This window comes from Saccostrea echinata, unplaced genomic scaffold (assembly GCF_033153115.1).
Source record: "Saccostrea echinata isolate AGI-Se365-2 ecotype Australia unplaced genomic scaffold, CSIRO_AGI_Sech_v1 ptg000001l, whole genome shotgun sequence".
NCBI classification, from domain to species: Eukaryota; Metazoa; Mollusca; class Bivalvia; order Ostreida; family Ostreidae; genus Saccostrea; species Saccostrea echinata.
The window spans coordinates 659435-731523 of record NW_026889750.1 but is presented as its reverse complement, the minus strand read 5'-3'; the positions used below and the strand labels follow the sequence as shown (position 1 = coordinate 731523).

Sequence of the window (72089 nt, the reverse complement as noted above, 5' to 3'; positions counted from 1 at the left end):
AGCAAGGCAGATGGGAAAGATTATAATCTAGGACTACTAGAATACAGGACAACACCTTTGAACTTTGGCTACTCACCCGCCCAACTATTAATGTGTAGGAAGTTGAGGTCTATACTTCCAGTAGTTTCGGATGAACTAAAACCAAAGGTGCCAGTCAGGGTTAGGGAATTGATGGAAGCAGAGAAAGAGAGACAGAAAGAATACTTCGATCGTAGCGCTAAGCCTCTACCACCCCTTTCAGTAGGAGACAGTATAAGGTGCCAAGAAGGGAAACTATGGAAGCAAGGAATAGTCACCAAAGAAGAGGGAGACAGATCATATACAGTAACAAGAGGCCCATGGGCCACATCGCTCACCTGAGCACATTGGCTAGGCAAAAGCACAATCAGTTCAGTATTGAAAAGAAGGGGGGGGGGGCTTGAATTTTAAACTACCTGATGATGCTTCCATGTCAATATAACAAATGGCTTTGTTGTACTTGAGAAGATTTTTTTTAAAAAATTCCCATGTATTCCTTTGTAAAAATTTGATCCCTCATTGTGGCTCCTCCCTATCCCAGGGGTCATCATTTGAACAAACTTGAATCTACACTACCTGAGGATGCTTCCATATCAATATGACTAAACATAGCTTTTCTGTTCTTGAGAAGAAATATTTTTTCTATATGTTCTTATGTAAAACTTTCCATCCCCCATTGGGCCCCATCCTACCCCTGGGGGTCATCATTTGAACAAAATTGAATCCACACTACCTGAGGATGCTTCCTTATCAATATGACTTAACATAGCTTTTCTGTTCTTCAGAAGAAGATATTTTCCTTTATATTTCTATGTAAAACTTTGATCCTTCATTGTGGCTCTGCCCTACCCCCGGGGGTCATGGTTTGAACAAACTTGAATCTACACTACCTGAGGATGCTTCCATATCAATGTGACTAAACATAGCTTTTCTGTTCTTGAGAAGAAATATTTTTTCTATATGTTCTTATGTAAAACTTTCCTTCCCCCATTGGGCCCCACCCTACCCCTGGGGGTCATCATTTGAACAAAATTGAATCTACTCTACCTGAGGATGCTTCCATATCAAAATGACTAATCATGGTTTGCAGTTCTTCAGAAGAAGATATTTTCCTTTATATTTCTATGTAAAACTTTGATCCTTCATTGTGGCCCCGCCATACCCCCGGGGGTCATGGTTTGAACAAACTTGAATCTACACTACCTGAGTATGCTTCCATATAAATATGACTCATCATGACTTTGCTGTTCTTGAGAAGAAGATTTTTAAAGATTTTTCCTTTATATTTCTATGTAAAACTTTGATCCTCCATTGCGGCCCCGCCCTACCCCGGGGGCCATGGTTTGATCAAATTTGAATCTACACTACCTGAGGATGCTTCTATATTAATATGACTCATTATGGATTTGCTGTTCTTGAGAAGAAGATTTTTAAAGGTTTTTCCTATATATTTCTATGTAAAACTTTGATCCTCCATTGTGGCCCCGCCCTACCCCCGGGGGTCATGATTTGAACAAACTTGAATCTACACTACCTGAGGATGCTTCTATATTAATATGACTCATTATGGATTTGCTGTTCTTGAGAAGAAGATTTTTTAAGGTTTTTCCTATATATTTCTATGTAAAACTTTGATCCTCCATTGTGGCCCCGCCCTACCCCCGGGGGTCATGATTTGAACAAACTTGAATCTACACTACCTGAGGATGCTTCCAAATAAATATGACTCAACATGTCTTTGCTGTTCTTGAGAAGAAGATTTTTAAAGGTTTTTCCTACATATTTCTATGTAAAACTTTGATCCTCCATTGTGGCCCCGCCCTACCCCCGGGGGTCATGATTTGAACAAACTTGAATCTACACTACCTGAGGATGCTTCTATATTAATATGACTCGTTATGGCTTTGCTGTTCTTGAGAAGAAGATTTTTAAAGGTTTTTCCTATATATTTCTATGTAAAACTTTGATCCTCCATTGTGGCCCCGCCCTACCCCCGGGGGTCATGATTTGAACAAACTTGAATCTACACTACCTGAAGATGCTTCCATATAAATATGACTCAACATATCTTTGCTGTTCTTGAGAAGAAGATTTTTAAAGGTTTTTCCTACATATTTCTATGTAAAACTTTGATCCTCCATTGTGGCCCCGCCCTACCCCCGGGGGTCATGATTTGAACAAACTTGAATCTACACTACCTGAGGATGCTTCCACATGAGTTTCATCTTTCCTGGCCCTGTGGTTCTTGAGAAGAAGATTTTTAAAAGATGCTATTAATTTTTCACTAATTCTTTATTATCTCCCCTTGAAAAAGGACATGGCCCTTCATTTTAACAAATTTGAATCTCCTTCACCCAAGGATACTTTGTGGCAAGTTTGGTTGAAATTGGCCCAGTGGTTCTTGAGAAGAAGTCGAAAATGTTAAAAGTTTACAGACAGACAGACAGACAGACGGACGCCGGACAAAAAGTGATCAGAAAAGCTCACTTGAGCCTTCGGCTCAGGTGAGCTAAAAAGCACAGAGGGAGCAGTGTACCGGAGAAACAGACGACACCTGATCCACTCAAAAGAAAAATTTGAGCCTGATACATCAGACTCCAATATCGTCAGTCTCACAGAACCTTCTACTTCGCCCCCTAGTCCAGCTAGTCCTCATTCTGTTCAACTGATCTCCGAGCCAGCTACTGAGGCTAAACATGAATCCCCTGTTACCTGTAACCCCATCCCTTGTATTACTCGTTATGGTAGAGTTGTGAAACCCAAAGTTATTGTATCTGTTTAAATGAGAAAATGGTTCTGTTCACTCAAAGAAATATCTTCTCAGATTTTTTGCATTTTTTTATTCGCATACTTGTTTTACTCAAAAGAAGGGAGATGTAATGATATTATACGAATGTGTATATGTACGAATGATCTGAATGATGTACGACTTACTTATGTTTTGTGTCGTTGAATAAACGTTTCCAGTTAACACACACGTGTTGTGAATCCGCATAATTGAGGAACCCACAATTTATCAAAACTTATCAGAAAACGATACAGAGATGTATGTCAGGGAACTAGAATCCTTTGGTCAAAGCTAGGATACATATGGTTCACGTCTTGTACCTGTTATTTTTAACAAATTAACTAGTGAATTGCGCAAAAATTTGGCACGTGAGTAAGCCTCTGATTTGTTGCTGAGTGACTTGAGAAAAAGTCTATATTGAACTTGACTTATTAGAAACTGGAACAAATATTGAGGCAAGAGAAGCAAGCACTACTGCTACTTTTTTAAACGCACTCAAAGTCCTGTAATAAGCAACTTCAGTCTTAGGAAAACTCAAGTATGCTGTGAATTTTGCATGGAGTCACATTATTCAAATGATTGCACAAGATTAAAAAATAACACGTTATGCTTTAACGATGCAGACATGGTGTTGTAGATAGTCAGTGTTAATCTAATTGTAATTTATGCCAAAAAAACGTCATCACAAGTTTGTGCTCAAATCAGAGGTAGTCGAGTACCCCGTCATTACAAGTATAGGCTACAGAAAAGGTTATGCACTTATCTTTGCATAGAGATCACCAAACCTTTTATTACAGACTGCAGATGCTCCCGTCGCATTCGGAAAACTAACAACCAATGCTAATATTCTCCTTGATGAAGGAGCTCAAAAATCATTTATCTCTAGGAGATTGGCTGACAAGATATATTTAAAACCAATAGAATATGAGGAAATCAACATTGATTCAGGAAAAGAGAAAAGAGTTTAAAAAACAAACTTCTGTAATCAAAGTGCAAACTATACGGAGAGAGGAAATGCCTGTTAAAGTCTTAGTGGAAAAGGAGTTAGCAGACCCAATCTAAACACATGTTGAGACTGCAGCAAAATTTTCTCACTCAAGGGATTTTGAGATCGGCACATATGTTGCCCAAGATGAGGCTTTCCAAATTGAATTGGACTATACTGAAATTTGGTGGAGGATGAAGGGTCCAACAACCATCAAATCTAAACTTGGATACTGTAAAATCAAATATTTGCATGGGGTCAAATTTTCGATGTTTGACTGATTGATTGTATGTTGTTTTACATTATATTTGTTCGAGAATTTTTCACTCATATAGAGACGTCACCATATACCGGTGAAGGGCTTCAAATTTAGACCTTTAATCAGCGCTCAGGGCCATTGAGCACTGAGGGATCTTTATCGTGCCAACCCCTACCGTGACACGGGGCCTCGGTTTTTAAGATCTCATCCGAAGGACCCACAACTTTCACTTCAAAGTGCCGAGCGCTTTATCGACTTAGGTCAGTCGCGGCCGTGATTCGAACACACAAACTTCCGATCACGTCGATGTTTGATTGATTGATTGATTTTATGTTGTTTTATATACGTTATTTATTGTTTTATATGGCCCTGAGTGCCAAGTAAAGGTCCAGATTTGAAGCCCTTCACCGGTATATGGTGACGTCTCTATATGAGTGAAAAATTCTCTAGAGGGACGTTAAACAACATACAAACAAACACAGCGATACTGAGATATGCATAAGGAATACTAGTCTCCTACCTGCAATTGTTATCTGGCTCCTCCTAAAATTGAAAAAGCCATGAAAACGCCAAAAAATCATCGGAGCGGAACGAATGGAGACTTCATCAAGGTAAGCCAAAAATTAATCAGTATCTGTTAGCGTGTACGTAAAAAAGTGCGGAAAACCAAGTGGGACAGACTGGCACACAGACAGAAGAACAGACAAGCGAGAAGAAAACCTATAATCCTCTTGTTTCACCTGTAGTGGACTAAAATATATTAAGTGATACTGACGTAATTTCATAAGTATGAAAGAAAATATCAAAACAGCTCATTGTATACAAGGACAGCGAAAAATTCCGGAAAACTAGGACAGAATGACAAAGTGGCAGACGGAATAAGATATTACTGTGGGTTACAGATGAATACAAATGACCTTTGTTCAAGGTAAAAATATACTCTCAAATATAATCTTTTAGCAAAGTATTAACTTCAAACATGCTTTTACAAAAAGAATAAAAAAAGAAATTTAAGGGCTTATTTAGGAATTTTGTAACTATAGATAGTTTCAGACATTCAAATGGAATAACCTTCGAAAATTTGAGACCGTTCACGGTAGCTCAGTCGGTAAAAGCGTTCGCTCCGTGATCGGGAGGTCTTGAGTTCGAATCTCGGCCGGGACTGACCCAGGTCGATAAAAAATGGGTAGCAACTGTTCCTTCGCCATGCGCTTGGCACTTTGAAGTGAAAGTTGCAGGTCCTTCGGATGAGACCTTAAAAACCAAGGCCCCGTGTCACGGCAGGCGTTGGCACAATAAAAATCCCTCACTGCTCAATGGCCGTAAGTGCCTAGTAAAGGTCAAAATTTGAAGCCCTTCACCGGTATATGGTGACATCTCTATATGAGTGAAAAATTCTTGAATGGGACGTAAAACAGCATACAATCAATCGAAAATTTGACAAAATGAAGGTCATTAAAAACACTTTTAAAAGCAGAGAAAGGCGCCTTGACTCATGGATCCATTTGACAACTGGCTGTCACTTCAGAATCTGTATAACTGCAAACTACATTAAAACACGTATAAAAATAAACATTAATGTATATGAAAAAATAAGGACTTTTAAAGAATTTTCCCCTGAATTCATTTTTAAAGGAATATGGCAAAATTGAAAAGTTTTTTTCTGCAATATTAAAGCCGCTGAACAATCTGTTCCGGTGTTATTTCATAAGAAAATTATGGACCGGACATGAAATTATTTGGTTTTTTGCCCTTGATCTTAAGTTGCAAAAAAGACCTTACGTTAAGGCCAAGACACATCGAAGGTCATAATAAGGAATCTTTGTGTCAAATATTAGCCTCCAACTTTTCTCTTTTACCAAGATATGGAACATCTAGACACTGACAGACAGACAGACAAGCATCGTTGCAAACTAAATGTACTACCCAAAATGCACTGTCGAGCGCGCCTCACCCATTCTGGCCGTGGTTGAAGGAGAAGGGAATATTTCGTAGCTCATTAATTATTGACCAATGCAAGTAATGCTTAGTCGGAAAATCAACTTTGACGCGACCTTACATTCCCCAATTAAAGCCTAAGTAACATTGATTTTTAACATGACGTCACACCTTCGATGCGTAATTATTCAAGAATGCTATACATGTACTTTATTTGATCAAGCAACCACGTAAAGGTGAGAACTATATGCCAGCTCCGGACAGTGGCTTGAGACTTGACAGTAAAATATTAAACATCTCATATTTCTGTAATTTTGCCAAACGTAAAATACCTTATTTATATGGTTCAAAAGTTAAAGGAAGGTTAAATGTCATTACATACGAGTAGGAGGACAGATCTTCCCCGGTCTTCAATCTAAGGGTGTAACAATTCCCTCACAGTTGGTATGAAACATGTCTGTCAAAATTCGTCAAAACGTAAGTTATCATTATAACGCCATAGAATTTGCTAAATGCCGACTTGAAAATAAACTGTTTAAACCCTGTAACATCAAATTATTTGTCAGTAGCTTGCCTCAGTTTAGAAATTGATCATTCACAAAAATACTCTAGTGGTTCATTTGGAGATCTGGATAAATGATCTCACATTCTATTTTGATTTGACTTGTATACCAATATTTTATAACGCCTGCGTATGGTGTCGATATCTCTCAACACTCTGCAGTACACGAGACAGAGACCCGGGGTATACCTGATGGACAAGAAAATAAATGCGAAATGTAGAAAAAATATCATTGTGTCATTCGCAACTGTAGCATAAACAAAACAATTTTTTCTACTTTTACCAACTTTACATTTTTTATTCATCACCTTTTCTACTGTACGTATTATCCGGAAAATGATGATGAATTCCATTCATATCTTACACATTCCAATGTTGGGGACTACGTTTTGTAAACCCTTTTATATAATCACAAATTAATAATTATCTGATGAGAAAATTAAATTGAAACATGTCAGCATCAATAAAGTATTAATTTAAATAAAGTTTTTAGAATATTTTACGGATAATTTTTATACATGTTATCATAAACGAATTATTTTACCGAATTAGTAAAGAGATAACGTCTCAATTCCCATTCTTAAACAACCACAAATAGATTGGACGTTCCTGCGGCCGATAATGTTAATTACCCGTGTCGCAGAAGGTACTGGAACAAAGATCCTTCACTGCTCAAAGGTCATAAGCGTCGAATACAGGTCTAGCTTTAATTGCAGCCTTTAATCGACAAATGGTGGATTCCCTACATGAGTTGCAAGGAAGAGATGTAAACCAACCGAACATAAACCAGTCAGCTAATAAACGATCACATAATACAAAATTGACGTTTGTTGTAATTTTGAAAGGTGAAAGTTTTGTTTGCATGTTAATTAACGTCCTTCTCGAGAATTTTTCACTCATATGGAGATGCCGGTGGAGAGCTGCAAATTTTGTCCTATACTCGGTACTTACGGCCATTTTGTAGTGAGGGATCTTTTTCGTGCCAGCACCTACTGCGACACGGGACCTCGGTTTATACGGTCTCATCCGAAGGACCGGTCTCCACGTCCCACAGTGGGATTCGAACCCGCGATGTAAGGATCAACTCCTTACTTTGCGACTCTAGAGCAGACGCTCTAACCACTGCGCCACGCGGGCGACTCCAAAACTGGTACATGTATAGAGAATTACGTATCTTATTATAGTCTACTTGTGTGCCAAGTTATACTGAAAACAGACCAAAGCCGTAGGAGTAGGATTTTGATAGTATTTCACAGAAATTTCTATTTATAGTAACCATGGCAACACTGTTCATCGAAATCCAAAACTGGTACATGTGCAGAGAATTATGTATCTTATTATATGCCTGTTTACACTTTTTGTAACTTAATCTTTGACCTAGCCTATATTATTATTATCGTATTTTAGGATATATTTGAGGTTATTAATAAGTAGTTCTGGCCCAAAATAACAAATTATTAAGGTTGCTGATATCTAACCCTAGGTTTAAATACGTAACCCTAGATGGTGAAAATTGAAAAGTGTAAAAAGTAACTTAATCCATTTGGGCTTGTATTTGGAGGGGGTTACAGGCTTAACTAGGGGGGGGGGGGGGCTAGGAAATAAACCTAACCCCTCAAGGGTTGGTATCTAACCGTTGCCTAACCCCCTGTAAGAAAAAAAGCTCGCTAAAAAGGAATAAAAAAATTTAAATTTTTGGGTATACCTAAATCTCAACATTGTTCAGGGTTTGAAAAAAATAAGTGGTCGACTTCTCTAAAGTGCTTAAAAACCAGCGGAATTTTGTGATTTTTGGAAATGTTGTAGATAATTGCTCTCTCTTGGGCTTATCTAACTTAAAATGGGTGAAAAACTCGTTTTTTGAAAATTATCCCTTACCCTAACTTTTTTCACGAAAATTTGGATTAAGTTACATTTTACACTTTTTGACATTTTTTGGAACCTAACCCCGGGCATGTTTTTAAGAGATACAGTAAAATGCTTTTCAGCCCCTAAAAGTACTAATAACATGCTACAAAACTGACATAATTTTATCTTATTTTTCCAAAAAATGGGTCATATAAATGGGGTTAAAAAGTGTAAAATGTAACTTAATTTATTATATCATATTAAGAGGAAATGGTCCTGGTCTGGGGTTAGCATTAAAAATAGAGGTACTTCATAACCTTGTTTAGAGGACATTGTCATGGTTACAAACACAAACGTTAGCCTTTTCTATTTGACTTTTAAGGGCTATTTATTGAGCATGGTTACAAGAGAAAAGTGTAAAATGTAATTTAATCTTTTTTGAATTTCCCTCTTTGGGCCCTATTTTTTTATTAATCGCCTTCAATTGGATATTGTAGAAGAAATTATTTTTATTTAAGATAAATAATCAGAATAAAATGCCAGAATCTCTCTGTTTTCTTTATATGACCTCTGCTTAGATGGAAGAAGCATTTTAGGGGAAATTTTCCCATCAAGTCCCATCAAAAATACATTTTTCTTGAATTCATTTAAAATACGGGGAATTAAAGTAAGATTATGCTTGTTTTTTCTTCATCTAAGTTAACCGTACAAATATAAAGCAAAAAACTTAAGGTTTATACGTAATCGACAAAAATAGGGACCAATCAGGAGTTGCGACATCTCATAATCACTTAAGTGGCCCTTGTTTAGTCACGACTGAATTTTTCGACTAAGCGAGTGTTGCGGACAGTTAGAATCAATGTATATTTAGTTAATTTAAGACATATTCCACTTTGTTGCAACTATAACAGTGCATAAAGTTCACTTATTATTTAAGTTACATTTTACACTGTCTAACCCCAGAGTTAAGAATTTACATTTTACTTGTATTTCTTAAAAATACATGGAATTAAAGTAAAATAAGGATTGTTTTTTCTTCGTCTAAGTTAACCGTACAAATATAAAGCAAAAAACTTAAGGTTTATACGTAATCGACAAAAATAGGAACCAATCAGGAGTCGCGACATCTCGTAATCACTTAAGTGGCCCTTGTTTAAACGCGACTGAATTTTTTGACTAAGCTAGTGTTGTGGACAGTTAGAATCAATGTATATTTAGTTAATTTAAGACATATTCCACTTTGTTGCAACTATAACAGTGCATAAGGTTCACTTATTATTTAAGTTACATTTTACACTTTCTAACCCCAGATTTAAGATAATTCATTTCCACTTTATTCTTTTAAGAATACATGTAAATAAAATAAAATAAAGTTTGTTTCTTCTTTGTCTAAGTTAACCGTATAGGTATAAATAAAAATATTCAAGTTCTATGCGTAATCAACAGAAATAAGGACAAATCAGGTGTCGCGACATGTCGAAATCACTTAAGTTATTCTTTTGAGGTTGCGACATCATTTTTTGACTATCCAAGTATTGCGAACAATTAAAAATATGATTTACTTTGTTAGGTTCTCACATATTTTACCTTTTTTCAATTTAGATAGCACATAAAATTCAATAAAATGATTAAGTTACATTTTACACTTTCTAACCCCGGGGTTAGAATGTGTAAATTGTAACTTAATTGTTTTTTCTATAATGTTAATACTCTATAATACTTTCATTGCCATAAAGTAGACAAGATTGATAGTAGAAGGTGAAGGTCAAAGTTCAAGGTCACAGGGATCAATTATATATAAATAGTGCAATCGAGTAGTCGCGACAAGTTGAAAACACTAAAGGGATTCATTTTTTGTCGCAACTTGATAATTCCATAAACCAAGTGTTGCAAACAATTTAAAAGTTGATGTATTTTGTACGTACAATTAGAAACATGTTATTTTGTGTTTATTCTGCACATATTCCTTATCTTAGGTTTCAAACAGTCTGTCATTTCATATACATTCTATTACAACGTAATATATGGGATAAGTTGAACAAAGTATGACTTTATATGCTTTATTATAATGGCAAGTTATATCATTGCAAAGTGTTTCTAAGCTAAAAAACATAATAATCTGCAAAAATTATAACAATTGTTCTAACCCCGGGGGTTACAAAATGTAAAATGTAACTTAAATACATAATGAGATATGCTAGATTTATTTTTAGAGAAAGATAGTATTTTGAGGCATAATATTATTGAAAATATTTCAATTATACATATGATTTCAATTAAAAATTTAATTTCTGTAATTAAAAACATGAGAAAATAGTCTGAATAAATGTGTAAAAAGTAACCTAATAGGTTCAGATCTCAGCTATAAATCAAGATATAACGCTAAAACACAGAGGGTTAGGAAGCTCAAAACAGAGTAAATTCGGGCTAAACTAATCAATAAAATCAAAGAGATCGATAATTTGGGGTTAAAAATAATTAAGTTACATTTGAAATGATTAAGTTACATTTTACACAATTAAGTTACTTTTTACACTTAATTAAGTTACATTTTACACTTGGTCTTGATTAAGTTACAAAAAGTGTAAAATTAAGTTACATTTTACACCTAGACTAGAACCCTAATTATAGTCTACTTGTGTGCCAAGTTATACTGAAATTAGACCAAAGCTGTAGGAGGAGTAGCATTTTGAAAGTATTTCACAGAAATTTCTATTTTTAGTAACCATAGCAACACCAATCAAAAACCGATAAAAAGAATTATTATAGTCCACTTGTGTGCCAAGTTATACTGAAATCGGACAAAACTGTAGAAGGAGTAGCGTTTTGAAAGTATTTCAAAGAAATTTCTATTTTTAGTAACCATGGCAACACCGTTCATTGAAATCAAAAACCGATACACAGAATTATGTATTGTTACAGTCTACTTGTGTGCAAAGTTATATTGAAATCAGATCAAAACTGTAGGAGGAGTAGCGTTTTGAAAGTACTTCCAAGATTTTTTTATCTTTTTTGTAACCATGGCAACACCGTTCATTGAAATCAAAAATGGACATAGATATTTATGTATGTTAGCAAGTTTACTTTTGTGCCACGTAAGATTGAAATCAGACCAAAACTCTAGGAGGAGTAGTGTTTTGAAAGTATTTCACGAAAAATTCTATTTTTAGTAACCATGGCAACGCCTTTCGTCCAAATCAAAAATGGACATAGAGATTTATGTATGTTAGTAAGTTTACTTTTGTGCCACGCAAGATTGAAATCGGACCAAAACCCTAGGAGGAGTAGTGTTATGAATGTATTTCAGGGAAATTTCTATTTTTAGTCACCATGGCAATATCGTTCATCAAATCAAATATCGATACACAGAATTATGTATCTTATTGTAGTCTAATGTTTTGAAATCGGAATAAAACTGTAGGAGGCGTATTATTTTGAAAAAAATGTTTACTGACAGACAGACGGATGGACGACAGACACCTTACTATCTTAAAAGTTCTTCTGGTCTCTGACCAGTAGAGCTAAAAATGATAAGTTTTATCGACCTCTATTTTTCTTTAACTGAAAACTCAAAGAATGGCTTGTGATAGTTATGCTTCGCGTAGATTTTTAATGACTGTCATTAATAGTCTCTTTGTGTTTATAGAATGAAATTTTTCCTCGGGATGGATTTCGCATCATAATTATGAGGGTACATATCACCCAACCTAAATATCGGTAAATCACCTTTATAATTATTATATAAAGTACAGCAATTGCAATCAAGTGCTATTTATCAGCATTTCTGCATAAAATGTGTCTTGTTAAACAACTGGTAGGCAGCCAGTAAACGTTGTGTGTTTTTGGATTTAGGCAAATCTTTCAGATCTTTGTCTTTTTTTTTTTCTAAAAACAGATGTCTAGAGGAAAAAAAGTATGGTTTACTAGTATTAAGCGGAAACTGTCGTTCCACGAAAACCACAAAGTGCCTCATGTTTATTATGTTACGGTCTCTGTTCTACAAAACATATTGTCCAATCAAAGAAATAGTCATTTTCTTGATTTATATGGTTTCTGAGAATTAATGGATTTACAATAAAGGTTTTCTGTTAAAATGAAGATTGGTTACCACAAATTCGAAGAACTATCCATTTAAGATGAAAACTGTTTACAATGATAAAGAAACACTTGTGTCCAAAAAGTGTTATCTTGTTAGCAACAATTTAAAGTATTTTTGCTAGCAATAAAGGAGTGTGTTTATAATGAAAGAAAAAGTGAGCAAGCTCACATACCCCACGCTCCCCCAAAACTCGACAATGCAACACTTAATGAATGGCACAGTGCATTTTTTAATACACAGTATAATTCAAAAAGGGGCATTACTTGCAAAAAATCATCACATCAAAACTTCTTGCACATAAGGACATTCAAATCTTTGTATGTTACAAATTTAATTGGGCAGAAGTTTCTAGATAAATAATGAAATCAAAATTTCTTGGTAATATACAAATCTATACATTGTGTGTGAAATAGATAGTTTTCATATGACGTATTTTCTCTCCGAGTTATTTCCCTTGGTTGCCATCTTGGTGGTCAACCTGGTAATTTTTCCTCTTTGTCTTACCAAATCTAAGAGGGTGTAGCAGAAATATTTGGGGAAAAATTTTTATAGAATAAAAATTATGAAATAAATGAGGCTTTAACAAATGTATATCTTTCAGGAAAACAATGTTTCCCACCCCACAATGGCCAGTATAAAAAGTTAAAGTTGGTTGAAAAATGAAGGAATATGAGCATGTTGACCTCCAATATGGCGGCAAACGGGAAATAACTCTTGCCAATTTGGGCCTACTGAAAACTATTTATACCAAGAAAGTTTCAGGAAATTCAGTGCAGGAGTTATGCTGACAAACTGTTATTTAAATTCCTCAGTGATTTCGATTTGTTCATGAATGTAAGTCCATGTCCAAGACATGACAATTTACACATTTTAATAATTGATGGAAACAAAATTATGATGCAGTCATATGAATTTGTTTATATACTGTACTTATGAAATTATTTAAGGCAAAGCACCAATTTGAAGGGGGGGGGGGGGTGAGAACTATCGAAGAATGTGAGTGTGTGTTAAATCAATATTTTGATCTCAAAATCAAAAGGGGTTTTTAAGGTCATAAAATATTTCACATAAAATATCATTACAAAAGCTGATTCCAGTGGATTTCCTATTACCTAGCTGGAAAGTTTCTTCAATAAAAGCAAAACTCTTAGGGCAAAAACAATGGAATCGGAATTTCCTGGTAATATGCACATCTATACACTGTGAACTAAATATCTGCAAAGTTTGACCAAATTCTGTGCAGTGGTTTAAGAGGAGTTGCGCTGACAAACTGTTCATCTCTATATTCAAGATATGGCCAAAAATCTAAGTTGAAAAGTGTCGAAATTCCCAGAAAAAATAATGGAATCGGAATTTCCTGGTAATATGCACATCTACACATTGTGTTCTAAATATCTTCAAAGTTTGGCCGAATTCTGTGCAGCGGTTTAAGAGGAGTTGCGCTGACAAGCTGTTCATCTCTATATTCAAGATATGGCCAAAAATCAAAGTTGAAAAGTGCCGAAATTCCCAGAAAAATAATGGAATCGGAATTTCCTGCTATTATACACATCTACACATTGTGTCCTAAATATCTGCAAAGTTTGATCAAATTCTGTGCAGCGGTTTATGAGGAGTTACGCTGACAAAAAAAAACCAGAACTGACGGACTGACTTACTGACTGACGGACGGGTCAAAAACATTAAACCCCCCCCCCCCCCCGCAACTTGAGCTGATCCTTAAGTCGCGGGTCAAAATCCAGCTGCAGGAAGTGGGGACCGGTCTTTCAGATGAGACCGTATAAATCGAGGTCCTGTGTCGCAGTAGGTGCTGGCACAAAAAATCCCTCACAGCTCAAAGGCCGCAAGTGCCGAGTACAGATATAAATTAACAGCCCTCCACCAAGTTGTGGCGTTTCAATATGACTGAAAGTATTCTCCAAGGGACGTTAAACAAACATGGAATTTTGGGGGGACATAAATCCCCTGTGATTTAGATCAGCGCCAAAAATAGAGAGTAGTGATAAGGCTTCTTGACAAAAAACTAAAGATTTAGCAAATCTGCAGAGATGTATGTCATATATACTTTACAGAATCCGATTATAACAACATAGAATTAGTTTAATGATTCGAGTTTGCACTGTCTTTGAGTTTAACGATTCGAGTTTTCACGGTCTTTGAATTGTTTAACCCCACAATACCAATTTCACCGAATGACAAAACAAGGGTGCCACAAAAGATAAAGGCACTTTTATCCAGACATCATGCAGCCAAAACCAGAGGTAACCGAAAGAAATATAATCAACTAAGAAACACAATCGATAGAGGATCTAAAGCCCCCACAAGTCCCTGGAATTCTGACCGAGGCTTTGAATGATTGATTATATGTTAGTTTAGGTTTCACTCGAGAATTTTCACTCATATAGAGACGTCACCATATACCGGCGAAAGGCTCAAATTTAGATCTTTACTAGTAACTCATGGTCATTGAACAATGTGTGATCCTATCATGCCAATGTCTAGCCTGACATTAGGCCTTGATTTTTAAGTCTCATCCGAAAGACATGCAAGTTTTACTTCAAAGTGCCGAGCTCGAGACCGCGTGGCGCAGTGGTTAGAACGTGTGCTCTAGAGTCACGGAGTAAGGAGTTGATCCTTACGTCGCGGGTTCGAATCCACTGCCGGACGTGGAGACCGGTTCTTTGAATGAGACCGTATAAACCTAGGTCCCGTGTCGCAGTAGGTGTTGACACGAAAAAAATCCCTTACTGCTCAATGGCCCTAAGTGCCGAGTAGAGTTATAAATTTGCAGCCCTCCAACGGCAAGTGGTGGCGTCTCCATATTAATGAATAATTCTCGAGAGGGACATTAAAAAACAAAGAAAACAAAATGCCGAAAGCTTGACAAAGGAACAGTTGCTTCACATTTTTTATCGACTTGGGTCAGAACGCACAGCCTTCCGATCACGGAGCGAGCGCCTTTTTTTCATCTTTTATCTCGGAGCGAGCGCTCTAACGACTGAGCTACCAGTGACGGTAGGTTTTGAATGATAATACTGTTTTGAAATATGACCATTTTATCATCGTGGTTCTGTTAGATTTAAACAAAACAAATGTCGAATTTTAAGACAAAACTAACCTGATTCTACAGAAAGTCAGAAAATTGCATTTTAAAAGTCGATTATTCTTGAATATAGCACTTGATCAAAACAAATCATAAAATAAATCGTTGTATTTATTCTTGATTGTGGTATTGACATTAAATAAAATTAATACTCATAATTGCTGGAAGGTGACAATGCAGATATATGAAGTTGTTCTAAAATTAATTAAAAACAAGGTATGAATGTAAATTTATCTGTATTTAGTTGTGGCTTAAACTGAGGAAAAGTACTTTTGGACATTGAGAGAATTATATCGAATAAGAGTATGAATGTTAAATCCATTTCACTGTCTTCATTCGGTAGTCATTTATGAAAAGTAAAATGTTCAAAGACAACAAAGTACTGAGAAACAGAAATCACTTTTGTTTACATAAATGACAAAAATACATAAAAAAGTGTCTAGTTAATTTATCGTTGCCTAATATTATCTTAAGAATTGAAATCGATTCGAATTGAATATTTCAATTCGTTATGTTTTAGATGAAAGGGAAGATCTCTCTAATTGCATGCAAAGAATTAAAGAACTTAAGGTTGCAGTGAATAGAGTGTTCTTAAAAACCTGATCAACGAGCCATTATATGTATATTTATATACCCAAAAGAACCTCCATTTCGGGTTTTTTTTGCCGCTCCGAATTCATTCAAAACCGCATCTATCTCAACGAGCACATTTCAGTGAATACTCTGCTTCACGCTCTTGGTTGAGCATTGTTATGATTTCACGAGTTTCAGAATCCTAAACAATCACTCTACAGTTGCAGTCGCACGGGCATTGTAAAAGCCCATGAGGATGGTAGAAAAAGACAAAGTACAGTCTGAAACTTGACAGTGGATCAATCCCGTGCACCTGCCGTTTCACCTTCCAACTCTCGACTTCACCTTTAAAGTTCTTCACATTTCCCATCATATCTGTATTGAATTCAGCAAAATGGATAATACCATTTCCTCAGTGAGACCTTGGAATATAAAAGGTAGCAGAAAAAAAACATATTGCTTTATACCCCCAAAAGTCGTTCTCGAGTTGCTGCACGAAATTGTCAATTGAGCATGACCAATCTGCAGTACTCTAAGGGAGTAGGTGCAAGCATATTGGTCCTGTTCTGCTGTCCACTTGCTTTTCATGGGTAGGATCATTGACTTTACATCAGACTGATCAGCTTAAGACATCGCTTCTTCAAAGAGGGCAACACACATCTGTCTATCATTTCTAATAGCGTAAAGCTGTGTCAAAACAATAAGACGCAATATAGCGAACAACATATTACATTTTGGGTCTTGCAAAAAGAAAGATAAATTGACAACCAGTCGTAGAATGTGCTCACAAGCATTGAGAATAGAGGGTTGATGGAGGGCTGCTTTGTCGTCCCTGTTCCGTGACAACGTGATCAGGGGTGGTAGCCAAAATGATTACCTTTGTCTCACACAGGCATTTTAATTAAGAATTTCTGTCCATGCCTTCGACATTTACCAAAATGAACAGCTTAAAAACTTACGACTTTTCAACTTTATACACAACCATTCCGCACGATGAATTAAAGTCCAGGCTTTTTGATATCATTGACAGCTGCTTTTTCAATAAAATGGAACTCGTAGATTTACTTACCTTGTCATTGGTCATTTGCAAAATTATTTTGTTAAAAAACATTCTGATTGTACACACAAGTACTCTGAAATTGACATTAAAAAGATGCTTGAGTTTCTGATTGACAATATCTATGTGGTTTTTGGAGACCAGGTCTTCCAACAATCTATTGGAATTCCCATGGGTACCAATTGATCCCCGCTATTAGCAGACCTCTTTCTGTATTCATATGAAGCAGAATTTGTCCAAAATCTTATACGTGAAAAGAACAAAAAACACTTGCTGTGGCCTTCAACTCGACATTGAGATATTTTGACTACGTACTATCGATTAACTATAGTTATTTTCATTCATATGTCGACACGATATATCCCGGTGAGTTGAGATAAAAGATACCACAGAGTCTGACACATCTGTTTCATATTTGGATATTTTACTATAAAAAGACGTTAATGGTAATCTAACAACCAAGCTTTATGATAAACGTGATGACTTTAACTTTTCAATCGTCAACTTCCCTTACTTATGCAGCAATATACCTTCATCACCTGCATATGTGGTTTATATCTCCCAGTTGATTCGATACGCAAGAGCATGCTCTACGTATGTACAATTTCCAAAACGAGGTAAATTATTGACAAATAAGTTGATGAAACAAAAATATCAGCAGTCTCGTTTAAAGTCATCATTTCGTAAGTTCTATGGTCGATACAATGACCTTGTCAGCAAATACAATTTATCTTTGAGTCAAATGCTGACTGACGTTTTCCATACTTATTGTTAGGCCATTATTTACACACTGAATTGTCGACGAATTTTTCTGTTATTTCCCGATCATGACAAGGAGCACACGGCGGGTGTAACCGGTCGGCAGAGGATGCTCACTCCTCCATGGCACATGATCCCACCTCTGATGTTTTGGAGGGCCGTGTTTGCTTTGTTCCTATTTTGTACTGTTTAATGGACTTTTGAGCCTGAATACTGTTTTATCTCCATATATTTCATTCTTCACCCTTTTGACCCTTTGTCAGCTTGCAACTCGTCGACAAAGGCCTCTAAGCTTTAGCAGAATAGTGGATTACAAACAAGCACTTCTGCACAATAGAAATCATAGTTCGTACAACGGGTTGTACATTGACGTTGCAGTAAACGCAAAGAGCATCAGGAGCTGAGCGTCTTATGATTGTTTTAACTCCGTTTTCTTGCCAGACATATCATGTTGCTTTTCTCATTGACATTTTTGGACGTCTGTCAGCCTCTTATCAGCCTCCAATCCCAATAAACACAAGAAACGATTGATTTACATAATTCTCGATTACAAGTTAAATAAATCCAAAAAGAATCAAGTATTAGCAATTGTTATTTTAATTTTTTGTTAAATTTCGGTGCGCATTAAATGTTTCGTTTATTTAATTGATAAGGACACATAAGTTTTAGGTCACATGAGTCACTCAGATGACCTATTGCTATCTGTTTTCGTCAGTCGAAAACTTAGAACATTTTTAGCTTCTCTGAAACCACTAAACCAATTTCAACCCATTTTGGCATATAGCATTTATGGGTGAAGGGGAGTAAAAATTGTGAAATTCATGGCCCTTGCCCCCCTGGAGCCTGAGGGATGGGGCTAAAACCATCAAAATTAATGCAGTCTTTAAAAATCTTCTTTACTCCTGGACATCAAGCAGTCAAACTGTTGGCATGATTGTAATAAGCATTGAGCCCTCTACCAAAATTGTGAAATTCATGGCCCCTGGGTCAGGGGTTCTGGCACTAGGGTGGGGATCTAATGAATATATATTGAAAATGCATTAATTCCATAAAAAAAATCTTCTCCTCTGCTTCTGGGTATTTAGCCGATGAACTTAGTACATAGTTATAATGAGGAAGAGTGCCTCTTCCAAAATTGTGAATTTTATGGGCCCATGGTCAGGGTTTCTGGTGCAGGGGGGGGGGGGGGGTCTAATGATTATATAGTGAAAATATGCATTAATTCTTTGAAAATCTTCTCCTCTGCTCCTGGGTATTTAGCCGATGAAATAAGTACATAGTTATGATAAGGAAGAGTGCTTCTTTCAAAATTGTGAATTTCATGGCCCCTGGGTCAGGAGTTCTGGTGTTAGGGCGGGGCTCTATTGATTATGTAGTGAAAATGTATTAATTCTTTGAAAATCTTCTCCTCTGTTCCTGGGTATTAAGCCGATGAACTAAGTACATGTTCATAGTTATGATAAGGAAGAGTGCTTCTTTCAAAATTGTGAATTTCATGGCCCCTGGGTCAGGAGTTCTGGTGTTAAGGCGGGGCTCTAAAGATTATATAGTGAAAATGCATTAATTGTTTGAAAATCTTTTCCTCTGCTCTTGGGTACTAAGCCGATGATTTAAGTACATAGTTATGATGAGGAAGAGTGCCTACTCCAAAAGTGTGAATTTCATGGCCCCTGGGTTAGGGGTTCTAGTGTTAAGGCGGGGCTTTAATGATTATATAGTGAAAAATGCATTCATTTTTTGAAAATCTCCTCCTCTGCTCTTGGGTACTACTAAGCCGATGAACTAAGTACATGTTATGATGAAGAAGAGTGCCTCCTCCAAATCTGTGAATTTCATGGCCCCTGGGTCAGGTGTTCTGGTGATAGGGCCGGCTCTAACGATTTTATAGTGAAAGTGCTTTTATTCTTTGAAAATCTTCTCCACTTCTGGGTATTAATTCGATGAATGAAGCACATATTAATGATGAGGAAGAGTGCTTTTTCCAAAATTATGAATTTCATGGCCCCTGGGTCAAGGGTTCTTGTGTTATGGCGGGGCTCTAATGATTATATAGTGAAAATGCATAAATTCTTTGAAGATCTTTTCTTCTGCTCCTGGGTATTTAGCTAACTAAGTGAACTAAGTACAAAGTCATGATGAGGAAGAGTGCCTCCTCCAAAATTGTGAATTTCATGGTCTCTGGGTCAGGAGTTTTTGTGCTTGGCTGGGGCTCTATTGATTAATTAGTTAAAAATGCATTAATGCTTTGAAAGTCTTCTCCTCTACCCCTGAGTACTAAGCAAACAAACTAAATGCAATTATATCAATGTAAGTGTATTAAATATAATTATAAGTACATGTGCCTTTTCTTTGCTCCTGGGTATCTAGGAGGCAAACAGAGTACACAATTGTAATAAGTGAATCAAAAGATAGTTACTCCCCTTTGCTAGATGTTGTTAATCAAGAATTCGTTGTATATAATTTAATTAACAGGTTTTTTGATTAAATGAGAATACAAGAAAGAATGTTATATATTATATAGAAATGAAATAAAAATGAATGCTTGCTCCAAGTCAGATTCTTGCCTGGAAAGTAAATATAAAAGATTGACATAAAGATTATTTATATACTTAGCAAAAATTGTAATTGTACTCAGTTTGTTTACACTGTGGTGATCTGTTTGACAGTAGATTAGTTATTGTCACTGGTAGAGTCATGGTTGACAAGAGTCTGGATAGAGTAGTTTTATACTCTAACAAAGTGAACAAAGAATCACAGAAAGCCAGGGTGACTTATTGCAATTGGTGACAAGTGGCAAATCGCCACGTTGAATACGCAAGCCTGTGTGTACAAAAACATCTCTGTATATATTGAATACCTTACACAATAGGCAAGTGTCCATTGTATTTATTTTGCATTCATTATCATCCCTGTAAGACGGGAAAAACCAAGTATGATCCCAAGGAGATCACTCGGGTCTAGCACGTTACAATAAGCAAGGGTATTTTTACCAGGTTTTTGAAATTCTTGGGCAACATTGCTTTGTCTGTCAGTTAATTTTATTTTATACTTCTACGGATCCTTTACAGTGTTGTGCTATACTCAGGTGATCGTTAAGGCCCTTGGGCCTCTTGTTTATACATTGATGTGTTTTTAGTGATGAATCATCGGGCGTTGAATGTTTTTTTTTATTTGTGACCGCGACTGAGAAAAAGAAGCCAGGTGAGCAATTTAAAAATGTGATTTTGATTTTTTTTTTAAATTATTTTTCTTATAATATAAATAAATTTTTGTCAAAAATCTAGTTATGTACCTTAAATGTAGATTAAAAGAATTGAAATAAATGAAGTGAAAAAAAAGGATTTACGGATCATGAATATAACCAAAAGGTAAAGCAGCTTTGTTGATGAAAATTACCTGATCCTTCAGAACAGATACCAAAACATGGGATTTACAAGGTGTTTTAAAGTAAATTGGCCCCACTTGTTGAGCATGGTGTGGGGTATAAACCCGTTGAGCATAATTCCAGGTGTAGTTGTAATGGTTTGGGCCGTGGATATCGGCCTGGGTAGCTCATTGGATAGAGCACATGACTAGTGATGCAGGGGTCATGGGTTCGATTCCCGGTCCAGCCATATTCATTTCTCCTTTCCCGTTATAGAGTTGGTGCCGTTGACCACCCCTGGACTTGCAGGTGAAAGTCCTGCCAGGGGCAAATAAGAACATGGGTTGTGTCTTGGAGGGCGAAGACACAAGCCTCTAGCTGTGGTTTATTAGAGTATGACCCATTCTACTGCTAATCTGTATATGGTGGAATCACTGTTAGAACACCTGTCAGGAAGCACACAGAACAGAATATTTATATCTAATCCACCCTAGCTGTCTACATTCTGTCAGCTAGGGTGCTGAAAACAGAGGCTTAGCACTCTAATTGCATTTTCCTGTGATCTTCCCAAAAAACGCAGTGGATAATATACAGTTACAGATACATACTACCTGCAAAAATCTTCATGCATATAATTGAAAAAAAAAAAAAAAGAATAAGGTTACTTTTAAGATATCGGCCAATCGTTAATCCCTATGGTGTGGTGGAGATGGAGTGGAAAGCCACATTTAAAGACCCTCTATACATCAATGAATTTTTTTTACGCTAAAGAAATTATATCATATAAAAATGTAGATATGAAGCTTATCCATTTAATTTTTAACATAGGGTACCTGCCATTTACCCCCGAGGAAAAATATTCAAAACAAGGAAGTGCTGGTGAACTGAAATCACTGTTGCTTACTTAAATGGGAGAAGCACATGCAGTGTTCATCTTGTTTAATTCATCTAGACCGAATGAAATGTTTAGAATGCCTTGAGTTAACAACTAATTTGAATAATAAGCTTTAGATTCCAATTATTTCATTTTAAATCTGAGGGCAAATCACTCTAACTTCATAAAAATATCATGGAATTAGAACTCTTAAAGGGCAGTGCAAAGAGGATTCTTAACACATGCTTTGGGGGTTTCGGCCAGTTACCCGATTTCCACGATTCGGCGGCCAGTGGGTCAAGTGTTGTCCTGCTCAGATGAACTGTCATCATCAATAATGTCTTCGTTGACATGACCAATGTGTGGGTGAGGAGCGGCATAACGTAGCCCTGGGCATCCCGCGTAAGAATAGTTATGATCTCTCTTAATCGCAAACTGAATCCAAAATCACCAGGATACTTTTTCTCCTCTCTCTCTCTCCTTAGCGATGCAGAACAAACTCTTCTTGTTTACTTTCCCCATGACGTTTGACGTCTTCAGTCATTGTGTTGTAAACAGACGACAATAATGCATGTCGTAAATTGCGAGAAACACATTCGGAAGAACGAACTAGGATTAATATATATATATATATAGGTGCTTTTTAAATATCTACCTTAAAATATGATGTTTTATTAGGGCCCCGCTCTGCGGGTGCCCTATAGTGATCAGTCTGTCCGTCTGAGATCTCTTGTCCAGAGCATATCTTTTCTCTCCTTGGCCCAATCTGGCTCATACTTCACCCACAGAGTGCCTTTGGGTAAAGGGTGTGCAGTGACCTTGAACCATGTTTCTAGGTCTAAGGTTGAGGTCATAGCAGAATTATACGAAAAGTCCTTGTCCAGAGCATAACTTTTCTCCCCTTGGTCCAATGTGGCTCATACTTCACTCACAGAGTGCCACTTGTCAGTGGATGTGCAGTGAACTCGAACGAAGTTTCTAGGTCAAGGGTCCATTTCAAAAATAGCCTCTCTGTTTAAAATCTTTGTTCGGTGCATAATTTCTTTTCCTCAAGTCCAGTCAGCCTCAAACCTTACCAATTGACTTAGGGTACGGATCATTTGTGATTTTCCTTCCATATTTCTGATACAGGATATGCAACAATTTTCACAGAGGATATGCAGCATTCGTGATTTTTGTGCCGTTTTTTGATGGAAGGTTTTGAGCACTCGTGATTTTCGTGCCATTTTTTATTATAACAAGGATAACATAGAAGCCCTTTAGACTCAAACAACACATCCCTTAATAGTACACAAATGTTTCTCTTCAAAATAAACCCTTTTCAGCTACCTTACATTTCCATGTTCATTGCTGAAAGCGGGGCCCTTTGAGATGGCCAATGATATCTAGTGTAAAAGATAAAATGAGTCTGAACATCATATTCTTTGAAAATTCCTTGTTCGGAGATTTTACGACATTTGACAGAATAACGACATTTCGAGTGCGCAGTGGATTCAAACGTGTCAGGAGCGAAAATCTTTAAATGAAGAATATTAGCCATATTTTATTTTTAAGTTGCAGGAAGACGGAGGATACCTCTGAGAACTTTGATTAACACCTTGAAATTTCAATTCACTTTATCACATTTGTTTTTACGGAGATAAATATAGCTAAAACAACCCATTTTTAGCTCTACTGGTCAGAAACCAGAAGAGCTTAAGCGATAGTTAGGTGTCGGGCGTCCGTCTGTCTATCTAGCTGTCCGTCTCTCTGTAAACAATTTTTCAAAACGATACCTCCTACAGTTTTGGTCTGATTTCAATATAACTTGGCACACAAGTAGACTACTCTAAGATACATAATATGGTGCATCGATTTTTGATTTTGATGAACGATATTGCCATAGTAATTAAAAATATAAATTTATGTGAAATTCCTTTAAAACGCTACTCCTCCTTCAGTTTTGGTTTGTTTTCAATATAACTTGGCACACAAGTAAGTACTAAACTAAGATACACAATGAAAGAAAAAGTGAGCAAGCTCTCATACCCCACGCTCCCCCAAAACTCGACAATGCAACACCTAATGAATGGCACAGTGCATTTTAAATACACAGTATAATTCAAAAAGGGGCATTACTTGCAAAAAATCATCACATCAAAACTTCTTGCACATAAGGACATTCAAATCTTTGTATGTTACAAATTTAATTGGGCAGAAGTTTCTAGATAAATAATGGAATCAAAATTTCTTGGTAATATACAAATCTATACATTATGTCTGAAATACCTACAATGTTTTAGGAAATTCAGTGCAGGAGTTATCCTGACAAACTGTTATTTAAATTCCTTAGTGATTTCGATTTGTTAATGAGTGTAAGTCCATGTCCAGCACATGACAATTTACACATTTAAATAATTGATGGAAACAAAATTATGATGTAGTCATATGAATTTGTTTATACTGTACTTACGAAATTATAAGGCAAAGCACCAATTTGAAAGGGGGGGGGGGGAGAGAACTATCCAAGATTTTGTGTGTGTGTGTGTGTGTGTGTGTGTGTTAAATCATTAATATTTTGATCTCAAAATCAAAAGGGGTCTTTTGGGGTCATAAAGTATTTCACATAAAATTTCATTACAAAAGCTGATTCCAGTGGATTTCCTTATTACCTAGCTGGAAAGTTCAATAATAGGCAAAACTCTTAAGGCAAAAAAAATGGAATAGGAATTTCCTGGTAATATGCACATCTACACACTGTGTACTATATATCTGCAAAGTTTGATGAAATTCTGTGCAGCGGTTTAAGAGGAGTTGCGCTGACAAACTGAAAGTGCCGAAATTCCCAGAAAAAATAAAGGAATCGGAATTTCCTGGTAATATGCACATCTACACATTGTGTCCTAAATATCTGCAAAGTTTGACGAAATTCTGTGCAGCGGTTTATGAGGAGTTGCGCTGACAAAAAAAAAAAAAACAGGACTGACGGACTGACTGACACACTGACTGACTGACGGACGGGTCAAAAAAATTATACCTCACGCAACTTGTTGCGTGGGGGTATAATTAAGTGCATGCGTATTTGAATTTTTGTTTGAGCAATGTTGCCATAATTTCTGTGAAATACTTTCAAAATGGTACTTCTACAGTTTTAGTCTGATTTCAGTATAATATGGCACACCAGTAAACGACACTTAGATACATAATTCTTTTCACCGATTTTCGGGGGTTGGGGGGTTGTGAGCGTTATTGCCATGGTTACTGTAACAAGAGGCCCATGGCCCACATCGCTCACCTGAGCACATTACCTAGGTAAAAAATGCAAAAATCAGTTTAGTATTGAAAAGTTAACGAAGGGGGGGGGGGTGAATTTTAAACTACCTGATGATGCTTTCATATCAATATAACAAATGGCATTGCTGTTCTTGAGCAGAAGATTTTTTCCCATATATTCATTTGTAAAAATTTGATCCCCCATTGTGGCCCCACCCTACCCCTGGGGTCCCTCATTTGAACAAATTTCATTCTACACTACCCAAGGATGCCTCCATATCAATTTTACTAACCATGGCTTTTCTGCTCTTGAGAAAAAGATTTTTTCCTGTATATTTCTATGTAAAACTTTGATCCCCCATTGTGGCCCCACCCTACCCCTGGGGGTCATGATTTGAACAAATTTGAATCTACACTACCTGAGGAAGCTTCCATATAAATATGACCAATCATGGCTTTGCTGTTCTTAAGAAGAAGATTTTTAAAGACATTTTCCAATATATTTCTATGTAAAACTTTGATCCCCCATTGTGGCCCCACCCTATCCCCAGGGGTCATGATTTGTACAAACTTGAATCTACACTACCTGAGGATACTTCCATATAAATATGACCAATCATGGCTTTGCTGTTCTTAAGAAGAAGAGATTTTTAAAGATATTTTCTGAAATATTTCTATGTAAAATTTTGAACCCCCATTGTGGCCCCACCCTACCCCCGGGGGTCATGATTTGAACAAATTTGAATCTACACTACCTGAGGAAGCTTCCATATAAATATGACTAATCATGGCTTTGCTGTTCTTAAGAAGAAGATTTTTAAAGATATTTTCCTATATATTTCTATGTAAAACTTTGACCCCCCATTGTGGCCCCACCCTATCCCCGGGGGTCATGATTTGAACAAATTTGAATCTACACTACCTGAGGATGCTTCCATTTAAATATGACCAATCATGGCTTTGCTGTTCTTAAGAAGAAGATTTTTTAAGATATTTTCCTATATATTTCTATGTAAAACTTTGATCCCCCATTTTGGCCCCATCCTACCCCCGGGGGTCATGATTTGAACAAATTTGAATCTACACTACCTGAGGAAGCTTCCATATAAATATGACTAATCATGGCTTTGCTGTTCTTAAGAAGAAGATTTTTTAAAGTTATTTTCCTATATATTTCTATGTAAAACTTTGATCCCCATTGTGGCCCCACCCTACCCCTAGGGGTCATGATTTGAACAAACTTGAATCTACACTAAATGAGGATGCCTCCATATAAATATGACCAATCATGGCTTTGCTGTTCTTCTTAAGAAGATTTTTTAAGATATTTTCCTATATATTTCTATGTAAAACCTTGATCCCCATTTTGGCCCCACCCTACCCCCAGGGATCATGAAATGGAAATATTGGTGAAATTCTTTCAAAAATGCTACTCCGAATCCTCCAACAGTTTTAATCTGATTGCAATAAATCTTGCCACAAGGAGACTAAACCAAAGACCATTATTCTATTTATTGCTTTTGCATATTTCAAGTGCACGTGATACTGTTTTCTTCCTTTGTTATAAATACATACCAGTAGAGCTACAGTCTCCCCAAAGACTTCTGGTTTCCTTAAATATTCCAGCAAAGGAATTGACGCGGTAAATGTAATTAATATTCTTAATCAGAAAAAGAAAATAAAAGAATAGAATTTCATATTTCCTGAACTTCAAACACTTTATTTATTCAATTAATCTTAGGTATTCCAGAACATGTAATATTATAATTAATAGTTACATTTGAACAATTTTTAATTACTGGAGCAGCAGGCAACATTGCATTTGCTTGAACTGAATTATGATTAACAGTTTGTTTGAATACATTTTCATTGACATCAATTAACTGAAAAATGTCATCTACACCATCCATGTCATTCAAATCATCCAAGAGACAATTTTCCTGAGAATCCGTCATTTGAACCAAGCTTAAGTCTCCTTGCACATTGTCATCTAGAAGTTGGAAAAGTTTTTTCTTTCTTTAATTTTCTCACTGATTTTTTCTGACATGATCTTTGTCTTTTCATCGGTTCTTCCTGAGTAAGTTTTTAATGAGAACTCTGCCTTATGACCGGTAACAGACATGATGTGTCTGCTAGGTATTTGTGCGGCATCGAGAACACTCAAGGTGGTAGCTCGGCAGGAATGGTTAGTGTAAATTGTAGATATCCCTGATAGTTTACTGATATTTTGCATGAACTGTCCGAGTCCATTATGACCAACTGCAATGTTATTAAAATAAATACCATCCTTTGGACAACTGGTTCTTGGTTGTTGAAACAAGCATGGACAGTTTGGGTTCAGCCTTTGGATCAACTTGACAAAACTACGGACAGGACACCTGTCACTACATAAAATTGATACAAATGGCTTATTGTTTTAAATTCAGTTTATTATTATTTAATTGTTTATTTTTTATTTATTTTGTATTTTTTGCTTTTTAAAAGAAAAGTATGATTAACAATTTTTTAAATTTTTATTCAGAGAATGTAAAGTAGATCTAACTGAGAGTTATATGATAACTATCCAAAATTACTACTTAATTAATATTCAGTAGACCTTTCCAAATATACTATGATTTTTTACCCTCTGACCTTAAACTTGAAGTTTGACCTACTTTTAAAATTTTTTAACATAACTTTAAATTGGTCATAATTTTTGATCGAGAAATGATTGGGCTTTCATATTAGATATGTATATTAGGCCATTCCAAAAATAGATCTTTCTACAAGAAAACTAAATAAATGAAAAATCCTTTGAGTGAATTGATTTTTTTTTTCACTATAAAGTCTGTCTATGTTTTATTTTTTGGTTTGTGTGTGTTTGTTTTTTTTTTTTTGACGAATAGGTAGGTAGGTCTTTGATAGATGTTTAGACGCTAAACGGAGAAAAAAAACTTGGAATGGCCTAACCTGTGACAAGACCTTTCTAAATATACTGACTTTTGACGCCATGACCTTAACCTTGAAAATTAACCAACTTTTTGAAAAATTTTATCTTGGCTTATAACTTTTGATTGAGAAGAGACAGGGTTTTCATATTTGAAAAGTGCATTGCCTGTGACAAGACCTTTCCAAATATACTATAATTTTTGAACCCTTGACCTTGAATTTTGACCTACTTTTCAAAGATTTTAACATTAAAATAATTTGATCTTAAAATTTGAATAAGAAAAGATAGGGCTTTCAAATTACATATGTACATAACATTAAAATAAATTGATCTTAAAATTTGAATAAGAAAAGATAGGGCTTTCGAATTACATATGTACATTACCTGTGACAAGACCATTCCAAATATACTATGGTTTTTGACCCCAAGACCTTGACGTTTGGCCTACTTTTCAAAAATTTTATCAGTGCTTATAACTTTTGATTGAGAAAAGATAGGACTTTCATATTTTACATGTGCATTTCCTGTGACAAGAAGTTTCCGATTGTATACTCTGTTTTTTTTTTTTAAATTTTTTTCATAGTGCATTACTTGTGACAAAACCTTTCAGAATGTATTATGATATTTGACCTCGTGACCTTGATCTCGAAGTTTGATGTAGTTTTGAGAAGCTGTACTCTTTGCCATAACTGTTATTAATTCCATAATTTATGTCTTTCTGGGATGATGCACAAACAAGACAGGACACACACACACACAAAACAGTTGCCATATGCAATAAATAATGGCATCCCATCCACTAAGACACCGACAGCGGGGGCGAGAATATTCTTAGAATTTGCTTGTTTGTAATGGGGGGAAAATGGCCAGGACTTGCATGACTCAAACAAAGCATTACTTGAGGATGTGAAATGACTTTCATTCAAGGTCATTAGCAGAAAAGGTGTAAAATTTGTGACCAGTCCATATCTTTTTAGTGGAGAATCTTTGGAAGTTCAGGCTTCACACAAATATTATATGACCTAAGGAGTTGTACTGACTTTCAAACAGATCTTTTGGACAAGTTTAATTTCACTGGCAAAAGGGTTGAATTTGTGTTCAGTTCCTAACTCGAGAATGGAAAAATAGTGAAAAATTGATAATTCAGACAAAGTTTACTCATGACCCGATGGTGCGTTTTAAGCTTTTTTTAAAGGGTTTTTTTTCCAGGTAAATGTAACTTTTTGAAGACAAAGTATTATTCCTGTCCTTGTCATGTCTTAAAATGTAGAAACATTGGAAACTCATTTTTGGCACACAGATTTGAATTTAGGCTGTGTTAGGACCTTAACCGAAGATCACATGGGCGTGTCCAAGGTCACTGGCAAAAAAATATAATCTGAGACTGCTTCATAATTTACATTGGATGCACCACTTAATAATTGCAGCGGGGATATAATTTTGTGAGCCCAGTTATAGTACAGGGGTGCCTCTTCCAAAATTTTAAAATAATGTGGCCCCAGAGTCAGGGGTTTTGATGGGGATGGGGTCTATTGATTATATAGTGACTATGCTTCATTTCTCTGAAATTCGTCCCTGCTTCTGGGTATAAAGCAAACAAACTAAGTGCATTGTTATGATGAGAGAAAGCGTGCCTCTTCAAAAATTGTGAATCATATATATCCATCGGTCAAGGGTACTGATGTTAGAGCGGAACTCTGTTGATTATATAGTGAATATGAATTATTTCTTTGAAAATGTTCTCGTCTTCTTCTAGGTATACTAAACTAAGTGTATGGCTTTAATGTGCAAGGGTACATCTTACAAAATTGTGAAATTTGTAGCCCCAAGGATCAGGGGCTTTGGTAATTGTGGGGATTCTATTGATTATATAGTGAATTCTTTCTTTCAAAATGTGCATTGTAACTCCTTCTGCATACTAGAACAAACAAACAAAGTGCATAGTTGTGGTGAGCAAAGATATCTCTTCCAAAACTATGCAATTCATGGCCCCTGGATCAGGAGTTAGGGTGGGGATCTGATGATAGTTAAAATGCATAATGAGACACGATCTGCTCGTGTGTGTTTGGCAGAAAACTAAGTGCATGGTTTGATAAGCTAGGATGCCTCTTAAAAGAACATTTGCTACCTTTTTCATCGAGTTAGGTCTGTTGCGACTGGGGCTTGAACCAACGAACTGCCGATCACGGATTTTTACCGACTGAGCTACTGTGACGGTCGGGGGGTGGGGTGATTTGATTATTTGGTGATTTTTTTTTTTATTTTGAAAATCATCTTCTCTACTCCTGCGTTTTAAGCAACAACACCAAGTGCAAAGACATGATTGATTATTGTTGATTTACGCCGAGTCGGCAATATTTCAAAGACTGTTCAATTTACATCGTGATATCTACAAGTTTGAGGGGATATAGTGACGCGCTTGCATTTGTGTGTGCGTGGTGGTGGGAGCAAGTGTGTGGAAATTACGCAAGTAATTATTTACTCAGTATATCGGGATCGATATACCCTTTTGCGAGGGGGTGCTCCGCTTTGCAGTGCCCTTATTTAATGATCCCTGATCATCCTATTTCATTCGCTTTTGGGCAACATAGCTTCATCTGTCAGTTTATTTTGTTTTATTTTATGCTTCTGTGGATCGATCTTTATAGTGTGGTATTATACTCAGGTAATCACTAAGGCCCTTGGGCCTCTTTTACATCTACTAGTCTCAATTTCCAAGTTGTGATAAAAAAAAAACAAACTTATCTTAAAAATATATCTGTTGATAGTTACACATATATATACATTTTATTCAATATAGGTATTGGTTTTTCTAACAACAAAATCTAGTCAAAATGTCGACCGAATTTTTGGATAGAAAACATTTTGATTCACATTCTGATTAACTTATAGATTCCGCACAACATATCTTTTCTAAATAGTTGATAGCAAATCTTAATTTCTGTCTTGTTCAAATTATCTTTGTCTGAGACCCAGGCAATACATACTATATACATGTATTTACATAAGTCAGTTTTGTGTTATCCAAGACAGCAACGTTGAATTCAAGATGTAGAGGTGGTAGACTGCATACCATTTCATCATAAGTTGTTTTTAATAAAACATTGTATATTTGCTAACTGTGATAAAAATTTTTAGATTGTGTAAGAATGAAAAAAAGAGACCTGAACGCAAAAGGTTTTCTAGGGGAAAATAATTTCATACAGGTATCTTAAATAACAAGATTACGCCTTTTTGCCTAGATAAATCATGATGCAGATAAAAAATAAATCATTATCTCTTGTTATGACTTCCGTCTCGACGCTAATGAAACTATTTTTTTCACAAAATTTTAATATTGTTGCGACATTTGTCTGTTAATATCATTTCCTTTTGACGTTGGTTAATGTTCCTATTACTGATGCTCAGTATTTATACAGAACGCTGTCTTTTTTGTCCACAACTGTATATGTATCTGGTTGTACAGAAATACGCCATTCTTTGCATTTTTCCCACTTAATTAAATTTAGTAATTTAACATCTCAAAAGATTGCAGTAATTTTTCCTTTTCAAATTTTTTTGTCCATTTTCCCCTCCCAGTTACGAAACGTGATTTTTAATGTTTACAGCGGCAGTATTTTTTTCGAATACAATGAATGTACATGTCTGAGATACTGGACTAGAAAACTCATAAATTAGCTTTAAAAATTTTGTGATAGTCAAAAACAAATATGATTGACAAAACCTTCTATTTCATTATAACAAAGATTATCAAATTTTCAAAAATGAAATGTTTTAATTTAATTATAAAATAAATATGATATTTTGTCACAATGTGTAAAAAATCAAAGTAACATTTTGTCTTAGTGTGAAAGAATATCAGAAATGCGACAAAACTCAAAAAAGAAATTCCTTCTTTTCACGAAGAGTGAGTAAATAAGCCATCCTGAAAGAGACTTGAACTGCTAAACTTTCTCCAAATACTTTGTTGATATTCAAGTTTGACGTCACATCCTATGACAATGTGTTACGAAAAGAGAGAGGCAAAGGGAAATCAAAGAAAATATACAGAAAATTAAATATTTTGTACTTGAAAGTGAAATTTATATCGCTCGAGAGAAGGGTTTTAGCTCACCTGAGCTGAAGGCTCACTTGATCTTTTCTGATCACATTTTGTCTGCAGTCCATCTGTCTGTAAACTTTTCTTCTCCAGAACCACTGGGTCAATTTTAACCAAACTTGCCACAAAGCATCTTTGGGTAAAGGGAATTCAATATTGTCCAAATGAGGGGCCATGCTCAAGAGAAGATGAAAATTTATAACATATTTTAAAAATCTTCTCAAGAACCATTGGGCCAAAAAAATAGAAACTTATAGGAAACTTTCTTTACATAGTGTAGATTCAAATTTGTTCAAATCATGACCCCCCGGGGTTATGGTGGAGCCACAATGTGGGATCAAAGTTTTACATAGGAATATATAGGAATTTTTTTAAAAATATCTTCTCAAGAACAACAAAGCCTTGTCTTCTCATAATGATATGAAAGCAGATTTTAGCTGACCTGAGCTGAAAGCTCAATAGACTTTTTCTGATCACATTTTGTCTGTAGTCCGTCTGGGTTAGGGTGGGGCCACAATGTGGGATCAAAGTTTTACATAGGAATATGTAGGAAAAATCTTTAAATATTTCTCAAAAACATCAAAGCCTTGTTTTGTCATACTGATATGGAAGCAGATTCAAGTTTCTTCAAATCATGACACCCTGGGGGTACCGGAAGGGTTGGCGCACAATTGGTGATCAAAGTTTTACATAAGAATATATAGGGAATTTTTTTTTCGAGAACAGCACAACTATGTTTAGTCATATTGATAAGGAAGCATCCTCAAGTAGTGAAGATTCAAGTTTGTTCAAATCATGACTCCCCGAGGTAGGGTGGGGCCACAATGTGGAATCAAAGTTTTACATAAGAATATGTAGGAACAAATCTTTAAAAATCTTCTCAAGAACAACAAAGCCATGTTTAGTCATATTAATATGGAAGCATCCTCAGGGAGTGTAGATTCAAGTTTATTCAAATCATGGCCCCCGGGGGTACTGTAGGGAAGGGTTACAATGGGGAGATCAAATTTTTATAAAAGAATATATAGGAAAACAGTTTTAAAATCTTCTTCTCAAGAATAGCTAAGCCATGATTAATCATTTTGAAATGGACGCATCCTCAGAAAGTGTAAATTCCAGTTGGTTTAAATCATGACACCCTGGGGGTAGGATGGGGCCACAATAGGGGATCAAAGTTTTACATAGGATTATATAGGAAAAATCTCCTCAAGAACAGAAAAGCCATGATTAATCATTTTCAAATGGAAGCATCCTTAGTGTATATTCAAGTTTGTTTAAATCATCAGCCCCGGGTGTAGGGAGGGACCATAATTGGGGATCAAGTTTTTACAAAGGAATATATAGGGGACAAGAAGTCTGTGAGCCAATGCTCACTAATAATAACCCCGCGCTAATGTGAATACACAAGTTCAGTTATGGACAGACACAGTGATAATCTGGATGTTGAAATCCGATTTGTACAAAAATGAATTCCAACATAAGGCATGCCTAAACAAATAGTGTGCTAAAATTTCAAGCATCTGCGATTTGTTACGGACAAACACACAGCGAAAGACACACAAGGGTAAATCAGTATACCCCCTCTCCTTCGGAGCGGGGGTATAAAAAATCTTTTAACATTTTCTGCTCAAGAACAACAAAACCGTTTTTATATTGATATGGAAGCACCCTCAGGTAGTTTAAAATTCAAGCTACACCCCCCCCCCCCTTCCATGTAAACTTGTCGATTATGAATCCTGTGCTTTTGCTCGGGTGAGCTATGTGGCCCATGTGCCTCCTGTTAAATATTAAACAAATCCTGTCCTACTCGTGAAATAAATTCCTTATTTAATTAAAAAAACCATCCTCTAATCAATACAAAGACAATTATCTTTTAAAATATATTATACTCTTAAATTTTGACATACATTTTAAAGAAACTTTAGTTCATATAATTGCTTGTGTATGATTTAACACTCTAACAAGAATGTACCAGAATTTAAAAAAAATTTCGTAGAACAATTACGTTGAAAAACAATTCAAAAGTCGACCTTGATGAATGACTGAATAATAAGTAAACAGTACGCTCTGTCATATATTCCCGAGTTGATTCTTTCCAAGGGTGTCGGAGATGGAATCAAACAAGGGTCGGTCAAGAACGATCACGGCAATGAACCGTAGTCCTTTATACACTTGACTCGATGTTTTTGGATGAAACCTATGTACAGAAATACCCAATTTCTTATCTCTCGATGGACTGTCCGATAATGGATCATAAGAGGATAGGAAATTTGGCACCATAGTCCGTCTGCCAGTGTTACGTATATTTTCCTGCCGTGATGGAATCCGACATGTCGTTAATGTCTCTAGATAGTAACCAATATCTTATTGATATTGCCTTGCTTGTCCATGCAGCTATCAATTCTCTCCGACTTGGGATTCATAATAACAATTATTTCGCTAATACAAAAGTATTCGTCCGCCATACAAATTGCCTGTAAATGCGATCATTGTCCCATGATTCAAACGCCAAACAACCGATTCGATAGTAGAGTGAGCATCTGATAATACCATCTGATCTCCGGAGATTAACCTCACATTTTCCGGTTTCATAAAACAACCACATGAAAAACCCTGCAGCGGAGAACAGCCATGAAATGCATGGCTAGTTGTCAGTTATCCCCATCATGAACACAAAAAGACAATTTTGTAGGAACTGCAATATACTGTATGTACAGACACGGAAAAATTGCCTTTGGGTTATATTTATTGTAAGATAACGTGGAACCTTGTTTTCATTAAATAAATGTATATACATGTATACAATTAAATGTAACCGTTGCTTATGGTGGCATGCAGTAAAAATGACTTTTTATATTAAATTTATTCAGTACAAATATAACATCAAAAACTTATAAAAATCTAAATGTGCTGATTTAAATGCTACTCATATTTTATATAGACTGATCTTTGCTCAATGCCTTTTTGAAAATAAAGATACCTGTATATCTGTGATTTAAAAGTTACATCATTTTTTAAAAATAAAATGCCACTCTTTGCTTGCCATATGAATGTTGAGACCGTGAGTTATGCTGGTTTTGTTTGTCTGTTTAACGTCCCTTCGAGAATTTTTCACTCATATTAAAACGCCACCATTTGCCGGTGGAGGGCTGCGGAGTGAGGAATCATTTTCGTGCCAGCTCTTGCAACACGGGACCTCGGTTTATACGTCCCATTCGAGAATAATTCACTCATTATAGAGACGTCACCATATACCGGTGAAGGGCTTCAAATTAGACCTTTACTCGGCACTCAGGGCCATTGAGCAGTGAGGGTTCTTTATAGTACCAACGCCTACCGTAACACGAGGCCTAGGTTTTAAAGGTCTTATCCAAAGGACCCGCTACTTTCACTTCAAAGTGCCGAGCGTTTGGCGAAGGAACAATTGCCACCTTTTTTATCGACTTACAGTGTAAGTCGGTCGCGGCCGTGATTCGAACACACGACCATCCGATCACGGAGCTTGAAAAATTTTAAATATAAGAGTGGTTGGACAACAAACTTGAATCTACACTACCTAAAGATGCTTTTGAATTAATATGACTTGTAACGGCTTTGCTGTTCTTAAGAAGAAAATTTTTATTGATATGTCCTTTATATCCCATTGTATAACTATGATCCCCTGTTACTGTCCCTCTATACTCCTGGAGGTCATGATTTGAACAAATTTGAACCTACATTACCCGAGGATGCGTTAATACTATAATGACCAATCATGACTTTATTGTTCTTGAGATTAGGATTTTTAAAGATGTATTCCTATGTGAAACTGATCATTCATTGTGACCCCCCTACCCCCCCCCCCCCCCCCAACGGAGATCAGGATTTGAACTAACTTGATTCTACACAACTGAAGATGTTTCCATATAAATATGACCAATCATGGCTTTGATGCTGTTGAGAAGATTTTTAAAGATTTCTCCCATGTATTCTTATGTAAAACATTGATCGCCCATTGTGACCCGACCTGATTCCCGGGGGTCATGTTTTAACAAACTTGAATCTACTCTACCAGAGGATGCTTCCATATAAATATCACCAATCATGGCTTTGCTGTTCTTTAGAAGATTTTTAACAAATTTTCCTATGTATCCCTATGTAAAATTTGATCGCCTACTGTTGATCGCCCATCGTGACCCGACCTGATTCCCGGGGGTCATGTTTTGAACAAACTTGAAGCTACTCTACCGGAGGATGCTTCCATATAAACATGACCAGTTAATCATGGTTTTGCTGTTCTTTAGAAGATTTTTAACAAATTTTCCTATGTATCCCTATGTAAAATTTGATCGCCTACTGTCTCCCCACAATACCCCTGGGGGGGGGGGGGTCATGATTTGAATCTACACTACCACACGATGATTCCACATAAGAAACAAGTTTCTTTTTTTCTACCACAGTGTTTAATGTCAAGAAGATTTTTAAATGGTGCCATGAATTTTTCACAAAATCGTAATATATCTCCCCTTGGAAGACGGCCCTTCATTTGAACAAATTGAATCCCCTTTACTTTACTCAAGGATACTTTGTGACACGTTCGGTTGAAATTGTCCCAGTGGTTCTTCATCAGATGAAAATGTGAACAGTTTTCATAGACGACAACAGACAACGGACAAATTTCGATCATAAAGCTCACTTTAGCCTTCGGCTCAGGTGAGCTAAAAGGAAAAGAGCAATATTTCCTCTCGGGGGGGGGGGGGGGGGCGCACCACACGTTTTGTTTTGACAGCTGAGGACAGAATATTTATTTTCAACATTTCCGATGACGGATAGCTTTCCAAAATCTGCCAGAGCTCTTCAGAACACAACAGTCGTCCCCTTATATTTTTTTTTTTTATGATTTTCTCTGTACCGTCATCCTTCAAATGAACATTATTCAAAATTTCTTGCCGACGAAAGGATATCAGCATTCCAATATTAACAACCAATTTTTTTTTGTATTGCTAAATTGTTATGTATGTATATGTCAAATAGCTTTCCTTAGAGTGTCAAACAATAAAGATATCTCATATTTTTGCTTAACAAACAAATATCCCATAACGGCCTAGACTTAACTATTATTAACCTCCGTACAAGTAATGCTAATCGTACGCTGGAAATACTTGTTGTTTATGGTTGATTACTGGGAGTAATGCATGAGTTAGGTCGTCTAAACGCTTTGCGAATGATACAAACCCTCTCCAATATAAAATTGTTTTTCAATAAGAGGGATTCATTCAGAAACTCAGATCTTATGTTTGGTGTCAACTTGGTTATTACTGCACAAAGACTTGATTCTTTTTCCTTTCTCATTTTCTGAATTGTGTTGAAATGTGTAGAAGATGGTGATAGATGAATGATTCCCACCTCTGATATTGAATGTCAATTGAAAAAATCCTGGTTCAGACATCAAATACTACCTCCAATACTTACTTTCATTTTGAAATTTCAACTTTAACCTTTTGAGTAAAATTGATTTTAAAAAAATTCTGGGAAAGTCACAACGTAAGACTTTTTTATCGTTATATCGACTAAAATGACCTTCGAGTTCTTGCCAGCCTGGTGTTTACAACACAGACCTCTTTACACGGAGAAGCTGAATAATGGAACAATTAGTATAATGGCGACAAATGACGACTCTTGTGGTTTGACAAAACTCCATCAATTTTTTTAAGTACAATTATTTTTCCAGTGATTGAGTGAATAGCGAAGAAAAATAGGCGTTAACCAGCGGTAAAATCTTTGTGTTTCTCTGCATGCAGACCAGCATTCAGACAAACTTAAAGTTTATATGAAATGGTATATGGCAATGTAGGGATCTGTTCAAGCTTTGCACTTCGCGTGAAGGAGACCAGCATAGGTCGTGAAAAACCATTCACAATGTAGGGCAGAAGGTTTTCTTCAAGAGGGTAAAATACTGGGCTATCTTGTAGAGTCGTAAATACATTGCATTGAGATCTGATTCGACATGTGTATGCATTCTGATGTTTAACAAGCGGCCCATGCGCCACATCGCTCACCTTAGTAACTTTGGCCATGCTGTTCTTTACCAGATTTCCTCCCTTGTAATACCCATTGTGGCCCCGCCCTATCCCGGGGGTCATGATTTGAACAATTTAGAATCTACACTACTTGAGGATGTTTCCACATAAGTATCAGCTTTTCTGACCCAGTGGTTTTTGAGAAGATTTTAAAAGATTTTTTCTATATATTTCAATGTAAAACTTTGATTCCCTATTATGGCTCCGCCCTACTCCTGGGGGTCATGATTTGAACAATTTAGAATCTACACTACTTGAGCATGCTTCCACATAAGTTTCAGTTTTTCTGGCCAGGTTGTTCTTGAGAAGAAGATTTTTAAAGATTTTTCTTACATATTTCAATGTAAAACTTAGATTCCCTATTGTGGCGCCGCCCTACCCCCGGGGGTCATGGTCTGAACAATTTAGAATCTCCACTATCCCAGGATGCTTCCAGGTAAGTTTCAGCTTTTTGGCCTAGTGGGTCTTGAGAAGAAGATTTTTTAATGACCCCACCCTATTTTTGTCTTTTCTTAATTATCTCCGCTTGTAAGGGAACTTGACCTTTTATTTTAACAATTTAGACTCCCCTTTGCCCAAGGACACTTTGTACCAAGTTTGGTTAAAATTGGCCCAGTGGTTCTTGAGAAGAAGTTGAAAATGTGAAAAGTTTAGCTCAGGTGAGCTAAAAAGGCATGAATTGTTTTTAACCAAACTCAGTAAAGAAACCTTTCTGCTTTCATTGCATTTATTAAGCATTAGAAAGATTGTGAATGTGGAAGATTCTGAAATTCAAAGGGGGGGGGTCAACAAAAATGGAAAACAAAATTGTTACATAACAATGTAAGTCGTGAAGAGATACATAGTCAATCCCGTAGTACGCCGGGTGGACTTTTCTGAAAGTTTAAAATAGGTAAATTCTGATTTACATTCCGATACCCCCTTTCTGTTGCTGTAGCAACAAACATGCGCACTTTCTAGCATTTGACAGAAAAATGTACCCAAAATTTGAGATCCCCCCCCCCCCCCCACGCCATAGGATTTCAGAGTTTGGACAGTTTTTTTTTCTGAGGCCCCACCCCACCCGATCACAATTTGAAAACCGTGGTACGGGCCTATTTACAGCAGTTGTATCGAATACCGTACCTTATGAGTTGGCGGGACACGTAACTGTAAGGAAATGCAATATCTTTTAGAAATATTTATCTTATACTCTAATTTCTGAGATCTGCAATACTTCAACAGTATTGGGCGAACAAAATGACCATAGCACGAACAGGTGAAAAGAGAATGAAAAACATTCTCAGCATTTCTTTCGGAGATTGATGACACAAAGAAACTTATTCTAAATGTACCTAAATTGTAAATTTTCTGTTCCTTAATTAATAACCAGGCGGGTGTGAACAATAATCGCTTCATTCATAAAACATCACATAAACAGCAGCTGTTACCAGAGAAACACACTCTAAGCTCTTTGTGGGCATATAATTAGATGTTATGTTTAAAAGGTCACGATTAAGAATGCTTCAGCACCACAAGTCTTTCAGCACTTAAGTTTTGAGAACTGAGCCGCACTTATAAAATATACATGTAATAACAGATAAGCGCTATTGATTTAGATGTCATTTATAAAGAAAACCAAGTAGTTTGACGTTTAAGAAAATTTAAACAATTACTTATTTTGTATGTTCAGGATGTCAGGAAGACAGGATCATTTTTTTTCATTTAATGACGCGAAAATTCCTTAATTAAACATAAACAAAATTGACGCATAAGGTGTTAGATACTAATTTGTGAACTGAGTTTTAGGGCAAAGTTTTTATTTTTATTAGGCATAAAATTATGATAAAGATGTCCCCGGGGGGTGAACTTACGCAACAAAAATCCAAAGAATAATTTTTTCCCATTGAGACTGACGCGTTGACCATTGAACAACACATGTTTTATGTATATGAATAGCATTTAAATCTTGTTTACGATATAATCCTTGAAAATCAAATATTTTCAGGAAAGATACGAATGTTGTGTCATAAAGGTCTCTTTTTTTAATGTTTAGTGGTCCTTACTCCGCATTTTGTTAACAGAAAAACATATTTTTACACAATCCCTGGATATACTTGGAAAAAAACGGAACAAAGACCCACTAATGTTGAAAAACTGGGTTACAGAAGAAAGAAATGGTAATTTTTATTCTTTTTGATGTGTGCATGCTATTTCAGAGACGAATAATTTCAATACCTATGAGATTGTAGCAAATTGTGGAGTTTTTACATGAAGTCCGTGATTGTATTGTTTATATGGATTTCTGAACCTGATTACTGTTCGTAATCTTTACATGCCAGTAAACATGAAATATATGGAGATAACGAACAGTATTCAAGCTCAAAAGTCCATTATACAATACAAAAAAGGAGCAGAGCAAACACGGACCTCTCAAACATCAGAGGTGGGATCAGGTGCCATGGAGGAGTGAGTGTTTATTTAAAATATCAAAGGATATTGTGTGATGATCGAATGTATTCTTATGGTCGAACCATTGGTATTTTTCTCGCTTATTCACCAATGTACTTTCTTTATATCTTAAGATTATAAATTAAACTATACAAATTAGTTTAAATACTAGTATTGCATTTTTAATGCGTTCAAGATATTTTTCTGAAAACTTGCAGTAAGCTGTCCTATGCACAAGAGTGACCGTATCATGAAAAAAAAAAAACATGACTAGAAAGTTATTTTAGAATAAACTTCTCCTACCACAATAAGTAGTAATAGATTAATAAAGGTAACTGTACAAATTTCTTTCTGTAAGGACACGCGACTGTCCAGCCTAAAAGGAGTGAATCACATGACAGGCATCATTTTTGAACAAAGCCCCTGGCACGGGTGTTACCGGTCGACAGGGGTTGCTTACTCTTCCATGGCACGTGATCCCAACTCCGATATTTTCATAGGTCTGTGTATGCTCTGCTCTCAGTTAACTCTTCGTTTATCTTAACATTTCACGACAAAATAATTCCGTTCATAACTCCGCTCATTGCATCTATAATGCACAAAAAGTTTAGTAAAACACAAAATTGTATTTATGATTTATTAAATAAGTTGAAAGGATTATAAATTTTCTATTTCATTGTTTTAAGTCCGTGGTTGTTTTTGCAGCAATACATCATTCATTTTGTCCGTTGGACATTTATATAATTCTTCAGATATTTTAACTTACTTAATTTTATATAAAATAAATATAGTTAATTCATTGCAACTCTTATTGTTGCATATTTCATTCATCTCATGGTTTGTTTAAAAATACAAATATGTTGTTAATGTTAAGAAATCTTAATTGTACGAGATGCTCGTTTGAAACGACGGACTTTTTTTTTCTACATATAATATGTACAAAGTACATAAAAGGATTATAATTAGTAATATCGATGGAAAGCTTTCAGCTGAACAAATAGAACAGAAGCACTAATTATAAAGGACAAGAACAGTATGTTTTCTGATGGGTAAGTAAAGAGGGTGTTCTAAAGAGAAATTGATTTCTTTCAACTATGCAGGAAATCTTTGGCAGATAACTGGTTAAAAATCGAAATTCCAGCTACACTCTTTACGTATATCACAGTTGAAGAGTTAACATATTTACGTCATAGCAAGCACAACGTATCTTCAAGTTATTTCAGTTATGACACGAATGGTCGAATTTTCGTGTTTCTTATTTGTTTCTGTCTCGAAATAAATTCCATTAGCAAGAAAGAAGATATCACTGCAATAACAGCAAATATGGCAACACAAAGGGAGAGAATCACTGCTATCATATATTCCTGACTATTATCGTCCTCTTCTGCATCTTGAAGAAATATATTATAGCTTGGGGCTCCTTCATTAGACGTGTTTTGATTTGTTTGAGACTGAAAAGCTAACCCACCAATCTCCATTTCTTTATCCTGTCTCCCATATTTGGAGGAATCAGTAGTCAGAATTGTTGTGTTCGTTGCATTAACTGAAGATAAAGTAACATTTACAAAGGCACTTTTTTCGGTAGTTGTGTTCAGTATCAAGGTTACGAATAATGATGTCGAGTTCTCATCAGAAGAGTTACTGGAAGTTACTGAATGGTTGGAAGAAAAATGTGTTAATGTTTTACTAACACGAAAAGCAGTAGTTACATTACTGTTTGTCGTATTTTCGCTTTCGATCTCTGAATGAATGGCTGTAGATGAATGTAACGATGGTAAGGAACTATGAATGACAGAGCACTGGTTCTTGTTCAGGGGTTGTACTTGGTACAATCTCCCTAGGTCTCTGTTTAAAACAAAAACGGCAAATCCCGCACTGTCTGTGATTTGTAAAAAATACTGCCCTTTCCGAAGATTGGTTATCTCCTGGACATTGTAATTACCAAATGAGTAGTTTTTAGCCATTACAAGCCAACCATTAATCGATATGGAGGGGAAAACGCTAGTTTTCTTTGTCAGAACAATCAAACAAGGTTCGTCAAAACAGCTGGAAGAAATTTCCAACCAATTGCAAAAAATAGGTACCACTGGGAACAAAGTGAAGAGATTCAGAAAAGATGAATTCTCACCGTTCTGCACGTTTGTTAGGCACATGACTTGTATAGGTTTTGACGATGTTAATTGCAAAGTGAGGTTTCCACTCACATTTAATTTCTTTACCGTGTTAGATGTAACGGTGAAATTAAATTCTTCTTCCGTTGTTTTGACATTGATATCCGAATTTTCTATCCCTGAAAATGAAATCAGAGCTTTATAATTTTATCTATAAAAATATCTTTATGCTCAGATCAAACAAAAAATAGTTCTATTTCTATTTTTTCCCAAGTGTTCAAAAGGCTGGTATTAATAACAGGGACTAAGAGCCATCTAGAATTGATGAAAATATTTTGTTTCACAATCAAACGGAAGGAAACGGTTTCCAAGGTAATGGATTCTGAAGGCACTTCAAACGCCTATTTGGCGACTTGAAGTTGATCATTCATTGATGTGGAAGAGCACCATTAAGCCGTCAATGCATTTAAAATTTGTAGATCGTCTCTTAATCATTATCAAAGTTTGTGTCCACTGACAAAAGATACAGCTATTAGACTGGATGTAAACCCTAGACTATCATATAATATTATTCTCGGCGAAAGATAATAAAATGACGTACGATAAACAAAATTATGGAAATGTCGCTAAACATACACCTTTTAATGGGAAAAAAATGACTTTAAATGATGCACTGTTTTGGAAAAAAAAGCCTATTAGTTTAAGTACATTTTATTTGAATTTTCTTTAACGTGTACCTTTATTTAACAAGAAAGTAAAATGTATTCTACAGTTCAAATATAAATACAGTACTTGAAGAGATGGTCAAAGCAAATAATTAAAAACGAAGCAAAAAAAGTTTCAGGTGATGGCAAAGTTAATCACTTTATTTTCGCGATCCAGTACAATCACAGTATTAAGAGAACTGAAAAGTGATATAGTACTTGAAACTAGTACACTGTACTTTTGCCAACTAGTTAATGCGTTGATTTATAGGTCTGATTATTTTCCCCTGTAAACGGAAATTGTGTCCCTTTTTCTTTAATTAAAACAATAGCCAATTTGTTCTAAAAGTACGTTAAATTACAGGACTTGATGAAGCATTAGGCAGATAATACTTCCTTTGTCTTTATTTAATGTCTGTATTATAGCTAAAAATATGAAGTACCTCGTTTGCCAATAATCATCGAATATTTCTTCTGACGATAAAGTCAAACAACAAAAGATAAAGCTAGATTAACAGATTATTGAATTTCACGTTCACTGATGCTTAGCCCGATGAGTAAACGATGTTCTCGTTTTAGACAGAGGAGATTTACAACACTAAAACAATAAAAATCTATACATCTAACAGAAAATTCATATTCCTGCATTGTTTAAAATTGGATCAAAAAGGCCTATAGGACACATAGCTCACATACTCATAAAAATGAACGCATGTGAATAGATCATTGACAGCCTAGTTGTGGCTTCACAAACTAATGAACTTGAACTTACACTATGAAATATGGACATGAATTATTCATAATCCTAGAGATCAGAAAGTGAATATTAAAATTCTAAGACCAAGGCCTTCAGATTCATCGCATAATTCTCCACCATTACAGGTGAAAGCTACGGGTCTTTCATACAAGACCTTAAACAATGTGGAGACGAGTTATAATGATAAAAAAGAACGATTCCTGCACTGAGGAAGGTCATTGGTATATCTCTAAAACTTCACATTAATCTGACATCTTTAAGACCAATGGCCTTTGCTATAAATTTCACAAACAAAATATTGATTTTCATAAATAACTACAGCACTAGCTTCGAAATGAATAGAAGTAAGAAGCGGTGCTTCTTTTTTTCAGAAATAAATGTTATATCTGATCAGGATATGAAGAAAGTTTGACACAGAGAATAAGAAAAGGAAAAATTTACAATCACACAAAAAATTAATAATAATAAAATTTAGTTTCAAACGTATCAAATTAATACGAGAAAACATAATGAACGCTGCTTTTTAAGTCAGATTATCAAACTGTCATCATTCTTCAAGATCTAGAAAAAATGTCATCATTCTTCAAGAAAAAAAAATGCTTTTATCAGCAAGAGTTATCTTTCTTTCAAGAATTTTTTTTTGTAGTGAAAAATGTAACGATTACAACATTCTATGTATGGTACATAATACATTAGTGCACTTTTAAAATTGTTCATACAAAGATAGAGCTATATATTATCAATTTGCAAAATATAAAAAAATAGACGCAAATATTTTACGCTAGATGTTATAAATAAATATATTAAAAAATATTGGCAAAAGAAAATAGATGTTGATGTTTGTATCATACGTTCGTTTTGTTTGAACTGACTATTCTCAGGGTGCATTACTAAACTCTGGTTAGACAAACTAATGGATATTTTAGGATTATTTACTCGGTAAGTTCTCTCTCTTAAGAGAGGGTCGGTCCCTCTTAAAGATGCAGTTAAAACTGCTTAATTATCAAGTATAATTCAAGCTCTCTTAATTTGCAAGGAAGACCATATTAGAAATATTGAAAAAAAAATGGATAAATAAACTTCACATTTAACATTTTCTAACATAGAATCAACCACTGATTCCTTTTTCAAAGTCTCTGAGAATTGAACTGGTATTGGATTTATCAGACCATTCTCCCTTATAAATTATGCTTGTTGCTTATTATTTACCTCTAGGGGTTTAAACAGATAGGTGAAAATGCAGAGTGTTGTAAACGTACTTTTTTCCACAGGATCAACATTCCGCGGAATCACAATTTCTGTTCAATCCGCGTCGCGCGCGTGGCGCAGTGGTTAGAGCATCTGCTCTAGAGTCGCGAAGTAAGGAGTTAGCCTTACGTCGCGGATTCGAATCCCACAGTGGGACGTGGCGATCGGTCCTTCGGATGAGACCGTATAAACCGAGGTCCCGTGTCGCAATAGGTGCTGGCACGAAAAAAGATCCCTCACTGCTCAATGGCCGTAAATGCCGAGTATAGAACAAAATTTGCAGCTCTCCATAGGCAAGTGGTGGCGTCTCCATATGAGTGAAAAATTCTCGAGAGGGACGATAAACAACATACAATCAATCTGTTCAATCCGCGGGAAGAAAATTAAGCGGATTCCTTAGACTGCCACTGTGCCTTAAATGTACTTTAAGTGCGTCGGGACAAATTTCCGCAGAAAACTTGTGACCGCGTACACACATGTTGCGTAAATTAGTACCACGCCGGAAAAAGTACTTCAGTAATTTAAAAAGTGATGTTTATGTGAAAGCTATACTTACCCATCATAAGTATTTCCGAGTCCTCTTCAGTGACCAACACAAACTCTGTTCCTGCACTCATTATATTTGGGATTGCTTCTAAGGCTCTATAGGGGCAACAACTTTGAAGCGTTTCCGATTCCATTATCAGAACACCAAAAGCTTTTGAGCTATTCACTAAAATAATATCTGAATCTGTACTGTTGTAAAAGAAACAGTGTGAACTGAATGAGTGTAGCTCCTGTTGGTCCTTGAATATAAAACTCTCAGGATCAAGTGTAGAATTTATAACGTAAATTTCATATGTCACAGAACTAAATCCCGAGTATAAGCATATTCTGGTTTCGTTGAAGACTTTGATGGGGACAAGGTAACTATACACACCGTCTACAAATTCATACAAAGGTGTTATGTCCCCCATCTTCTGCACGAGATACAAGTGTTCGAAATTGTTTTTCCACATAACACCTCCTGTAAAAAATAAGAAAAAGATACCTTTTCAATGTTTCACATAATCACATCTACAGTTAAAATTGAAAGATACTTTTTTTAAAAATGAAAAACCAGCAAACTTTACAGGATTAATGTCTAGGCCCTATTTCATACAGGGGATTACAAACTGCTGAGCAGAAAATGTTTGTAATCTTTCATATGTATATCAAATGTCCATTCTAAAATACCAACAAACCACATGTATCTCTATTTCAAATACATGTAATTTCAAATCAGTGAATCTAGATTTGAATCGATTGATATCTTTCAGTCCACATGAATATGTAATATTTACTGAAAACTAAAATCATGAATAAACAAATTTCTGTTCGACGTAATATGCATAATAATTTGTGTTACCTGTTTATCTAGGTATGAAGTGACAATAGTAAAAGTTCAAACGAAAATGTTCCATTAAAATTAGTTACACCCAACAACTAAACTATATGTGATAAATGCTATGCCTTCAGCTTTTCCAATGTCAACTTTCCTCGTTTAAATCAGCATTTCGTTAATTTTATGGTCGTTAAAATGATCTTGTTAGCAATCTATCACTGGGTTGCATTTTGCCTGACATTTTTTATACAAATGGTTAGGCCTTGTGGATTATTCCGTCTACCTGATCAATATCTAGGGCTCACGGTGGATGTGACTGGTCGACAGGGGACGCTTAACCCTCTTAGGCACCTGATCCCTCCTCTGAAATTTCCACGGTTCCGTGTTTTATGCGCTGTCCACAGATTTGTATTGTTTGTAGGTTTTTTATTTTTTAGATCGATCACTTTTTCTTATCTTCACCTTTATCATTACTACTGAGTATGCACTGTTGAAATCAAAATCCGATATACATGTACATGTAATAGAATTATATTTTAGTGCAATCCTCTTGTGTTCCAAGTTATATTGAAATTGGACTGAAACTGTGGGAGTTCAAGCGTTGCTACTACCTTTTTCTATATAATTACTATCATGGCAATAACGTTTGTCAAATTAAAAAAAGAATAACAAAATTATGTATGTTAGTGTAGTCTTTTTGTATACAATATTATGTTAGTCATACATGACACTTCCGTTGCATAAGCTCTTCTAGTTTCTGACTAGTTCACATCAGTTTCTCTGTTACGTTCGGTATATGCTTCCTAACACTGCGAATTCCTAGTTTCCTTAGTCACGGCTTATCTTCACTTTTACCTTATTTTTCTCAGCCAAGCCAGAATTTAGTTCCTGATTGCTTTGTATTAATTATAATAGCTTTGTGAACATGTGACCATTGCACAATGTAGTCTGTTTTCTTATCAAAGTATTCAGATGATGTACTTTGAGCATAAGTTTCTGTTTACCCTTAAAAGAAATTCGACCCTCATATTTTGAGGAATTTTTTTCTGGAGCTCTGAATTAAAAATGTTGCATATTTTAGTTTTGATAATAATTTATTTGGATTCTACAATGCAAATTCAACTATATTCTATTAAAAACCAAAACAAAATTGTACTGTATAAAAAAAAAGAGAGAGAGAGAACTACATTTCGTATGAGAAGGTTTCCTGCAAGAAAATCAAATTTTTGGTTTCAAAATATTTACAATACTGTTTGATTATGCTTCCAAGATTTCCAGACTACAGTTTGAGTTATTTTGTGCAGTGTTTTATTACATGTTGGTTTCAATTACACATTATATCAGCTTTTATGAATTATATCATCATATTTTAGCAAACGTATTTAAAAACCTTAAAAGAAATATCTGAAGATAACGAACATTGATCGATCTCAGAAAACCTACAAACAATACGAATCTGTAAACAGAGCATAAAACACGGACCCCTGGAAATTCCAGAGGTAGGATCAGGTGCCTAGAGGAGTAAGCATCCCCTGCTGAATGGTCGGATCCGCCGTGAGCCTTATGTATTGATCCGGTAAACGGATTAATATATAGTCAAATTTACTACAGAAACAAATGCCTAACAATTGGTATGAAATATGTAAGTCAAAATAAGAGCCAATGATAGATTGAATTTGCTAATAATGCCATTATTACGACCATAGAATTTACAACATACTGACTTTAAACGAGGTTGTTGAAATTCCTGTAACATCAACTAATTCGTCAGTAGCCTGCCTTGATTTACAAATTGAAGAAAAATAACCCCGAATTTAGACTTAAGTTAACATTAGATAGATAGATATATATATTAGAGAGAGAGACAGAGATAGATAGATAGAATATCGTGATTATGGCATCATTGTTCCCCGCTTTTCATACGTAAAAAATGCAAAGTAATTTGAAACTTTTTCTTTCTCATGATTTTCAATGTATCAACGTGTAATGTAAGGCTGTTCTTTGTGCTATGATTCATTCAGGTAAGCAATATTACAGAAAAAGCTCTGAAAAATTTATCAATGAATAAGTCATTCAAAAATATACATGTAATTCATTTTCTTAATTTTATTCATTTTCTTAATTTTATTTAATCTTTTTTCAAATTGCACATCCTAAAGAACATGCTTTACTTTTTAAGACCATGTGTCGCTACTTGCTCTTGGTGTTCTTAGTACAAATGATTTTCTTAAAGGAAACTTGGAGAAAGAGCAAACAACGTTTGTTTAAAGGGATCATTGTTTGCGTCCTTCAAGAAAGAACTGTGTCAAAATTAAGGGAGCTTTGAATCTACAGAAAATATCTTAGAAAATGGTAATAATGACAAAACCATCACAAGGTTTGAAATGTTTTCTCGTACGTTAATTCACAGTTAGCAATGGAATATTCACAAAAGATAATGATTACATTTTGCGCTATTAGATGCAGTTGAAACCTTACAAGGTTTGGTAATTTGAGCGTTTTTGATAATTGTTGTTTTCTGCTGGAAAACACCAAAGTTTCTTTGGCAACAATAATCATGGCGATAAATAAGAATAGAATAAATGATTTATAGATTGTTCAAATGAGTTTTCTTGGTCAAGTTTTTTTCTGTTATCTTATAATAACATTTATATAATAAGACATGTATCGCTTTTCTGCTATTCAGAGGAAACGCCCATTAACATAACGTTGATTTCAATGTCGGGATAATGTAACATTTGTATTTTTTACATCAATGTGCTATTTTTGCCAGAAAAAGAGATTGTGACATAAAAGTAAAACGAACTAAAAGTCGTTTGATGAATAAAACCATTATGTTAAGAACATGACCAGAAATGTTACTTATGGATCAATATTAGAAACTTAGCTAACAGTTCACTGTAAATCAAACCTTACATATCAAGGGAAATGCTTGTTTATGTATATATATACTTCGAATTCTTCCGTTCACCGAGTAATGCTTACGGCGAAAGACATATTTCTACCTGATTGTAAAACATGTACCATGTAAGTATGTGATCCCTGTGCACTGAACATTATTGTCTCTATTATAATACTATCTTGGGAGATTTTGAAAAAAATGGCTAATTAGATCAACTGTGATGGACGTAAGAAGGCACAGTAATTATCTACTATTCATTTGAATTTATTTCCTTCTAGTGTGTATACTCGAAGACAGCGGAGACCGTTACCACGTCATCTCTAGATTAAGAATTCTATTTGCGGAGACAAAAAACCAAAAGTCAATAACACTAAGGAATCACTTGCTTCCGTTCTTGCTTAATGAATGGATTTTTTCCTCTCAGAAAAAGTCTTGTTACGTCGCAGATTTTCTGCTAATACTACATCAGTAAATCACGAATTCTGATAAGAACCATTAATGTAAATACTAGTATTTACATGTTCAATCACTGCAATGGTTGATCGTATTTAATCACTAACTACAATATGTGATTGGTTTAAGACGAGTGCCAGGATTAGGGGGATGAGTCCCTGCATCTGCTCATGCCACACGGTGATTTGTTAATTCCTACCGTAAAACATTTTTCCCCGATAATCTGTCATTTTTTAATCGAAAATAGTATTTTCTCTCCCTTTGAAATGAAGTTTGAAAGTAAATTATTGTACTTCAGATATGGGTTAACATTTTGTCAGTGTCATAATGTAAAATATTGTAGCTAAAGTTTTGAGATGTTTTATAACTTGGTAATTGCAGTGCTTACGTTTGCACAGGTTGCATAGCGAAAAAAAGCTCACAGGATTTTCCTGTTTACTAATTTATGGTTTAATTTGATTGTTAAAATTGAGGCATTTTTATTAAATTAGTTCCATATGAAAAAAGAAAATAATATTCCTCGGTGCTGGGAAAATCATCAATTTTCTGAAGAGCCCCCCCCCCCCCCCAGTGTCAGTGCCCTCGCTGACATATACTTTTTAAATTATTTGGAAGTCCAAGGAAATGAAAATACTAAAAGTTGCGAATAAAAGAAAAATTTAACATATTTCTGCTTTTGTTTTTCTTAAAAATGTCCTTACAACAACATATTGTGCTGCGTGAAAATGTTGATCAACTACAAAGAAGTAATAAAACAACTCAAACTTAACCCGCGAGTAGTTGACATGAGACATATCATTATGAAAAAAGAGAGTCCAACAGCTAGTGCACCTCAATCTATCAATGATTAATTGTTCTATGCAAACTTGATTGTATGTTAATTCAAGTCCATTCGAGAATTTTCTCTCATGTACGTAGAGACCTCGCCGGATTTTAGCTGATTTTTTGCATTTTGCAATCGCCTACAGTGACGTGGGACCTCGGAAATTTAAAGGTCATGTCTGAAAGGCGCTTGACAAAGAACACTTACTACATGTACCTATAGAATCTGTTTAACTTCAGGTTTGACGAGGCGCCGGAAACAGAATCGGGACATCAGGTCACAGAGCGAAACTTAATTTTTCATCCATATCAGCAACAATAGAAAGAAGAAACAAGCTTATCATTTTAATAAAAGGTGGATGAGCTAGCGCTGTAACCAATTCTATACACAGAAGCAGGTTTTTGAACCATTGGTTTATTTTGCAAAATCGTTTAATTAATAATAGGTAGACACCAGACAAGCACATGTAGTGCCAAAGGACTTACCCCCCGTTGTGAGAATGCTCTCTGGCTGTAAAGCGTGGACATGTATTTTCATTCATTCCATTATGTTCAAACCTGCCCACAATATAGTAGTAAAACGAGAACCATCATCACCCCATTTTTTTTATTTTCTTTGTACCCCCCCCCCCCTTCAAATTTTCAGATTTTTTCTCCTAACATAATTATATAAGAAACAATTTAATGTGTTTTTCCTATTATTTTATGCTTGCCCCCTTCTAAAAAAAAAACAAAATACCTGGACAGTGCTGCACAGGTGGGGATGTCTTAATTCCACATGGTGAAACTCCAGTGCTTCACTTCGGGATGGCATCACTATGCATAAACGTATGTGTGTGTATTCAAAGAGCAGTACGTGTGTTTATTCAAAGTGCTCCAAGTATTGTATAGTTCACTTAACTTTAATGTAGAAATGGAAGATCCTATCATTTTCAGAGGTCAGTGGAACCAATAGGCACCTCAAGTTTAAAATATTCCAGCACTCAGTCTGGAGTGATACCATTTTATAGCATCTCAAAAAGCTAGATATTTTATTATTTACTGATCTCTGAAATACAGTTTAGACGTCAAAACACAAAACTGAGATATGTTTTCCGATGATTTTCGAAACTGACATGAATATCCTACCGTGAATTCAAGCATGCGCATCCCAGTAAAAAAAAAAAAGACTAAGGTATTTGTTAGTGCTCTTGCTAGCAATCAGAAACAATACGTTGTATACTAGTACCATATAACAAAATAAAATACATTTAATGAAAAGACGATATTAATTTCAGAAGATTATTTTTTTCGAAAAATATGTTGCCAGGGTACTGAGTAGTGTGAACGCGTGTCCTTCTGTGGATTGGAGAACATTCGAATAGGACATGAATTACTCCAGCGCCATCTGACCTAGATAGAATATTGGAAATGACCTCGCAACGTTTAAGAAGCGCATTTATTCTTCTTATATAGTTCTGGCCAGACACAGGAGTGTATAAATTGTTTAGAAGGATTAATTGCAAGGAATAAAGGGATAAAACTCGAAAACGAAGGAGTTGCCGATACCGGAAAAATTAATATTGAATGGAAAGAGGAGTTTGTTAATTGGATAGATCGCATTTAATATTCAAGCTTTGTTCCACTGGACCCATCATCAACGTCAGCATTGCCTAGTAAAATGAATTGAACTAAAGGATAACAAAGCAAGTTCCTTTTATAATCCATTGCTTAAATTAAAACATAATGCCCATTAAAAGTAATCAATTAAATTTGATCAGCAATTTTATAATTTTAAATTCTCATAACACATTGTCGACTTTTCCCTATGGAATCTACTTCCGTTTCAATGCCATTTTATGGGACACTTTATCTTGAGCCGTAAATGAATACCTTTCCAAATAAGTTAGACAAGAAATAAAATTACTTTAAAAGGACTAATGCTGGTGAATGTTTTCATGTCAAATAGTGGAAGATTTTGGTCTTAACTGCAGTAGCATCATAACACGAAAGGAATTCACTACACAAAACTTAATTTAATGGCAAAATTAAATATCAGAATCAAGATTCACTTCGGAAAAGATTTTTTTTTCTTTTCTTCGTTAACTGATTTTACTCTGAAATGTGAACCCCAGCTGCAGAAGCTATTTAAGTCAACCAGTTTGATTGGTCATTCCTGTACATCTCTCCTTAATTTGCTACAGATGCCCAAAAAGTGTAATCGCTTTGACTATTTTGCCTGAAATGTCAGCTTTTAGTAATAAAATGCCTGTTTTGCCATGATGAAGTCAATATTAGTTTTTACATGATTACTTTATAAAACCTCTGGTAAGATGATGAAGTCGAAGCAGCTTATGTATTGCTGTATTAATTATCGAACCAAGAGAAGACCCAGTCTAAGATATCATTAATTATCCTAGGCAGGCTGGTAGTTTTTGTGACTTGTACATAAAATATAATAAACATATCAGTCTTGAAGAAACATCCAGCTATAGTCGTTTCCTTATACACATTCTACTGGAAGACTTCCTGTATTGTGTCCTCAGTTTATCCTCCGCTAAATTGAATGTAGTACTATTCTTAGTCTCTACATTGAATATTTTATTCTCGATGTTCGGTGTCTCTATGTTGAATATTTTATCTACAGTCTCTAAATTTCCGGGGTCCTGTTTAATGCCTTGTTCACAAATTTGTGTTCTTTTATTATTATTATTTTTTTTTTTTAGATCGATCACTGTTCTTTAACTTCGCCTTTTTCATAAGGAAATGATTTATTTTTTAAACAAATGAAAAAAAAATGTTTTGGAAGACAATTTTAATACTTGAACGTGTGTGTAAATTGTGCTACACGTTCACATGTTTGAATATGTCACATAAGATAGATGAATTGCATACATAAGTTTATAAATGAATATGTGCCTAACACAGTTTTGTATGAAAAATTATCAGATTTTTTAGGGTCCTTTCGAGTTGCAGTCCTAAAATTCAACTGTAGTGTTGCAATCTGATCATTTCATTATCGGAGTTTCAGCCCCGTTCACATGCGCATATTTACATCCACTGAATATTATCTCCTTTATTTCTGTTCGTTCATCAGTCGGTTAACACCACCTATGCATATCACCTCCACAGATTTATAAAGCACTGGCTCTTCCATCAATGAAACGTACAATGATGTACATATCAATAACAGAATATTTTATCTACTTCATCCTACTTTAAATAATTATTTGTACATGCATACATAAACAAAAAAAATGTCTTTCTTTCTTGTTACTACGGGAATTAAAACGTCTTTATCTGTTAGTATGGGAATTAAAATCGCAGCTGTTGCAGAAAACAAGAATTACATAACCTGCTTACACGGATTATGCTTTTCTTTTTCAACAGCAGCAACATTAATTCCCGTACTAACAACCAAAGAAGCATTTAGTGTTTAAATATTTACACGCTGAGCAGATTTTACAGATAAGCAAATTTGCACCCGGATGTGTTTTAGTGCATGTGAACTTTGGGCAAGTAGGTTATATTTTTAGTCCTACTGCAATTTAGATCTATGAGAAAAGGTGCAAATCAACTTTACACACGAGTTAGTATTTATTTTTCTGTACTTTCCATTATCTTCTTTAGAATCGGAACTTAGGCTTACTTGGCAAACTTTCTCTGGCCCTCAAATACACCATTCCCCCCTTTTCCTTACTTTCAAATCTAAGAATTAGACTTAACGATAAGCGCACTTTGTAATTCAAAATTACAATTTTGCAAAGGTTGGTTTAAATGTGCCCCACTCTGTAATAGTCAAGTTTAAAAATTGATCAATATTTATCATATTGACAATTTTATTATTTTCTGCAATAAGCGACTAAGTAACTATTAATAATTACCATGAACCAAACAAAAATGGTTTTGTAATACTAACAGTCTATTACCTTATAGATACGTAACTCTACTAAGTACAAAATCGATTTCCACTAATAATATGAATATACATGTATATAATAATTAAAATATATATATACCTGATGACCCATTTAAAGTTGTTAATAAGTCACGCTGGACAAGTTCACTTGATAACAATGACATATTCGCAACACCAGAGGACCCATTATGAGACATCGCTGGTGTTGTAATTAAACAGAATGTGTCGTTCTGACTTGGAAGAGGCGAGAGAAATGTCGTGTTCATCAGTCCCTGAATTACTGGAACGTATACCAAAGATTCACCTGAAGAAGCGATGCCTGAAATTATTCAACTGGAAAATTACAAACATTTTTATAACTTACAGATACTAAGTATATAAAAACAAGGTTGTAATCAATGCAAAAATGATATGAAAAATCAGAACTTTTATTTCAGTCGTGTTTGGAATGTTATCGGAAATTGTGACTGAACCACAAATATTTGAAAATTTCTATTCAAAGCATTACTTCACTTAAATGACTAAACTGTTGCTCGAGGAATATTTACTCCACTATAAATGTAGAATGTCAAAGGCTGCTAATCAGTTGATGCTTTAGAGAATTGATTTGATATTTGTTTACTTTTATAAATGATGAGTATAGTATCGGCGCTGAATAACGAACCCATAAGTGTTATGTCCTCACGAGTGAACATTTTCTGAAGAATTGACATTTTAGTACAAAGGGGAAAATATTACATACCTTTTGTTAATCCGATAGTCCAAATAACTGTCACTAAACCAAAGCCAGCTGCAAAAGAGTTTCAAGGAGCCATTGTTAATAATCATAGTAATTCATACTTACATACATGTATATAGGAATTAATACATCCTATCCTATATAAGATATAAACGATTGTGATTTTACATTTATAATATATAGTCACATACATACATCTAAAAATACATTTAATCCCATACATTTCGATGACGAAAATCGAAAGTAATGCAATACCTTTGAAACATTTTCTATCACTTGTTTTCATTGTTTTTAATTTCAATAAACTATTCTCAGCATCGAATTCTCTTGATATATAGCCCATGAATTTGAACAGCTTCCTTTTTTTCATATTATATCTCTACTGCTTTTGAAAGGAGCAAAATGAAGTTTGAAAAATTTATATGCGCAAAATACGATATTGACCATGAGTTACGTCATGATACAACAAAACTTAGACACACATTTTTTTCCCAATTAGAAAGCCTTAGAAATAATTATTAGTCGTTAACAAAGCCTGACAATATAATGTTTACTGTACAAATATCATTATACTATTACATAGTCAAATCTTCGGTGTTGACAGAAAACATAATATTTTCTCTACTCATATACAATACAATTATACTATAATTACATAAGATAAAATTTTCTGCTTAAGTTGAACAAACTTTCAAGGAAATGATAACTTTTACTTAAAGCCTATTAAAAATCTTAAGAAAGAGGATAGAGAAATAACTTACTGTGTAATTATAAAATATGAAAGAATCTCACAGTGGTCAATAGGTCCATTGATTTAATTCTTAGATTTAATCGATAAAGATTTAAATTATCAACAGAAGTGACATTGCACATAAACAGCAACTGAACACAAAATACGATAAAATAAATACAATTACATTCAATACTCATTTTGATTTAGAACACATAAACGCCTCAAATATGTAAAGATAAAATTTTCTTAAATTCGAACACTTCCTTTTACCTTTTCTTTTAAATATGAAAAAAAAATCCCACCTTGAAAGTTTCCATAGAGGGAGAATGCCTCGGCTAATCCCATTTCCAAAAATAAATCAGGGAATTATTCTTCTCCAATCGGTTCTACTTTCCCCCGACATTGTTATTCTACAAAGAGCAAAATACCTCTGATTTTACATTTTGTTGTCGTCGGCAACAAAAGGGCTGATGTTCGCTAGAAGGACCTGTGCCGTCTGCTAAATCACTATTAAATCATCACCTCTCCTGATGACTGTGGATATGAGTCGTTTTTAGCAATAAAATCCAGGAAAAAAACAGCGCTACACAATAATCCCTGATCGTTCATAATAAGAGATACACGCCATGTCAGTGGGCTTTAGGTATGGATAAGGGTCGTTAAAATTGTTTCATTTCTATAAGCTACTAAAATCGATAATTTCAACAATAATTTTCCAAGTATGAAGAAGAATCGATCCCATATTCCGGGTAAATGAAATTACGTTTGTTTTGATTTTCTCTAATCTTTAAAGAAAGATTAGCGTATTAAGCGTAATTACGACTCACGTCTATAAAAACTTGGTATCTAATTACACGCATAAAAGTTTTGGATAACATGATTCAATTAACGGAGGGTTTAACAATTCTGAATTCTTAATGAAACACGTCCATATCTTCTACAAATTTTTTAAATAGTAAACGAAATGAGGAGAATGATATCTCCAAATAACATAACATTAGTTGTTATGCATTGTTTGGCTTAATTACATCGTATAACGTCTGTTACCAACGTCACAATTATGACGCATCAAGACCGTATCAATCCGCTGTATCGTTTTTCAAATTAAAGTGTATATGGCCACCATACAAAGGCCACCTATAACCTCTCCTTTCTAATAAGATTCCAATTATTTTTAATTTGTGAGGAATTATCTTTCTTTTCAGCAATATTTTTTAAAAAACTATTATTTAAAATTATGCATTGGAAATCCAAAGAACTAACTAGCGAACTAATAATGCATAGTCCTTGCCAAATACAGCTGACTTGAGTAAAAAGGCGTTAAATATATATTCAAAAAGCATTTGCCAAAGTTTATCGCTGATAATGACAGGCAAAAGGTTTTTAATTTCTTGACATTTTTACAAAAAATATTAGTGATGTAATGTAATTTTTTTTCAGAAAAAACAAAGAAAAATTTGCTTACTAAGGTGTCAATAATATAATACTTTTGATGTTATTAAACATACGAGGGGTGATCAAAAAGTTCGCGAACTAATTGAATTACTTCCTTAAAAGAAATAAAATGAGGTTTCAGTGTTTATTATTTTTTTAAAGTGGTCCTCTCCGATTTTAATGCACATCTGCCATTGTTCTGCCTATGCGCGAATCACGTGATCCAGGCAGTCACGTGACATGCTCCGTAGCAGACTGTTCAGAGAAGCTAAAAGATTTTTCCGAGTCTTATATTTCTTACCACGCAAGTTATTCTTTATAACAAGTACAGTCCATCTGTCAGAAATGGCCAAATCTCGGCAATAGAATGGGTGGATAAAGATATCCCTTCCCAGAATTAGTTTGGTGATCCATCACAACCCTAGTCTTCTGTCCCTAGAGCGTCGTTTATCCAATGTGGATAAAGTATGGACGCCGTCTTTTTATCATATCTCATATGTTTAAAGTCTAAAGTAAACAATATTTTAGGGATTTAATAATTATATTATTGTTAAGATATTCAATCATTTTTCTAATTGCAGCTTGACGATGTTTCATTACAAATTGCTCAACTAATGGCACATCTTTTCCCCAGCTTGCCTTCTCTGGGCAACAGAACAAACATCATTTTTAACCATCTCCCTGTCTTTACTTAAACAATCAATCCAATTAATGATTGAACTTCTGGTAAGTCTTTTATCTTCATAAACCTTGTACAAATTATCATATTCTACTCCAAAGGAATTTCAAGATATACGTTAAACTTTACAGCCGTTCGTTGCTCGAGTACGACTGAGTCAACCATTTTTTGTCACCAGTGACCTACAAATTGACGTCATTTTCACATTGTGACGTCACAAACACGGAGCAAAACATTATTTAACATCTGTTATTTATAGAACATGTGTATGACTATATGTGTGCCAAATTTCATTCTGATCTGAATTGTGGTTTTGTAAATATAGAGATAGTTCGCGAACTTTTTGATCACCCCTCGTACATGTAGACCTTTGACACGTCAATTCGAAAACCTTTTTTTCTGGAGAACTTCTTTTTTATGGTCTTACAGAGACACGCTTCTAATGTTAATTTTAAGGACAAATTGTCCACATACAAACACATATATACTTCCCTCAATGGAATTTAATGGAAAGAAACTTCAGACCAAGAATAAAACTCAATACCTGAGACAGGTTTTCGTTTAAAGTAAGAAATATTCCATAATTACACTTCTGCATATTTTATCCAACCTAAGATTTAAACCATCGTACGTTATAAAAATATCATATTCTGATTTATTGTTTAAGTTTCAGCAGAGTTACTTTGGGGCACAGTTGTCAATTTCTATTAAAAGAGGTTCCAATTGTTCCAATATCATAGAGATGTTATATTTAATTGGTTTAGTCCTTTTAAAAGTAAGAACTATATTAATATCATTGATATTTATTGAATCAAAATAGCACAACCCAACAATAAAGAGAAGCCAAACATAAATAACAGTATTGTTTTCAAACCTTAATAACATTTTGCTTAAAATAAAATAAACTTTATTTAAAGTCGGTTTTCCACTGACGCAATTAAAATTAACTCCAACAGTGCTCAGGATTACTTGTTGATCAAAAACTTGAGTCTAGGTGCACCACAAACTTGTTATTGCTTCATGTCCAGTTACATGTATTAAGTTCATATTTGTTAATTTCTACAGAAGTAAATTATAGATTGTCCATTTTTCAAAAATAATAAAATTCATGTTCCTTCTTTTTATATACTTTTAAAGTATTTTTACTCAGCATTGGATATTTGGTAATATCTTTATCTATAAATGCAATGTAGAAGAAAAAATCCTTAAAATGTTTACTTTCCCACAGGAAAAACTGTTTGTAACACAATAGCATAGAAGAGGCCAGTGGAAAACTAAAAGCATGCTGGTAAAACCGGTACTATTTAACAAATGTTTTGTCTAAACTTGTTAAACAACACTCCCACAAAGCAATCTGATAATTCTGTTGTGTCATATTGTCTTCTAATTAGTGTAGCGGATGGCACCAAAATGATACAGGAAAAGTTCCTTTAATGCATTAATGGAAAGTAAGTACATCAAAGCATAGAGAGACATGACAAGAGAGATATCAGCCAGAGTTTTTGATCGAACAAGACTTGTCAACTGGGGGACTCGCATACTGACCAACGTTTTGTATTCACCCTACCATAGCAACGATCATGTAACTATAGAAGCAAAGTTGATACATTTGCTAAAACTTTTTCAAATGAGCAGAATTTTACCAATTAAACGAACTAATTTTCCTAAACCTTTCCAAAGATTAATTAAAATTTAATAAGACAAAAATTGACACATCTAAAGGGGTAAGATTTATGAAGAATAGCTCGAGATAAGGCACAGATTTAGTATTAATATAATTAAAATAAAAAAATTGGATGCCTAGTTTGCTCCAAGATTTATAGTGACGTCACAGTGTGAACTTTTCTCTTACTCCCTGAATACTATTTATATTACTTTCATGACATTGACATTAAAAATAAGAGCGAATTTCGCGATTTTTTGTTTTAAATAGAAAGAAAAGAATCTGTTGGCACCCTACAATTAACAACCATATTCTGACTGCGACTGAAGTTATTTTTTTAGATTACTTGGAATTGAAATCACTTTAGCTCGGTGTACATAACATATAACTTGTACACGCGATGGTAAATTACGCAAACAGATGAAATTAGCTGACATTTTAAAATGCAATAAAAGTAAGTTTTAATATTATCCATTATAGTTGTTAATATCAGTACTGGAGTTTTTAAATGATGAGTTTCAAAAAATCACGCTGGCTAAAAATAACGAAACACTATAGTAGATTTAAGAACACCCTCTACCACCACCAGATTTGGATTATTCTAACAAGTGAAAATAATACATACCCATGCGCTTGTAGCATCGTCTTGTTATAAGATCACAAATGCAAAATGACGCTGTTTATATGTTCATGACAGCACTAATTAGTAATAATCCTGGATTTTCTCTTTTTAACAGTCGTAATCAAAAAGCTCTGTCCAGCAGATAACATTAAGTCCCCCGTCTGGCATCACCAACCCGACTTGTCAATAAGTCACAGCTTTTACCGATCATTAGTGATTCATTCCAACGTTTGTGAACAAAAATCCATATTTCTTAGAGGGAATTATTACTTGATTTTCGTAGCGGAAAATGTATTTTTCAACTTATTCGGAAATATCCTAATAAGCCATAGATACAACAGGCATATCGATGATAAGGGACTTTGGTTTCTAGATAACTTGCAGGTTCCACAAGGCAAAAATAGAAATGGAAAAACATCATCACAGCGATGGATCCATGACGATACGCTATAATATCGCTGTAGAGAATCTTTGTTTTTTTTTTGAAACTTTACCTGTGATATTGATTCTTAACAAAGTGAATTTGATACACGACTGTAAGCATATACGAGTGAAGCGAAGTATAGATATAAAGTTAACAAGATTGCTTTCTCTATCGAATTTCTGCATCAACTGCTAACGTTTTCCAAGCAACACAGAATGCAGATTAATGGTAATGGTCCGGAAAATATACCTCAAACATGATTGGAAGTTATAACTAGAATACTCCTCGTCTCTGGCGACACTAAGCTCCATTGGTTTGAACCTAAAATTTTGTGAGAGAGAAGGGTGCATTTGATTTTCAGACATTTCTATTTTGATTTGTATTTATTCAGCAATTCGAGATCTGTAGACTTTGAATCAAACTTAAATAAAATTTGAACCATTTTGAAATAACACTAGTACTTGATTCAAGACTTTTAAATCGTGATAGCAGAGGAAGTGCCGATCATCGAAATCACACACACTCGCCCTCATACACACATATATACATGTATACGGAAATTTGACTCTGATCCAGTCCACGTTAACATCAAGATTTTAAAATACATGAGAAATAACCAGAAGGAGTGGCAACTTGAAACAAATTGTTATTTTATAAATTGTTATTTTTGGATAAGGTCTATTGGCCGTGATTTTTTTCAGGTAAGGTCCACTTTTGGTTCACCTGGAACCGGACTACACATATGCGACAAAAATTTTAAAATAGAGATGTGGGTGAATTCAAAAAAAATGACCACCAAACTGAATTTTTTGGCAAAATTCAACTACTTATAACATATTTCTCACTTATATCATCATATTGCAAATGCATTCTAGTTTAAAATCCTGAAGTGGCAATAGAATAGACAATTGGATTAAAAAGTTTCAGAATTTTAATTAGTAAAATTTCTTTTGAAAAAAGAAAATATCATTACACCTTAAAAGACTTTCTAAAATACATAATCACAAGAAATTATAGTTTTTTATGCTTCAAAATGGTAAAAGAGGTATAAATGATTAAATCTAGACCTTGAATGAGTATCTTCTCTTGTACATGTGACAAAAATTGGGTTTTTGATTGTTATTTTACATTATTTTTTCAATTCTGATTTGAAAAGTTTTAATATGAAAAAAATATGAAGCAATAAAATTCCCCAAAATTCACTTTTTTGTCCCTTCAAGTCAATTCTTTAAATCTAAGCCAAAAAAGAATTGTTATATACGAGTTCTCTTACAAAAAATACTAGATTTTGAAGTCACCCTATGTTACATTATTGTGTTGCACTCCTGACATCTGATATGTATTTTATTTAACATTGTTTTAAAAATTATAACACATTCTTACTTTGTAAATCAATTTGTCGTGTTGATATTTTTCATCGTTTACAGCAGGTTTTTCATATTTTGAAGACCTTAAAACATGATTATTTGCAAAGTGTAATATATATAAATTGTATTTAAAATATATGTGATATGATGAAAACTATTCCCTGAATTGACTGTAAAATTTCTGTAATTTGTTGATAGACATAGTGTTTTAAACATCAAATAGTATCAAGCATTTTTTTTCAACTTATTTTTTAGAAAAGATAGTTAAAAAGCATCGGTAATTATGAAGCAGTTTTGTTGCACTCCTGACTGCAGTAAAGTTTAAAATTAAAACCATAGAACACAAAAATTCATAAAGTGTTGGCAACATCAAGTGGTAATGAAATTGTGCAATACTTATAGTCCGATACTTCATAATTAAAACAGATGAAAGTATTTAAAATTCGCATTTTATCTGGAATTTTACCCTATTTTATGCCAAAAAAACTAGCTTAAATGTATATTTAGAAGATAAAATATATTTTAAAGCATATTTTCCTTTAGAAGACAAACACAGTAACCCACCAGAAAAATTCTACTCATCATTTTTTCTTTATTTTTATTCTTATTGGATGATTTATAATTCTAACATATTTGTTGCACTCCTGACCAAAAGCATTGGGGCCTTTAAAGTAGAATTGTGAAGTGAAAATTACATAAGAACTTGTTCTGTTGTTTCAGTGAAGTTGAGGAGGAATTAATTGAATTTTATGACAATGTTTTAGTGTGTTTATTTTTAACGTTTATTAAAAAAATCACAAAAAAGATAAAAACACATCTGAATTGATAAAATTGAAAAAGGAAGGATTTTGATAATAAAACTGTCAATAATATATCATTAAATTATACAAAAAGATCATTATTAATTAATGAATACTTCTAAGCATGAATAGAAGTCTTTTCGTCACAGAACTTGAATCTTTAAAAAAATGTGTTGCACTCCTGACCATAGAAATATGGATCTGAAGCACAGACAGATCCTGTAATTGATAAATCTATTTGGTAAAAATGTTCTTTGTGTCTTTATTTTCCAAAATAAAAATCAGAAAATCATATAATGATTATAGTTTTTTCATGCTTGGAAGCAAAACATCAAATGTTGCACTCCTGACATTTTTGTGTATGCACATATACTTGACTCTCATTAATGCTGCTTGTGATTTATATAACATTTTTAAGTTTTAAAATGTATATCAGTTATTATTTTACACTTCCAAAATTCTTTTTTGTCTTAATTTTCTATCAGAATTTTACAATCAATGTTTTTTTGGCAACACTACATTTTTTCTGTTGCACTCCTGACATGGTATAACATTTTTTTAAACATCAGCCATGACCACAACTTGATTAAACAAAAGTTTCAACAGTCCACATTTAAAGCTCAATACTTTGAATATTATCAGGAAAGTATTTATTTTCAACATGAAGCATTATTTTTTATTTCACAGATCTCCAAAAAATATTGAAATTTCAAAATGTCACAAAAAGGTGTTGCACTCCTGACAATTTTAGCATCATTTTTGGGCATAACTTTTTTGTTAATTGAGATATCAATGAGATATTTGGCAGGTATTTAGACACTATCTAAAGACATATGCTGAGACATAGAAATCTATTTTCATTGTCTGTATTTTCAGTGTGGGTTGATAAATATGCATTTGGTCATTTTTTTTTAATTCACCCATGTCTAAAAAATCATTATCACATTTATGCAGTTTGTCTCCTAGAAGTTCGGGAGTAAAAAAGACTAGTACACTGTATAATAAATTTCAATATAAGACCAACTTAGCTCCACCCTAGGCATTACTCCAGGAGGCATCAGTATCATTTTTGTAGCGGGCTAGTGCATATTATAAAATATAAACAGCCCAGGAGTTTTCACATAAAAATTATATTAATATCTTGAAAAAAAGTTGAGTACTCCCCATTTTTCTTTGCATATACATGTTAATTTTATGTTCTGCGTAAGAATTTCAATGCCCTAGAAATAAGAATGATCAGGATACGGCCTTAATAAATAATTCATCGTAATGTCAATTACATAACTAATGATTCAGTTCGAAGTGCATTTCTTTTGCACAATGAAACTACCAAATGAATAGAATATCGACCATGGTCTTCATACAAATTCTGACATTGTAAATAGACAATACACTGTACACATAACTATAAATATTTGTATGTAAGCATACTTTTATGATGCCAGTTTAATGTTATGATACTTTGTATTGACTATATATGCATGAAAACAGGAATAAAACTAACACTTTTACATACAGTTCTTTTTCAAATGCTGTTTACGCCTGGAGGACATTTAGTACAACCGTTTGAGGTTACTTTCCCAGATCATTACATTTCCATTTATAATAAACATTTGTTGGCAAAAACATTTTTTTCATGTTTGGTGTTGCGTTGGTGTTTGGCATTAAGACATTTGCTTTATCAATATTTAATAAGGAACTTTTCAATATTCAGATAATAAATGAGAATGTTCACGATTTCAAAATTGTTGGAAAGGCCATATATCTTTACAAAAATATCACTTTTTTGCAAAAACTTTATTTTTGCGCATTAACTCATGATCGAGTATAATTTAATTATTAAAGATTTTATACAACAATAACCAGAATTCGTGAAAATATAAGATGCCGCAAAAATGGTGATCTAAGTAATATTTTAATATAAGTACTTGGGAAAGATTTCGTGATATTAAAGCAATATGTGCAAGTTTTACAGTAAATCATTAAAAAATAACACAATAATAACAAATCGCTCAATGAATCCTCATGTGGTTTTATCTCAGATCTCTGCCAATTGTTTTTCACTCAATAAGTCAGTAGTGTTGGAATTTCAAAATCATCTCTTGCATGTTTCTAACAATTTCTGATAGAATTGCCTAAAAGGCGTTATGGGTCACGAATGAGACGCAGTGTTATTCCCTGTAGTGTCTCATAAATTTGCCGAGGCGGCGGTAGACTTGACAGAAGCAATCGCCTAAAGATGAAATTTATCACAAAAGTTCATTCTATTATATGAAAAAAAATATATGTTTGGTTTTCATGTCCGAAATATTATTCTGCTGAGGAATCTGTATAGACTTGCAATATATAACTTATAAAGTGGTAAATAAAGAAAGCCTGAGACATATTGGTACTGACCTTCTTTAGAATGATATTTTTCTCTTCTACATTTGTCTTAAAACGTTTTCCCCGGTACAGAGGCGACATCCTACCTCTAAGGGCCATTATTTGAGCAAACCTGAATCTATATGAGGATACTTGCATGCAAATTAATATGAACAATCATAACGTTGCTGTTCTCTCAAAGAATTTTTCAAAGTCAGCATTTCGTAAATTCTATGGCCGTAATAATGACCTTGTTAGCAAATATTGTGGGATTTTTGAACTAACATTAGTGAATATTGGCACGATTTGGCAGTGCAAACCACGATCTTACATCCAACAAATGCCTATATTCACTAATACAAGTTTCATAACTCCTTTACTATATAGCTAAACATTTTCCCATTGAGCAATATTTATTATTTAAATGAAATAACTCAAATTAATAAGAATTATTTAATTACGATATTAACCGGTCGCTGTTACCTAAGGGTTGGGCGTTCGATTCGTGAGCGGGAGGGCCGGTGCCGCATAATTTTCGTTCCGAGTAATTAATGATCCGACCGAAACGCTGAATACCTATAATAATGGTTCCGGGCTATAATAAAGTTCTGGCCCGAGTAAATTTTGTTCTGGGCATCCAATCACCTTTTTAAAAACTTGAGATCTAGTTAATATTGATAGATAATTTGGATTTTTCTTTCTCTTATCGGGTAATACGAAAATGCGGGAGTTATCATGGTTACAATTCGATTTTCGTTTGCCGCGCCGCATCAAACCGAAGACGTAAACGTATGTAGTGACTGTTCCATCGACAAGCGCCCGGGATTAGAAGTGAAAGTCACAGGCCTTTGAGATGAGACCTTAAAAACCGAGGTCCCGTGTTATGATAGCCGTTGGCACAATAAAGAACCCTCACTGCTCAATGGCTCCGAGTCCCGAGTATAAGTCTAAATTTGAAGCCCTTCACCGGTATATGGTGACGACTCTTTATGGGTGAAAAATTCTCGAATGGGACTTAAAACAACAATCAATCAATCAATAAACGTTACTTTATTTACATTAAAAATGTGCGGTATCAGCGTCTGTCCTGGAATAAATCAACATTACATTATTCCAATGACCCTACCGAGCGTTATGATTTGCTTATTGACAGAGGTGTTTATCGAGGCTTATAGGCTGATATAGGCACTGAATTATTAGTTAATAATTTCAATTTTGTGTAGAAATAGACACTTCTTACCTACAGTATTGTGCCATTAGTGATCGTTCAAATTCAATTTCCATTACGTCACCTTACATTTTCACACGACTTCGTCGACGCTGTATCTTTTAACCATGGCGTCAATGTTGACTAAATTAGTATATATTTATAGCATATCCACGTGACTGTTACGTGTCACAATTACGTAGCAAAAATTATTTCGTCTGCTGTGTATTTCCAATATAAACAAAATGGCTACCGTGCGCAAAGAATTGAGTACAGATGTGAAAGAAGTTATTGTTTCTCTGTACCTGTCGGAATTAAAGCATTCGGAAATAGCAAGGAGATTACTAATACCCATGTCTACAACAACATCTGTGGTTGACCGGTATCGAAAGCGGGGAAGTGTAGAAAACATTCCGAGGAAAGGTAAGGAAGCAAAGTTAAGTGACAAAGACAGTCGTAGTATTTTAAGGTTGGTGAAAACAGGAAGAGAAAATTATCAGACATAACGGCCTTATTCAATGAAAGACTCTGCTATATCTAAACGGACAGTCCAACGAAATTTGTACAAACAGGGGTATTTTAGAAGAGTTGTTCGAAAGCGCATCAGAATTCGTGAAGTGAACAGAAAGCACGGCTCTCCTGGTGTAGAGAAAACATATACAAAATTGTCGATAATTATTGGAACAGGGTAATCTTTAGTGATGAATGCAAAGTGGACGTTGGGACTGATAACTGTGTTTTTATTTGGAGAAAGGTGGGTGAAGAGTGGATGCCATGTTGTCTCTCGCAACCTCCAACACCGAAGTTTAGTTTAATGATATGGGGCTGCATTACTTTCAACCGTGTAGGGACTGTGACTGTTGTAGATGGTAACATTAATGCTCGAAAATACATTGATATAATTGAAGAAGAACTTTGGACAGTTATAGCACGCCATTTTCCTCGAAATAACTATATATTTCAAGACGACAACGGCCCTATTCACAGAGCCCGAATAGTTCAAGAATATAAATTACAGAATAATATGCATTCAATGGTTTGGCCCACTCAGAGTCCTGATTTGAACATTATTGAAAATATCTGGTTGAGACTGAAAAGAGAACTGAAAAACGGCAACAAAATATTCTTGTGTAAAAATCAGCTGGAGGCAGCCATTCGACGTATCTGGATAAACATCCCGATTTATTATGTTCAGGGTTTCAGTTCTCGACAAATCCCGGGAGTCCGAAGCCCGGGACCTGGTAAAATTGGAAGCGGGCATGTGGAAATTGCATACTTACAAGCCCGAAGGGCATGTAAATTCTGAGGCCTAAGCCTCCGTATTATCAAATTAAATAATACCAATAATATTAAATGTACTTAAAAGTCTGATTTTTCATCTAAAGTGGAGCATCAAATAAAATTTTAACGATAGTTTATTCTACCGCGATTTCCAAGGAATTCTTTTGCAAAGGAGACACAAAAAGCATACACGTTAAAAACAATACGTGACTTCCAAGGAACTCTTTTGCAAAGGAGACACAAAAAGTGTACAGGTACAATATTAATGGCTAGACAATAGATCGATAGAAATGGATTTCAGATCATTTCCTTGGCATGAAAAGGCAAATAAGAATAAAATTACTTGATAATATTCTGGGCATGTAAATATTTGTTCGGGCTAGCGTAATAAGTGGTTAAACCTGCCCGAAGGGCATGTACTGAAAAAAGATTTGACGAAGACTGGGGTTTATACAGGTCGATCCCCAGACGAATACAGAAAGTTCTAAGGTCAAAGCGCTATATAACTAAGTATTACGGTAATAAAAAATGTTTTGTAATTTTATTTCGGTGTTTTATTTTTCCGAAGTGTCTCGTTACTACGGCGGCCATTTTGAGTTTGGACGATGACTAATTGCACATCACTGTACCTGCCACTACCTATCATAAATATTGCGTTGAGCTGTTAATCAGAGTTTTTTTTGTTTACAAAGGCGTAAACGATATTAAACGCTCGGATTTGGAATCTCGTATACGTCAAGCAATCTCAGCGTTCAATAAAACCCCAAGATATTGAACGCTAAAGTTCTCTAGACCTTTCGTAGATTTTTATTATAAACCATTTATTGGCTAAATAATTAAACCTGTCATTGAGAAGTATTTTGGCTGGTGTGTCTCATACCAATTGTTAAGTTTTTTTTACACTAAAGTTGATTAAGGAATATTCTGTCTACCTAAGTAATACATATGGCTCATGCAGGTGTGAGCGGTCAACAGGGAATGCTTACTCCTCCTAAGCACCTGATCCCGCCACTGGAATTTCTGGGGGTCTGTGTTTTATGCCCAATTCACAGATTTGTTTTTGTTTGTTGATTTTTGAGATCGATTACTTTTCGTTTCGTATCTTTACTTTTTTCATTAAAAACATTTCCCTTAAATATCTCTAATATGTTAAATTTTTAGATAAAAATTAAAATTTCATAGCTTGTTTTTTTTCTGGTTAAAAAGATTACCTGTTGTAATTTCATCAGCTTAGATTTTCCTCTTACCTTCCAAAAATTGGTAATATTCAGAAAAAATATGTCTTAAGTTGATTTTTTTACACATCAAAATGCGGGTCTGATAGCAAAATAAAAAAAAGGCACTTCGTAGGACACCATACCTTCCCGCGTAGCGCAGGGGTTAGGGCGTCTGCTCTAGAGTAAGGAGCAAGTCCTTACGTCGCGGGTTCGAATCCACTTGCAGGACGTGGAGACCGGTCCTTCGGATGAGACCGTATAAACCGAGGTCCCATGTCGCAGGTGTTGGCACGAAAAAGATCCCTCACTGCTCAATGGCCCTGAGTGCCGAAAATAGGTATAAATTTGCAGCCCTCCACCGGCAAGTGGTGGCTTCTTCATATAAATAAAAAAAAAGTCTCGAGAGGGACGTTAAACATCAAACAAACAAATATCAGTAGACCGATCACGGTTATAGTGCGAAATATCTGACGTTTTCCAGGCGTTTAAGGCGTTCCAGGCCGAATTAATTGTATAATTCGCATCTTGTCAGCAGTACGATCCTTCTAGTACTTACCAATATCGCTTTTATTGTTTCTTTGTAATATAAAGTATCTGGTGAAAACATTTTATCAAACTGTCGAAGTTTGTTTTAATTTCGTACATTTTGAAATCTCGTGAGACCTGTATCGAAATGTGGAGTGGTATTTTCTTTATAGCGATATTAGTGAGAACTAGAAGCATTGTGCTATTGATAAGTTGTGAGTTTGACATTTAATTGATTTGCAAGTATCGAAAATCGAGTTCAGTTCAGTCAACAATACACACTGGGAGCAGAGCAAACAAGGACTTCCAAAAACACCAGAGGTAGGATAAGGAGCTATGGAAGAGTGAGTATTTCCTGCCGACTAGTCACACTCGCCGTGTGCACCTTGTCATGATCGGGAAAAACGGAAAAATCCGTGGACAATTCAGCGAGTAAAATAATGAATGAAAGTAACTATTGTTAATTGATAATACGGCGTCGATATACCGTATTGTGGGTTTCTTTAACAGGTGTACAATTTGTCGGTTTTCTTGCTTTAGGTATGACAATAATTCTGGCGGAATATTTTTTCATGGACACAGAAGTTCATGACGTTGCAAAAGAAAGGAAATTCACATTAAATATGAATTTCAGTACGTTTTATATGTTTGAATATCTATTTACGCAAAAGTTTGACCAAAATCAATGTATACCATTTTACAACAGGCTGATCAAAGGTTATTTTTCTTGTATTCAGTACTAATAAGCAAGCGTGCAAATTTAGCTATTAATATTTTAGCGGGCTACTACAAAATCGGTAAAATAAGCCAAAATTAGCATTCCGCTAAAACTTCCCACTATATGATATTTAAATGAAGGCCTCAGCAAGTGTTTTCATCTTCTCATGTAGAAGTTCTTAAATAAGTTCTGCTTCATATGAATACAAAAAAGTCTGCTAATCAGGGGGAGCAACAGATTGTTGAAAGACCTGATCTCCAAAAACTACATAGACATTGTCAGTCAGAAACTCGAGCATCTTTTTAATATCAACTTCAGAGTACTTGTGTGTACAATCAGAATTTTTTTTAACAAAATAATTTTGTAAATGACGAATGACATTGTAAGTATATTTGCGAGTTTGTTTTCATTGAAAAAAGCAACTTTGTATGACGCTTTTGCCTGGACTTTTATTTATAGTGGGGAATTGTTGTATGAAGCACTGTGTAGAAAAGCCGTACGTTTTGATGTTCTTGATTTTGTTAATATTTTGTGATTTCAAATTTTCTAAAAGGTCTTTGTAGGTTTTAAGAATCCACATCTGAGTTACATGTACACTGTTGTACAGTACTCCTGAAGTTTCTCCTTCACTGCTGTAAATATTTTATTTAGGTGTAAAGAAAGAGGCTTGGTAGAACATTCCTGGAACCCGCTATGTATCTTTGCAAGGATTTTTTGGAATTCAATATAGCTATGGTATTCAAATTCATTTTGGTTGTTGGGAATATTAAAAATATTTAAAACTGACATATGGTTTTTAAGAATTTTCTGCTTAGACAGGGAGCTATGGGTATAAATTGGATAACCATTCGCAGAATTAAATCCCAGTTTCTTCAAAATACAATTTAAATAATGTGCCTTACAACCAAAAACAATGTTGTTAATTAAAATAGCGGGGCTAACTGATAAAACGGAAAAGAGCTGTCAGCATCAAAATATTAATGATTGAATCTGTCAACAATGAAGTACAATGATTAAGAGTAAAGTTCTAAAGACATATAATGTTTATATAATTCAGTCTTA

General features: G+C 34.8%; 1 protein-coding gene across 3 annotated transcripts; it reads right to left on the bottom strand.

The window, feature by feature from the left end:
• Window positions 1–41676: 41676 nt before the first annotated feature.
• Window positions 41677–67822, bottom strand: LOC133182410 (uncharacterized). 3 transcript variants are annotated; one of them, XM_061317264.1, is made up of 6 exons: window positions 67320–67822; window positions 57029–57136; window positions 55997–56044; window positions 55355–55573; window positions 46373–46822; window positions 41677–43286 (listed from the first exon to the last, which is right to left on the bottom strand). In XM_061317264.1, exons 2-6 carry the CDS (start codon window positions 57069–57071, stop codon window positions 42220–42222), a joined length of 1827 nt encoding a protein of 608 aa, XP_061173248.1. In that variant the 5' UTR covers window positions 57072–57136; window positions 67320–67822; the 3' UTR covers window positions 41677–42219. The 3 variants fall into 3 exon arrangements, with proteins under 3 accessions (XP_061173248.1, XP_061173240.1, XP_061173257.1); XM_061317256.1 differs by lacking the exon at window positions 67320–67822 and adding an exon at window positions 61128–61683; XM_061317273.1 differs by lacking the exon at window positions 67320–67822 and adding an exon at window positions 61128–61683 and having other exon boundaries at window positions 55355–55558.
• Window positions 67823–72089: the final 4267 nt, after the last annotated feature.

Coding starts and splice junctions, on each gene's coding strand:
- LOC133182410 (XM_061317264.1), bottom strand. CDS start 57,071: ATGGGATTAGCCGAGGCATTCTCCCTCTATGGAAACTTTCAAG. Junction 55,574..55,996: donor GACTATCGGATTAACAAAAG/GTATGTAATATT, acceptor GAATAATTTCAG/GCATCGCTTCTTCAGGTGAA. Junction 46,823..55,354: donor AACTTTAAATGGGTCATCAG/GTATATATATAT, acceptor TATTTTTTACAG/GAGGTGTTATGTGGAAAAAC.